The sequence below is a fragment of the Crocodylus siamensis genome, chromosome 1 (assembly GCF_052110815.1).
Source record: "Crocodylus siamensis isolate JL-2025a chromosome 1, ASM5211081v1, whole genome shotgun sequence".
Lineage (NCBI taxonomy): Eukaryota > Metazoa > Chordata > Crocodylia > Crocodylidae > Crocodylus > Crocodylus siamensis.
Genome location: NC_143395.1, coordinates 190071037 through 190143125, shown reverse-complemented (window position 1 = coordinate 190143125; position 72089 = coordinate 190071037). Strand labels below are relative to the sequence as shown.

The following is a 72089-nucleotide window of genomic DNA, read 5'->3' as shown; positions in this document are numbered from 1 at the left end:
ATGAGAAACTTTCCTTTCTGTCCATAATTCAGTTTCATTCTTAGTGCTCCTGTTCTAGCATGTTGCTGGAGTGTTTAGCTGGGAAAAATCCTTAGGGGTGATGTATGTTTATTTTAAATTAAAACAAAGCTCTCCACCTGGTTTACTTTTGTTTTGTTTTTTAAAATTATGTTTCTGGTGGTCTTAGGAGAAATAAAGTAACTAGGTAAGGCTGGGTTCACCAATAATTTCTCTTAGCACCTATCAGGAGAGCTGACTATAAAATAAGCCTGTTATTAACTTACATATGCAGATTTAACTGGTTTAATGAACCTGTGAACCTTATTATCAGTCATATTATTTTTTGATAGATCCCAAAACCAAAGATTTGGTATATTTCAGACTGAACCTCCAGCTTTTTGGCAGATAAAAATCAAGTGATATCTATACTGGGTTTCTACATACAAAGAAGGCTTTTGACTATTCTTAGGCAGTATTATTTGATTTTTTTGGCCTTATGGGCCAGGATTGGGTCCCATATCACCACCACATGCCCTGCACTGCCTCCACTTGAGCTCTGTGCTGCTCCCACCCAGTTCCACATGACAGCACTGGGCTTGCAACATCCCCAGGATAGGACCCCTGGCCCAGAATGCCAGGATTGAGCTCTAGGTCCCCATGCCACCCCAGTCCAACCCCACACACCTGGATGAGGGCCTGGTGTACAGAGCAATGTCCCTTGGGGCCCCCACAGACCTGTGGGGAGCCTTGAGGGCAGGATGACACAGTGCCTAAGTTAGATGTGGCCCATAGGCCAGGGGCAGAGCACCCCTGTTCTTGGGTATGGACAAACATATACTTGTAGCGACTTCAAAAAGGGGATGGGGAGCTGCTGCTCTTGAAGAAGTAGCTGTTACACTCTATTGCACATTGTAACAAGCCCTGGTACTGGAAAGGCAAAGTCACGCCTCTCAGCTACCTCCTGAACCCCATGTTTTTGCTTCCTCAGGGTCCTACCCTGTTATCTTGCCTGCCACGCCTTGATGTTATTGGTGGACTGGGAGGCTGCCCTAGAAGGCAGAGGAGGCTTTGGTAGTAGGCGGAAGCCCCATGGCATTTTCCACTTTACTGTAGCTAGGTGCCTCTGCCTGAGGTCCACTGTATCAGGGCCCTAGGCTCCTGGGCCCTAGCTCTGGTCACACTCTCACAGACTCTGGGCTCTTTGGCCCCTGGTCTCACCCTCACAGGCTCTGGGTTTGTGCCCCCAGTCTTTGCTGTGTGGTACCATAGCCCTTTAGAATGCAACAGTCCTGGTTCTCAAGTGTTGTGCTTCTGCCCCCTCAGCCCACTGGACTTCTAGCCCTGGAAGTCTCCGTGCTGGGTACCCCAGAAACATCCCAGTGGCTTCCAATCCTCCCCTTACAGCCACATCTGGTTCTCTAGTCTAAATGCAAGCCAAAACCATCAGTGTCCATTTCCAAAACAAAAGCTACTCCTTCTGGGTTTAATCTTGCCCTGTGGTATAGCATGACCACAAAAGCTCGAGCACGTATCTGTTACTGCTTTGGCATGGGATTCCTTTCAACCTCCTTCAGTGCGAGTCCTTTCTCTATGAATAGCCTAGTCCAGCTCTTCCCTAGAGCTCCGCCTCCTGCAGCTCCTACTTCCGCACTCCCATTCTGAGCCACACCCTGGGCTTGTAAGTCTCTACCAGATGTGGCACCTGAACCTATACTTCTGGTCCAAGCCTGTCGGTCACTGCCTGTACCTGGGGAAGGTGGTCATTGTATTTAAGGCCCCTTTGGCATTGTAAGTCTGTTCCATGGGCTGGGGCTGGCCAGCTGACTCTGGGCTCCCTGTAATAGGGGCCCTATTACACATGTGCATGAGCCTATAGTGATACCACTGTAGCAAAACTGCTTCAACTTTAACCCTGCTTCATCCAGATGATGTGATTTAACTCCCTGGTATTGCTATAGGCTAGGGATTAGCATCTATGGCCAGCAAGTTGGATTCACCCTCAAAGAAATTTTATCCGGCCTATGAAGCTGGAGTGCCAGCAGCGATTTGGTGGATATGGAGGTGCAGGAATGGCAACGAAAGTGGCAGCAGTGACCCACCTTCAGTTCAAGCTCCATTACTTTGACTCACTGTTGCTAAAAGACTGCTATAGTTTCATGCCCATGGAAGAGCGATAGTATAACAGCTTCCCCTTTTGAAAACACCCGTCATACATGTTTCCATACTCTCTGTTAATAGCAAACTATTTGGCTTAGTGACAAAACAAAAAAAACCCTGCATCACGTTAATTTCAGGCTTTTTTCCATGTTTTCTTATTATTTGACCTGCCTTTTATTGCCTTTTATTTTTAAAAGGTCATTTCTCCAAATGACAATGCAATACCTAAGTGAAAAATGTATGTTTGATTTTTGAAAGGCCAACATGCAGCATTTCTGAATCCTTTTTTCCCTACTTTTTGGGTGCAAGTATTTGCTGAATTCTATCCAAGTTCAAAAATAGTTTTGATCATCCTGAAACTGATTTTCTTCTGTGAATTTACTGATTTTTGCCTTGAAAAAAAATCACCTAAACCTTGTACATGTTGAGACCTGATCCAATTTCTTTTGAAAATGACAGAAATTATCTTACTAACTTCAAGGAGAGGTGAGTCAAGGCAGACATCCCTTACTTGACTGGTCATTAACAAAGTAGAGGGAACATTAGAAAGGATGCCTGAAAAAAATGAACAGGTTTCTTTCATGCACCCAACTCCTGGTTCTGGCAGTGAGGATCTATTCTTTTCTCAGCTGTAGGAAATTTACGGATCAACAGGCATTGGCAGTTCTCTTCTGTCTGATGATTTTTCATAATCACATTACTTTTCTCATACTGCTTTTCTCTCAAATGTTCAGTCTTCTGGTTCTGTGGCCCCTTGGTGTGCTAATGTGACACCAAAGGGGCACATTTCTTTCTATGAGAAACAGAAGTGGTCTGAGGACTGCCTTTTGAAAGAGCTCCTTAGGTAACCAATTTCTTCCAACTAACTTTTTCAAAAGAGAGTTTATTTCTTTTCCTGTCAATAGCTTCTGCTGAACAGTCTAAATTGAAATAACCATCCTGGGTAACAGCATCTCAAAAGCAAGATTTACTGTTCAGCTCATCGGGCCCATTCATCTGGGATGCTCTAGCATATTTTAAACATTGCTGTTCTTATCTTTTTAGACAGTAGGCTGATTACACAAATTGAGGGGCTGATGATGCACAATGTTTATACACACAAGTTTGAGTAACAGGACTTCACTGGAACTATAGGTCTTTAATGGGACTTAGAGCAGGGCAGCTCTGCTCCTGGGGCAGCTGCAACTAGGGGCAGTGTCGCCTGCGGCTGTGTATCTTGTGGCGAGGCATTTTGCCACTTCTGAAGTGGTGGCTGCTTTTGTGCCCCTTCTGCAAAGGCAGAAGCTGTCATGTTACTTAGTCATCCCCTCCCTCAGCTATGCGACTGATAAGAGTATAGATGTGTTGTAACTGCGTGGGGAGAAGCAAACTGAAGGATGGGACCCATTGACTTCCTTTTCTCTTATGCAAGAGTTTTAATGTATTAATGACAAAACATTTTGCAATGAAATTGGATAAGTAATAGAGATCGTTCAAACCCCGATGTTGCCACAGTGTTTCAATGTATTATTTCAACCTCTAGTCCTAGTACTAACCTGTAAGTTCAGCCATTCAAATCTTTCTTCTCCATTTATTCCAGTTACTGCTGTCTTCTTTTCTTACCCACCCATTTATTCATGTATTTTCTGACTATGTCCTTCATGTCGACTTCAGTCTTCATTTCCTCTTCCCTTCAATATTCATCTCCACCCTACCCAGGACATCTATAGCCACTTCAGCCGGGTCTTCTTGGCTTTCTTAATGATACGGTGTTTTGTGGTATAAGCATTTCTATGCTTACCTCTTAATAAGACACCCAGTGCTGTCTATATCTCCTCTGCATGTTTCTAAAATTAAGATAAAGCAATTAATATCTCATATCTCAAAGGGTCATCTCCAAGGTTAACTGCACCTCTGACCCCTTTCAGGGTCTCCTTGACTTCAGTCTCAGATTTCTAGTTTTCATATCCATTTATATTCATTCTGTCTGCTGTAAACTGCATAAAAAGAAAGCAACAGTTCACTTAGCCCACTATGCCACTCATTAACTTCCATGCATGGCTAAATGGGTTGACTTGTGGAAAATCAATCTGTCCCAATTAAAAAAAATAAAAGCTGTGGACACATGACACAAACCCTGAGGAGAAAGTAATCGTGATCCAACAGAGATAAATTTTGAATGAGTGCAACTTTCTCACTCTTTCAAATGTCATGAGCTAGGTTTTGTGTATAGGTGGTGTAATAGGGCCCCTTCAGTCCCCATTACAGGGAAAAGGGGACATAACCCTTTAAGGAGAACTCAACAGCTGAGGCACCTATGTACATGCCTGGGAGAAGAAGGGGGCATTTTAATTAGAGTGGTTCTTTTGATGACCTTTAGTTAAAGTGCCCCTGCTGCCATCTTGAAATGTACGGATGCCGTATACACAAGACTCAATTAACTGAAGGGTCCCAGCAGCAAGGGGACAAAAAGGCTGACTGGGGAGAAGGTGAGAGCTCTCTCCTCACACCACTTTTCCCCCTCAGGCCCAGTTTACCATTGTGATTTCTTGTGCTTCAGGATCCTGATGACCCAATGTCACCTTGTATTTCAATTCTAGAGCATGTGCAGATTCTGGTCTTTTCTCCTCAGCCACAGGAGGGACTGAGGCCTTGGAAGGCCACCCCAGTAGCCTTACTTTCTAGGACCTGAGAAACATCAAAGATACCTGCTGCACACCATTTCAACCATGGCACCTGAACAGAGATCCTGAATCTTTTTGTGCTCTGGTGAAAGTCAAAGGTCCAGCAATCCCCTAGGAACATGGATGTCTACTGAAGCCACAGTTCCCAGAGGCAGCAAGGTGCCACCAACAGGATGTCTTGCAGTGCCAGTCTAAGACCAAAGATGTTAACTATGGCTACTTCAAAGGTTAACCTCCACTCAGGCACTACCCGTGCTTCATATTCATACTGCAAGGGGCTGAACCAGACCTTGTTAGTAGGGCGGCCATCATAAAGGACAGTCTGGTTGTCCTCTGTCCTTTATTGATGTGAAATCTGATGCCTTTATGTCCTATATTTTTCTCTTAAAGAGGCCATAAAGGTGTTGGATTTCATATCAATAGAGGACAGAGTAGTAGAAAACTGGAATGTCCTCTATGAAGGCTACCCTACTTGTCAGAGAGTGCCATTATTAAGTCATACTTTATGATAGCCAAAGAACAGAGCTTGATGAGACCATAGCCAACTAAAGACTGTGTAGTTATCAAAGGAAGTTGGAAAGGGCCCGCGACAAGGCCTCTTTGCTAACTTGGATTCCAGCTATTTTTCTGTAGAGACAGAAGCATACCACTCCATTCCCATCCAGTGGGCTGCCCATAATATTATCTTGATCTGCAACAGAGATGTGAATAATAATGGTAGGAATGCAGGTTTTTTGGATTATGGGCCAATTCCTATAGATGTCTAAATAGGACATGGGTAGAATTTAGATGTCTGCATTCTAAGGAGCAATCCAGAAGGCCTCAGTTTCAGTCTATGGTCTTGAACCTAGGGCTGAGCAGTATAGCCAGTTATCCAAGCCTGCCACCCTACTGCTGGTCACCTAGGCTGGTCAAGGCTGTCCTGAAGCCTCCATCAGGGTCTAGCCCTCCATCCACTAACTGGCACTGAAGTGTCTGGCCAGATTCAGCTGACCTTCCAGTTCTCCCACATAAACCCCTGATCCAGAACAGGAAGTATCTGGGCAACAGCATTCAACTGATCCTAGAGCAGTCTGTTGTCTCTACTCTCTGCCTCATTCCTCTGGCTTCCTGACTTGGCCTGTTCCTAGATCCTTTTCTTGCATCAACCTCCTAGCCTCCTGACCTGATTTCATTTGTCCCTGGAATCTGCTCATTTCTCCCAACCCAAGTCAGCACCTTGATTCCTTGAGTGGTCCCAGACCTGGCTGCCCATCATGACACTCAACTCTAGTGGCCACAAAACAGATTAGGTATGAAAGTTAATTCACTGCCTCTGTTTTAGACCACAGTTTCTTGTGTGCCTACATTTGGGCTTCTGCACAGAAGCAGTTTTGTTTCTAGGCTCCAAACTGCTGCCTAACTTCTTTGTGATCCAGATTGGTAAGAAGCCAGATACATCACTGAGCTCTGGAGATATTTGGGAGATGACAGGGTAAAGAGACCAAGACAGACCTTACCCTAATAGCTGGAAAATGGCACCAGGTGTCTCTAGGAAAGAGGCTGCCACCAGGTGAATTGTGAAGTTTGTTCACAACTGACCCATAGAAATTGAACTTGGAGGTTTCCTTCCCCAAATATATTGTACTGATACAACACAGTGCACTGGCAAAAGTAACTCCACAGAGAATCCTGGGATTCCCAACACCTTACTGTTGACTCACTTCTTGGACAGCCCTGCGCTCTCACATGCTATCATTCAGGGCAACAGTGTTTAGCTGCCTGATGTGATCTGGTCCAGGGCTGTGGCTTGATTTTTCACCTCGCATGTTTTACCCTTCTTAGTGTCCATGGCCACAGTTTTCCAAGCAAGTTCGAATTCAGTACTACAAAGCTCACTATTTACCTCATTTGAACTCTACTTACAGCAACCCACAATTATCTTTTTCATTTTGCATCATTTGCTCTTCTATTTTGGATTTATTCATGCATAATATTATAACCACCTTTCCCTAACTTTATTGTGCTTCAATGAAGCATTATTTCTGACGAATTTCCATTTAACCTCTCTTATCCCACCATGTTTATAGAAGTGCAATGGTCCTCTTGATCTAAGAGGGTGTAAATCTTTAAAGAGTCTATTTGGTTGGGTTTTTTTAATGACTATGCCAGTGTAGTCTGTCTCTTTAAGAATCTGCATTCTCCTCTTTGATTTGGGTTTCCCTGTTTTGAATATAAAGAAATTCAATAAGGATAAATTATAGAATAAATGTCCTTCTGGCCATTATCTGTACTGTGTGTTGGGGAGGGGGTTGGAAATGATATAGTAACCTTTGTGTAAATGTTCCTCATCTGCACAAACCCTTTGTGAGGAGCCATTATCAGGTGCAAAGTGCAATACTTCAGCTACATCAGAGCTAAGCTCTTTCATTTCTTCTTCTTACCAATTTTGCTTTCCTGAAGAAGACTTAAGAAAAGTCAAACAGGTGAAGGCATCCACCTGTATAATTTGGGAGCTGATGGCCACTGGGCTACTAATTACTGGCAGAGTCCAATTATTCATGCCCTGCTAAAGACAAATGTTAGCAAATAGAAATCTGAGGCACAGCAACTGGGATAATAAAACAGGAATCCTCAATGAAAATGGAGAGGAGAACTATTGGGCACTATAAGACTTTTAGCTAAGTTTCCCAATCCCTTCTTCTCTGAAGTGTCTACCTGGGGTGCATAACTATCTTAGCTGGTGTTTCCTTGCTCAGTGAGGAGGGCTAATACATTCTTTTTCTGAGTTACTTCATTTTAATATCATCCTTTGTCCTTCAGTCTAATTGCCTGGTCTCTACCAATACATCTACTTAACAAAATGAAGGTGTTATTGTATCATGAGTGAAAAAGGTCGAATGTGAGCCTGAACCTGGATGGCCCATAGCCAATGGCACCCAAAGGAGTGATGTGGCATGGAGGATCATGTTTGACTCTGCACTTTGAGGCACATCCAGACAGTGGGCACATGAGTTTCCCCAAGAACAAGTACCAGAAGTACATAGTTGTGCCACTGCTCCTTGTCCCTGGAGAACACCCCTGCATGCATGCTCTGGCATGTGGCAAGCTGCCCTGCATGGGATAGGGGAGGCTGGGGCCAGCACCTGGGCTAGCCCCAGCAGCCTTACCTGGTGTCCTGGGAGCCCCCCAGGGTAGTAGCAGTGGCTATCTGGGTGCACAGAACGTGGCCGGCAACTGAAGTATGGCTTTGCCCAGCCAGGCTCCAGTTTCGGGTAGCACACACTGCCACCACGTGCACCACCCCACTTTTTTCTGGCACAGGTTTTTTTTGACACTTGGATATCCTGGTGTCAAAAAATCTGCCGTGCTACAAGTTATCAGCATGATGAGCACATGCATGTGCAGCTTCTGCATTTTGTGGTGCCACAGACAGGTTTGGGGCACTGCAAACCACATGTGCATGCTCGTCTGGACACTCCCTGAATGGCCAGGTACTTGATGTCAACTGGGATGGTCTTTAGCACAAGTCCAGAACAAAGCTCTAACTTACATTTCTGGAATCACAGTATTATGTTTTCGCTGTTCTATCCCTTCATTTCTTCTTATATCATACATAGGCTAACTTTAATCTCAGTAATAGTGAAAATGCAGCAACAGGGACTTCCACCCAGATTAGTAGCTCAGATATATACCTGGGTTAATCTGTGGGTTTGTATATGAATTAATACCATGCACTGAGGTCTTCCCTGCCATATCTTCACTACTATATTTACCGGTGGTAGACAGATTACAACTAACATGGATATGTCTACACATATGGCAACCAAACTTTTAAACCTCTGTGTAGACACCCTCAGGTGTTGTCATATTAATGATACAGGAAGAGCCCCACTGACCAATATGAACATCATATGGCATATGTTAGAGACCTTTTTCCAGGGAAAAAGGGCAATCACATACCAGTGGCTCTGGTGTCAGGCAGAAAAGTGTTGCTGGTATGTGTAAACGTGGCATAATGGGGAGAGAGGGTGAATTACATGGGGGAAAGTCAGTTGTGAGGCAGAGATGTGAGCTGCCAGCCAAGTTCAAAGACCTAGGAGTAATCTGCTGCAGAAAGAGAATAACAAATAAATAAACCCTAGATTTTAATTAACATGTTCTCTCATTCATGCACAAAATTAAAAACCCATCCATCCTCTCTCATTTTCTTCTTTAATTAAGAGTTTTTGCTACACTAATTGTTACATTTGTCCAATTCTATCAAATCAAATCAGACTAATGACAGCCAGATGGTCCCTTCTCTCAGGATTACATACTAAGGGCTAACTCCTGCCCTCTGCTGCATGGAAGGAAGAAGCTTAGGGAGACTTCCCTCCCTATGGAAGATGAGCAGGGGTGCATTAAAAAAAAACTAGTACTCAGTAAAGCACAAGGATGGAATTTATCTGTGGTCACACTCGCCAATTCACCACAGACTGAAAGCAATATGGTTGGACACCTGGAGCACAGTCAACTTTCTGAACCTTTTCCAGTGCTATCATCAGAAGCAGGTGCAGGACTGAGAGGTAGAGCTGCTTCTCTTTGTGGCAGTGAACATGTATATTTGGCTTCCTTAAGAAGTCAGGAAGCCTGAGATACATTTATAGTTACACTCATCCGTGCCCCACCATTATGCTGTAAAGGATCTTGTTCTTTCTCCCTTCTGCCCTTTCTGTTCCTCCCAAATATAGCCAATATGGATGCGAATAATAAAGGTAGGACTTCACCACCAATTTTTTATTCAACAATAACTGATTCAAAATGTTATTTCTGGAAGCTCCTATGCATATTAATATTTACACTAGCTTATTTAAGAAATGCCAGGTCAAACCTGTTGTGATCAGCTGAATGATACTTGAAAATTATGGTAGGCTAATCCCATTGTAAGTTATGATAATTAAACCTGCTGTTATTAACACTCTGCCCTTCCTTATTGCCAATTTAATTTCCTTGAACATTTTACATCCTGCTTCTCATTCTGCCCTAGGGGTTTCTAGAAAAATGCAATAATCATTTTCCTTTCTAATTTCCTATTAAAACACTGTGTTATTTTGCCATTAAAGTTCAGGCCTTAGTTAGCAGATGAGTTCTGGCCATTTGCTTCGAGGCTATTGGAGCCTCTTTCTATGCTTGGCTGAGCTGTCCAAAAAGAAATTTGGATGGCCTTGGATTGAATCCCACACAGCATGTTGTGCAGGTGACTAAGTGCTGATCCAAGGCCCTGTGAAATCAGTGGGGGGCCTAGAGAGCTGTAAAGAAGTAGTGAAGTTATGCTGTCCCTTAGTATCTTTCACCTAAATAAGCAGTAGCAAATAAATGTCCTTCTAGCAATTAACTCTGTGTGTGTGTGTGTGTGTGTGTGTGTGTGTGTGTGTGTCTAAGAATGTAATCAGATACTGATATAGCAAGCAACCTTGGTGCAAAAGTTCTTCATCCTTTGTGTGGAGCCATTATCAAGTGCAATTTTGGATACTTCACCTGTATCAGAGCTAAGCACTTTTATTTATTGAACTGTCTGCATTATTAAGGGTTCAAACTCAAGAGAGTAAACATCTGTGTCTTCTGCAGCCACCCCCAATTTCCAGCTGCTGCCTGTTCTCAACTAGAAAACCATCAATCTTGTTCCATTTTCCCCTTTGCATCTGCAATACCCCTGCCAAACTGTTTCTTCGTAGATATTGGCTAGTAAATCACAGAACTGAGTTTTCTGTTTCTTACAGGTGCATCTACATGTGCAATTAATGTGGGTGAATATGCTCTAGCTCAATTTGAGCTGCAGTAAACTAATCCTGACATCACTGTCTACACATGTGTTTAAACACAGTAATTTACCGTTCCCAGATACAACTTGTATCTGATGGGACTATCCAGCAGCACAGTAAATTAGTCTACTGCATCCTAATTGCCATGTGTGTGTAGATGGTGACACTTTACTGTGAAGAAAACTAGTCTGCAATGCAGCAAAGTGTCTCATGTAGATGTGCCATTGATGTGCATAAAGGTTGGAAGCTAGCTCACCTAAAAAGGGCAGGTAATATACTTTCAAGTGTGTGACCGCCGAACGAGGACCCTCCCTGTAGGTGGCTCACCTTCGGCAAGGAGGATGCCGCTGATCTCCCTGGATCGCTACGGGATCGGAGTAGCTTTCTTAACGTCTAGTCCCCGCCTTGGTTCTCGCCCGCCACAACTTGGTGTTAAGTTCAGTCAAGGTCGGTTCGTGGGTGCTCCCTTGGTGGTCACGTTGCAGGGCTCCGCCACCCCTGCACCCCGGCCTCACGCCACCTCTAGTGTTCTCCCCCTTTTGTGGGTCTGGCCTCTTCTTGCTAGGCTGGTTGCTTCCCTTGGCCTGTCCTGCCCTCGTAGGATTAGTTGTGGGCCTGCCTGCCCCATCCTCTCTCACTGTGTCCTGTTTGACCCGCTACTGGGTCGCAGCTTAGGTTGGGCCCTGCCAAAGTTTCCTTAACCTTATATCCCTGACTGTGCCACCCCTACGGTTCTTGCTGGGGTATCCTCTTGACTGGAAAAACAAAACCAATAAACAACCCAAAAGCACGACCCCACAGCCCCTTACTGGCTGGGTCCTTGTTCGGACCTCCCCGGGTTCTCTTGGGCAATACCTGCCGCTCAATCACCCTAATACCCCTCTAGGTTTCCGGCCACGGCCGGTTGGCGGCGACCTCCACCCGACTATGCCCCCTCAGGGCTCTTCCAAGTCCTAGTCCCCTCCGGCAGGGTTGTGTCCCCGCACCTGCACCCCGACACTCAACCTGTGGGTCTCGCAAGCTTCAGGTCCGGGACCCGGGGTCCCCTCGTCGAACGTTCTGCTGGCTTCTTTCTCCTCATGTTCTGTCTCTGGTCTGCTTGTCTGGCTCTACTCACCCGATGCCCTGCAGCCGGCTGTTGTTGCTGCTCTTCCCTCTGGTTGAGCGGGTTGCTGCTCTTTTCTAGGGCTCTCTGCCCCTCTTACTGGGGAAGCTGCCGTCAGCTCCGCTCTGGAGCTCTCTGCTCCCCTTATTGGGAAAACCGCCTGTCCTGCTCTGGGGCTTTCTGCCCCTCTTACTGCAGGACCAGGTCCCGTTTCCTCCGCGCCCCCCTTCCTTTCTCCGGCAGCCGTTTTTATCCCCGCTGGCCACCTGCTCGCAATGACGTCATCTTCCGGTACAAACAAGCGGCAGACGCGCCGCGCGGGCTTCTCTGCTGGTGCCGGTAAGTCTCGTCCTAGCTCCCCGGGACAAAGTGATAGCTTCTATCTCCCTATAATTTGGATGACTAAGATGAATGGGGTGAATGACAGAAAAATATTCTTGCTAGAGTCCATCTCCATCTCTAATGACACTCCCTGCATGGAAAACTAAGCCTTTCTTCATAAACATGTTTCTGAATAGCAACTTTGGATTCCACCAGATTGCATCAAATATCAAGTCATTTTTTAATCTTTCTGACAAGAAGTTAACCTCTTTCACTTCTATAAGGAATCCAAATATCTCTCCTTCCCTCTTCCACACCCCAACTGCCCCTCTGGTTCTTTTAAAAAAATGATTACAACTTGTACGTATACAACATTTTCTTACTTGACTGACTTGATTGTCAAAGAATCTGCAACTTTTTGGACTTCAGATGGCATTGTGGGTGCTCGGCACTTCTGGAAATTCAGGTTCAAGGTGCTATGGAGCCTGATACACATAACACACCCCTAACTTACTGCTCTTCTGATAACTCCTCTACTGTTGATCTTTCTGACTCTCTATTTAATGGATGGCAGTGTACCATAAACTCAGAAAAGCTTATTGTGGTCAAAATTTTCAAACTTGAATGTCCATACATCCAAGTCAGTGGCCTTACATTCAAGGTGTTGAATCCCTATAGCTCACATACATTTTAGGGGAAACGATGGGTCCTAAGTGACACTTAATATCAGCTGATTTAATTAGATGCTCAAGTTTAAGCAAAGTTTGAAAATTTTGGTAGGTACTCTTAAGGGTTATTAATATAGCAACTCCTACCATAGCACTTCAGTGGGGTCAAAAGCTCAAAGCTTTAGCTTGAGAGTTAAAAGCCTTAACTTCCAGTTAGGTAGGTCTTGAGTTTAGCCCTCTTAATCTAATAGGGACATTTCACAGGTGTGACCATTAGGAAAAAAATTTCACTCCTAAAAGGGAGGAGGTACAACTACAACTGAAAGGAATGAGCAGAGTTGATGCCAAGAGGCACAGTTTAGTAGTTGTGAGTTAAAGACATTTCTAAATCAGATGTAAGCCCCATGAATATGGAGATGTTCAAGGCTTGCACACCATTATGATCTGCACCGGAATGGCTATTTAAAAGGACCATAGAAGTATACAGAAGTTATGCAATAAAAACTCACATATCCCTATTTTAATTTCTCTGCTCCTTCAAGTATTCAAAAGCAGTAATTGATCAATGCTAGTTTCAGCCTACATAGAAACAGGTGTCCGTTTGGTACTTCTCCAGGAACAAGGTGTAGTCACTATGCTGTGCTCCAGCTGAACAATAGGTTTAATTGTACTTGACATATAGGTGACCTATATAACTGTTCAACTTGGCATGGAAAAATATGGGAGTATCAGGAAGGGAGTCTGGTAGGGAGACTCAGTAAAAATAGGCACAAGTCACCTGACACTGTCACTTGTACTTAACCAATAGCAGATCCCAACGCAGGAATTGTAGTGTAGTTATTGGCATCACTGGTATGCTGCACCTCTGGGTTCTCTGGATACACTTTCCCCTTTCACTGCATGATGTGTATGCATAATAGTTCCCAGATTAAGCTTCCTATTAGGAGGTTGTTCATTTGAGAGGCTAATGATTTTGTTGGCTGATATAAAGATCAACACTCATTTCAGAGCTGACACTAAACTATAACTTCATTCAGCTTTCATCCCTGCCACAGATTTCTTGTATGTTCTTGTGCAAATGCAAGCCATTTAAGCAATGATTTGCAAAATTTATTAAGTGTCTGGCTTCACTCAATGAGCAGTACCTGTGAAGCCAGCTCATGCCAGCAAAAATAAACAAGTTTATCAGTTTTGCATGATCCGTGCCTTTGCTCCATATCTGTAATTTGGGGATATTCCCTAACCCACAAGGGTATTATGAGGATTAACTCATTAATGGTTCTCAAGTAGGCAAATACTGTGAGGATAGTGGTGTCTCATTTTGACTTGCTGTTCTCTTTTGCTGTCAGATCCTGGAGTAGCCAGGTTGTCTTCTGTGCACTCATATCTGGTAAAAAAATGAAATCTAAAGACCAGGAGTAACAGGGTAGTCTATCCCTTTAACAAGATAGTCTGCCAGCCTTGTTTAGAGAGCCTGCTGTGGGGCATTTGGATAGGCAGTGAGTGTCTTGCTAGGAGCTTTAAAGAGCTCCCAAAAGAGTAAGTGAGGGAGAGGAAGCAAGCTGTGAATACAACAGTTTGCTACAGGGAGGGAGAAGAGCCACAGACCTACTCTCCTAGAGCCTGGGACAAGTCAGAATGGTTCGGTTTTGTTTGCTTGCAGCTTAAAGACTGTGTTTACTCAAATAGAAGATGACCCCGATTATAAAATCCACCCCCTCTCAGTAATAATTAGATTCTATATATGGAAAAATGATAAATTTGGAGATTTTCCCTGAATTCATCCCCTTCCTAGTGCTATATCAGGGGAAATTAATCTAAGGCATCAGGTTAGTTTGCTCTCTGCTTGCCCTTTGAACTCTGCTTCCCCCCAACTTTTTTTCCCCTTACTGTCAGCCCCTGCCCTCCCTGAGCATATGGAAGTGAGAAGCAAATTTAAAAACAATAACCTTGAAATTAAACATGGCTGTAACAATTTGCATATGGTACCCATACACTTAGTTCATCCAGAATTGATGCATGTTACCTTTTTTTAAAACGACTGCAAGTTTTAGCACAGGCACGCCCTAACACGTTTTTGAGCAGTACTTTAGCATCTATTTATATATGGTACAAACTATGCCAAAGCCAAAGGCTCCTGATTTACCACATAGATCACTGGTCTGGGCCCCACCAGAGTCAACAGTGTTTCAAGCCATGTTGACCCCACAGCTTAGCACTGATCTGTAGGGCTGTGCGAGGCTTTGGACGGAGCTTCGGATCCGGAGAAGCTTTGGGCACTTTGAGGTCCAAAGCAGCATGTCCGGGGCGCAGCACTGGCCTCGTTTGGCTTCCCGAAGCGCTTCAGAGCCTCCTCGGAGATCCAGCCATAGGGTATAACGGGGAAACAATAAAATATCTATAACTTTGTTGTTTTTTGTCCAATTAGGATGAGCTTTTCAGGGGTGGTAGAGTCTACAGGGAGCATGAAGCCTGCCAAGATTCAAGATCGGTGCAGGGGTTTGGGGGGAACTGCACCCCAAATTCAGGAAAGCAAAACTCCTATCACGTCCATGTGTTACAACACAAGGAGGTCAAAACTGCAGAGGTGGTAGTGGCCTCAGTAAGAGCTACCAGCCCTGCAGTTTTGACCCACCGGTATTGTAACACACAGCCGTGACATGACATTGATTCCCCCATTATACCCTATGGCCAGATTTATATGTTAATTAGCCCCCACTGATGACTGGAACTGGGTGTTCTTGCTATGAGTCCTGGGATGTTCAAAAAAATGTATATGCAGATGAGGCACAGGGCAACCTGGTCCAGCTTCATTTCATGGACGGTAGCGCCACACTAATCATATGCACCAGGCTGAGAGAGGGGGTGACAGAGGGAGTCTTGATTAACTATTTGTGGCCCCATTTGGTGATGTTTGCCAGGCATTTAAAGCTGGTGAAGAGTCATTATGGTCCCATGGAAATGGGGAAAAAGAAAGGCACAATGTCAGCTGTGGGAGTGAAGAGGAAATCAAGATGTATACAATGTAGTGGCTGAAAAAAAGTGTTTGTAGTGAGAAGCACTGAATTAAATGGGCACTACCATATGCCTCATTCAGATGGACTGCACTAACCTATTCTCATGGTAAATCTACTATAGCCTTCCAATAGGAGAAGTTTAGCTGTACAATTTATGGTGATGGGGGATTGCTCCCCGGCTCTCCCTCTAGCTTGCTGCTTCAGGCTTTGGCTAGGGATAAGTAAGACTAGGGGGCATTTGAACTCCAAGGTCCCTGGGCTTGAACATAAGATGCCTGCCATGGATTTGGTAATATTAGAATCCCCAGACTGATGAGTCTGGGAGGTAGGATACATGCCAGTGGTAGCGCAGACCTGAATGATGGAGCTCTGCTCAGTCAATAGAATTTGGAACGGATTTGCCTAATTTGCCCTGGGACATGAAATTAAAATGTAAAGATGAGGGGTAAATTCCTACCAACATGTTTGCCCAGTATGCTTAGTGTTGGTGGCATTTAGTCAACTAATCAACTTTGTAGCTGGTTCCATTGCTGAGCACATGTGGCTTTTGGCAGCAGTTTAATGATTGACGATGTATTTAATGGTTTCCTTGCTTGCAATTATAAGATGAGGGACTTCTTTCCCTATTCCAATTAGTGGAAAAAACCCTTTTTTGTATTCAGTCAAATACGGTATTTGGGAGGACTGGCTGAGGAGCTCCCTTGGGAAGCAAGGCCCACCTGCAGAAGCCAGCAGGCTAGACAACCTACTTATACCAGGGTATTCTCTCTGCAAGTCCTACATTTGCATCTTTTACACTACAAAACACTTGCGCTTTCAACAGAAGCAGCACTGCGGATACTAGCTGACCTATGAGTGCCTCTTATAACAGGCACTCTAACTGCTTTGCAACAAGAAGTGGCACATGGCATCCATGCTCACTGTTTGTGCAGTATCTATTGGCCCTATAACAAACCTTTTTAGGGACATGTATGGAGGGGGCAAAAGAAGATAATGTTCTTCTTCAGGCATTAAACTGTCAGGGGAAAAAAATCACCATCTCTGGGGATGAAGATTTATAGTTATGCCTCAAAGGTTCCTTTTAATCCTAACTTGTTTTCTCAAGGAAAGCTCAGGTTGCTTAGTATTAAAGTAGATTGGTCACAAAATGCACCAGTACAGACTAAAAGGTAGTAATTCACTTTAGGGGTTCTGCTGATATTTCCATTCTCCTGGATGAAACTGCCTTTCACATTTTATAATGTCAGCAGAACCTGTCAAGTGAATTACTGCCTTGTAACAGACTCAGGTATCTATTAGTCTGCATTTTCCAGAACAGTTAATAGTAATTCAATTGAATTTGAGAGAATCACTATGCAAACAGCTGGAAGACAGAACACATTGAGGAAGACAAGAAAAATCTGCACTAACACACTCACTTGGAAATAGCTCATTTTGCTTGCAACTTTCTGGCTGGTGGAATATGACCTTTTATCTTGCTATTGAGGTTCAGTGGTGGCCAAAATGTTTCACCCAAGAAAGGGTAATTTTCAGCCTGCAATGAGTTATATCTTTAATGCTTGACTTGAGAGCGGTGTGCACCAAAATCTGTACCCTTCAGGGGCTCCTTTTAAGATAGTAGTCCTAGCCCTGTGACTTTGTCCATTCTTCTTAATGTGTAAAAACTGGGAAGTACTCAATACTTTGGAGGCACCCAGCACCTCACAGGACAGAGCCCTACGGCTGCAGCAATCTGCTTCATTTTATGCAAATTGCTTGTAGCCTTGGGCTCTGGGAAAGTTGCCAATGCATCTCCCTTCAGTTGGGCCAAGTTTGGATACTTACACTGAAGTCTGATGATTTGCTAAACACCTGGGCTTTTAACCCTAGGGCTTCCACAGTTGACTACATGTGGAGCTTACTCTGCCTGACAGAACAGGGAGAGAGAGCAAGCAGCAGCTGTACAGGTTAATCTTACAACAGGTCAGGTGTTTGTCACAGACAGGCAACTTTTCATATCTTTATTACAAGACATTATGATATTGTTCTTTCATTTCATAACTGCTCCAGTAATGGCTTCCATTTGCAGTAAATCTCCCATTCTGTCTTTTTTCCCCCTATTAAACATAGGATGATAACCTTTTCAGGAAGCCTGTGCTGTGAAATTCACTAAAGCTTTAAAAAGAGAAAGAAGACAAAATGGTCAGGCCTCTCTGTGTGTCTAATGGGAAGATGCCTATAAAAGATGCCATAATTATACCCCTGGAGCACTCAGAATAATCCTGCCCAGCAAGTGAGCAGACTTGCAAAATATATAAATAAATAGCTCTTCAAAATAGCGAGCCCAAGGAGAACATTATTTGACATTACTTGAGAATGTGCCTTTGTCAGACAAGAACAGGTGCATCTTAATGTGACTCTTTTAATACGTGTTAATTTTTTCCCCACTGTAGCACTGGAAAATTGACCCCAGATAGCAGTGTCACATTCAATGGCTTCACAAATTCTAAGTGGAAAAATATAGTTAATAATAAAAATGTGCAGGCATGCACCTTTCACTTGGCACAGCTGAGGAAGAAAAAGGACTTAAGTTTCTACCATCTTTCCAATCATATTGTGCTAAGACTGCTAGAGGTTTGGCAGAGCAACCTAAACTCAAGAGGAAATTCATGGAAGGAATGGAAACTTGGCACTTTTGAGAGTCCGGCCTTTACTTCCAATACCACACTCCCCAAACTCCCAGTTCTCATAGTGACCTCCCTACCAACCCCACAAGCTGAAGAGAGTGGATTGAAGCACAGCCTAAGCATAGGAAATAAAAGGCTTTTGGGGGATAGGCATGAATTCCAAAGTTAAAGGGCTTGTGTAAATGCCTTTTATATCATTGTCATGGTATTGTAATAATGATGCTGTAGCTGTGATAGTCCAGAAATCATGCAAGAGGCAAGGATTTCTTACGAAGATCTTTTATTGGACCAGTTATAGTTGGTCCAACAAAAGCTTGTCTACCTCTATTCCAACTACACAACTGGTCCAATAAAAGATACCATCTTAAGAAACCTTTTCCTCTCTTATATCACTGAGAATTTGAACACACTGGTGTTATGCTGGTGTTCTAAACACACTGTGCTACGCTTGTACAAAAAATCCCCTTTTAATACATGCTGCAATGGTAAGTGAATTAGATTGGCATGCCATATCCTTTATCTACATCAGTTCTTTCTTCTTCCCAACAAAGAAAAAAACTCATTTTGCTCAAAAGCTCTAACCATACAATACTTCCAGGCACAAAGAAAAAAATGTATTATTATGCAAGAAGGGCAATGAAGTCACACTGCCAAGTGGCAATGCACAATCACTTTGAGGAGAGACACAAAGACTGAAAACATTCTTTATTAAAGAAAGAATGGACACCTGTTGTTGTCACACTCATTGTGACAGTTTAAGTTGTTACTGGACAGCTTCATGTGATTCACCTGTGTTATGGTCAGACTAGAAGTGTGGAAAGCAGTCGTTCATTCTCGTCACAGCTTTCTGGTAATAACAACTCAAACCTTTGGCTTACGTGGCCCTACAAGTCTGATTTTCAAAATTAGGCATGCAAGTGGACAAAGGATGCTGTTACAACTCCCCAGTTAATTTGTGCAAGGTAACAGTCATTACTTTTTTGTCTTGCAAATTGCATAACTGCATATGTAAATGGCTAGTTAGTAGGCCTGAGCGAGTCCGCAGAAACCTGATCCAGCTTTGGATCTGGCCACTTCGGATGGCAGTGATCCCATTCAGAGCTCTGGACCAGGTCTCCGCCTCGATCTGGCCGAAGCTTCAGAGCCGCCTCGGAGGTCCAGCCATAGGGTATAATGGTGGAATCAATGAAATATCTATAACTCTGTTGTTTCTTGTCTGATTTGCATGAAACCTGCAGAGATTGTAGCCTCTGCTGAGCGCACGAAACCTGCCAAGTTTCAAGAAGTTCAGTGCAGGGGTTTGGGGGTAACTGTACCTCAAATTCTTGAAAGTCAAACTCATGTCATGGCTGTGTGTTACACCACAGGGGAATGAAAACTGCAGAGATGGTGTCCCCTCATGAGACCACAGAACCTGCCAAGTTTCAAGAAGATTGGTGTAGGGGTTTTGAGGGAACTGTACCCCAAATTCTTGAAAGCAAAACTCCTGTCACATCTATGTGTTACAGCACAGGGGGAGTCAAAACTGTAGGGCTGGTAGCTCTTACTGAGGCCACAAAACCTGCCAAGTTTCAAGGAGATCAGTTCAGGGGTTTGAGAGGAACTGCACCTCAAGCTGTGCACAAGCAAAACTCGTGCCATGGGTGACACCGCATGTGTTAAGACGCAGTGGGGTGAGAGTTGCAGGGATGGTGGCCCCTGCTGGGGCCACGAAGCCTGCCAGCTGTGGAGGAGATGGGTGCAGGGGGGTTCTGGGGCCCTGCACCCCTAGCTGCTGCCAGACAAAACTGGTGCCATGGGGTGCTTGTAAGACTGTCTTTGTCTGTCTTGGGGCAGTTGATTGTCTGTATTGATTCTTTCCTCTCCTTAGCTTGGTTTGTAGGTGCTAATTGATGGCAATTAACTGGCTACATTAGCTAGATCCTGTGTATTGAGTTGGTCCCTGAGTGAATCATGATTGATTGGTAACAGGTAACACGGCAGCTTAGCAGCCAGGCCTGCAGTAGTGTCTCCCCTGCCCCAAGACAGAGACAGTCAGTCCCACAAGCACCCATGTCATGAGTTTTGCCCGTCAGCAGCTAGAGGTGCGGGGCCCCAGAACCCCACTGCATTCATCTCCTCCACAGCTGGCAGGCTTTGTGGCCCCAGCAGGGGCCACCATCCCTGCATCTGTCACCCTGATGTGCCTTAACACAGGCGGTGTCACCCATGGCATGAGTTTTGCTTGTCCGCAGCTTGAGGTGCAGCTCCCCCCAAACCTCAGCACCACGTTGTAACACTAGATATGACATGGTTTGCTTTCAAGAATTTGGGGTGCAGTTTCCCCCAAACCCCTGCACTGAGCTTCTTGAATCTGGCAGACTTCATGCTCTCTGTAGAGTCTACCACTCCTGAAAGTTTTATCTAAATCAGACAAAAAACAACAAAGTTATAGATATTTTATTGTTTCCCCATTATACCCTATGGCCGGATCTCCGAGGCGGCTCCATAGCACTGCCTCATTCAGCTTCCTGAAGTGCTTCAATCTGGATGTGCTGCTTCAGACCCCAAAGTGTCCAAAGCTTCTCCAGATCCGAAGCTCTGTCCAAGCCTCGCACAGCCCCTACTAGTTAGCTGCATAACTGGACATTTGTTTCACCTAAATTAGGTACATGGTTATGCGTTCAATGGAAGAGGTGGAATTGCATCATCTAATTTTGATCATTGGACCCAATCAGGGGTAAACACTGTAAACACAAGCTTGAGGCAAAGATATTTGGGCAGGGTGATATCTTTCATTGGACCAACTATATGGGTGGGGAGAGATTTTAGACAAGCTTCAGGTCTGAGAAGGCATGCAGTTGGGCCATTACAGCTACAGTATCACTCCAACACTACCACAGTGTAAATTTGAATCATTCTCTTTCCTACAGAAATACTGAGGTATTTCAAATCTGCTAATAAGCTTTTGGGATGTGGAAAACTCTTTAAGGCCGAACAGGACCAAAGGATCTGTAGGGAGTATGGACCCATCCAAGCAAAAGGCAGTCCTGCATACCTCTTGCTCCTTCCATAAGCTCGGCTGCAGGGGCAGAGCCAATTGGGGAAGGCAGAGGTTAAATGACAGCAGCAACCCCCTCACTGTGATCCTGGATCTGCTTATGGCTGCCTGAACTACTGTGAAAACATATATGGCCACCACTGGTCCATAGGACCCAGTTTCCACAAGTCATGCCTAAATGCCTTTAAGAATCTGGGCTTATGAGCATCTATGCCCATCACAGAACCAAGGACATTGCATAAATGAATCCTGTTTTGTTACTGGTCTTTACTTTTTTTGCCTTTTTTACCATCAGCTGGACAACTGTAATACAGAAGCATGTAAGGTAGAGCAGAATCCTCTCCATACCCCTTCCCCTCTACCACCAGTTCTACAGAGCTGTAAAAAGCAAAGCATATTTATGAATGGGCTTCTTGTGGCTGTCATCTGGAGCATGTAGCATAGACACTATTCTTCTCCTTTCATGCCTTTCAGCCACATTTGGAAAATTTCCCATTCTCTTGATGTCCAACTTGGGGCACAGGGGCTCTTTATTAGCTGGTGTTTCATTAGAACATTTCTGTTCATTTTAATATTTTGTCATTAAATTATGTGGTCTAAAGCTCTTAAAAATTTTAAAAGTATAATAGAGTTATGATCCAATAAATCACCTAGTATACCACCGGAAAACAAATTAGACCTGGACTACTGCAGGGTTCTGAGGCACCAGCATTATTGAAATGGCAGTTTTTCATGTTATTTGAAAAACGCATTTAGTGTTTGTGAAAGGATCTTGCATTTCCATGCAAATTCTGTTTGTCTACAACATTCATACATTGCACATAAAGATAACCTCAAAAAATTAACACAGAGTAAACTCTGAACGCAATCTAGGGTACTATGACATTGAGTTTGTGGTTTGGATTCATCTACAACCTGCTTAAAACCAAGTTAGGAGAGCTAGTTAAAACAGGTTTATTTTGCAGAAATCTTAACTGTGTTTTGTGATCCAGGTAAAATTGGACTTATCCAGCTATGGAACATGGCCAGGGCCTGGATAGGAAATGTGTCTCCATTAACCAAATTTAACTACCTCTATTAAATTTGGTTGTTTACTCAGTATACACAAGGTCTTACGTTGCCAACCATGCTGTATGGTCAGCAGAGATACATTGTTTATGTCATAACAAATTTATTTCTACCTTCACAGCAGCCTTTTGAGATCAGGTGGCACTGTTCCAAAGTTACAGTTTGGATAAGCAAGGCACGGACAGACAGATTTGAAAAGCCATTTCCAAGTCAAAGGCCTGTATCCAACCTCTGACACATTACAACCTGCCTGACATCTGATACCCTACCTCCAGCTGACCACTTGCATTCCTTCACACATTTCCCTTCACTCTCCCCCCTGTCTCTCCCCATTGTCTTCCAAACTTCCATTCATTTGCATTTTCACAGACCTGCACATTGTAAATTAGCTTCTTGTCTACCTTGGAGAACACATAATACCAGCAGAGTCTCCCTGTGCCTGACAAAGGGTGTTTGTGTCCGGAAACTTGCAAAGAACTCTTGTCCAACTATTTAGTTAGTCTAATAAAAGACACCACATCTACCCAATGAACCTTGCTTGCCCATCTCCAACCTAGTGGCCCAGCTAGGATGAATAAGATGTGACAATTTCTGTAGCCAATGGGAAATACGAGTTGGAGGTGGCCATTCCGGTACACCTAACTCCCCAGTTGGAACAATAAGGTACACATTGACAGGTGGATTAACTGGGAGCCGACTTTGGCATGAGTCTGAGGGAGGCTCAGATTCATATTGCTGGATCCATAGAGAGATGCCTTAACTGCTCCTGCCTCCATGCCCCTCTGAAAAGGACACCTAAACATGAGAGCCACCCAGGCATCTTGGGAAAATCCCAGTAGGTGCTTATCTGCATTTTTAGGAGCCTACGTATCTTTAAACATTTGGCCCAAAGAAATTATATAACTTGACTAAAGTGACAATAACTACTCTACATACAGTAGTATCGAAGTCTTCCAACAGTGCGTTAGTACCAGTATAACTCCAGTGATGCCAGGAACTTTGGGAACACTATCGTAACTCAGCCCCAGTCATATTTACCATGCTCCCAACATTTGTTGGTATCTGTACAGCTGCATTGCCACAGTTGCAACAGTGGGAGATTCCCCTAATACTGTTAGCTGATACAAAGTCAGATTGTTTGTAGCTGGAACCTAGCTCTAAAGGCAGCCTTGTATCCACCAAACCCAGGTTTTAATAAAGAAGATTACATTAATTTATAGAGTCTTGTAATGTAAAATAATGTTGCAACGCATAACAGAGCATTCATATATGAAAATCATACAGTGGTTTACACCTCTTTTTTAATCAAACATTATGAATGTGTCTTAGGGTGTATTCAGGGGTAGGCCCAAGGGAGTTGCAGCGGCACAGTCATTCCCCATCCCACTCACCCGCCTTTGATTCTGGTTCCACCCAGAGTTGAAAACAAACTGCGTGGCAGTGACAGCAGCATTACTATTCAAGCAGCAGTGAGGGAATCACTTGACCAACAACTCATTATAATCTGCCTTGTTCCTTCTAAACTCTTTGTTCCCCAGGTTTCATAGTTTCATAGTTTCATAGTAGCTAGAGTCGGAAGGGACCTAGGTAGATCATCTAGACCGACCCCCTGCCTTGGCAGGAAAGAGCACCGGGGTCAGATGACCCCGGCAAGGTGCTCATCTAACTTCCTTTTAAAAATCCCCAGGCTAGGAGCCTGCACCACTTCCCCTGGAAGCCGGTTCCAGGCCCTAGCCGCCCTGACTGTGAAGTAGCGCCTCCTAATATCTAATCTAAACTTACCCTCCGCCAGCTTGTGACCGTTATTCCTGGTCACTCCTGGCAGCGCACGGGGGAACAGGGACTCCCCCAATACCTGCTGATCCCTCCTGACCAGTTTGTAGCAGGCCACAAGGTCCCCCCTTAACCTTCTCTTGTGGAGGCTAAACAGGTTCAGGTCCCGTAGCCTCTCCTCATAAGGCCTGCCCTGCTGACCCCGATCATACGAGTGGCCCTCCTCTGAACTCTTTCCATATCGTCCACGTCCCTCTTGAAGTGTGGCGCCCAGAACTGGATGCAGTACTCCAGCTGCGGCCTGACCAGTGCCGCATAGAGGGGGAGGATCACCTCCCTGGACCTGCTCGAGATGCATCTGTGGATGCATGACAGGGTACGGTTGGCCTTCTTGACTGCCTCCCCACACTGCCGGCCCATGTTCATCGTGGAGTCAATGACGACTCCAAGATCCTTTTCCGTCTCCGTGCTGGCAAGAGGGGAGTTCCCCAACCTGTAAGTGTGGTGCCGGTTCTTCCTCCCCATGTGCAACACCTTGCACTTATCAGTGTTAAACCCCATCCTATTCTCATCCGCCCACCGTTGCAACCTGTCAAGGTCAGCTTGTAGCCTATTGCACCCTTCTAGTGCACCCACATCCCCCCACATCTTAGTGTCATCAGCAAACTTGAACAGGGTGCTTTCTACCCCGTCATCCAAGTCACTGATGAAGATGTTGAACAGTGCGGGCCCGAGGACCGAGCCCTGCGGAACCCCACTGCCCACGTCCTTCCAGGTCGAGAAGAACCCATCCACTACCACCCTCTGGGTGCGGCCCTCCAGCCAGTTGGCGACCCATTTGACCGTGTGGGCATCGACACCACAGTCTCCCAGCTTTTTGATGAGGACAGGGTGAGAGACAGTGTCGAAAGCCTTCCGGAAGTCCAGAAAGACTACATCCACAGCAACCCCTGCGTCTAATGATTTGGTGACCTGATCGTAAAAGGCCACCAGGTTGGTCTGACAAGACCTGCCACTGATGAACCCATGTTGGTTGCCCCTGAGCATGCATTCCCCCGCAAGGTCCTCCTGGATGTGTGCCAGGATAATTTTTTCAAAGAGCTTACCCGGGATTGAGGTAAGACTAACTGGCCTGTAATTTCCCAGGTCCTCTTTTTTTCCCTTTTTGAAGATAGGGACCACATTGGCCCTCTTCCAGTCCTCTGGCACCTCGCCAGAGCACCACGAGTGCTCATAGAGCCGCGCCAGGGGTCCCACAATGACCTCGGCCAGTTCCTGTAGAACCCTAGGGTGAAGATCGTCCGGACCAGCGGACTTGAACACGTCCAGCCTCTCCAGAAGTACCCTAACTAACTCCTCGCTAACCCCTGGCCCAGGCGTGTCTCTCCCGGGGCCCGAGGGGGGCCCAGCAGGGAGGTGGCTGAACTGGTCCCTACTTAGGAAGACAGAGGCAAAGAAATCGTTAAATATGTTAGCTTTGTCATCTGGCGTGATGACTAAGTTGCCCATCGTGTCCTGCAGGGGCCCCACATTACCCGGGACCCTCTTTTTACCCCCTATGTATTTGAAGAAGGACTTCTTATTGTCCTTAATCCGGGAAGCTAGTCCTATCTCCATCTCTGCCTTGGCCCTCCTGACTGCCCCCCTACATCCTCGGGCGACTGTAACATAGTCCTTCTTGGTGATGACCCCATCTCTCCATTGGGTGTCAAGGGTCTTAATGTTCCACTAATTAACCTAACTTTTCTTCTGCCATTTTGCTGTCTGCTAGCTGCTCCTGGTAATGTAGCTCCTATTTCACAGCCCTGCAAACTGCTTTTAACTCTAGCTCAAAACATTAACTCAAACAAACATTAATTCAGGTGTGGAAATAACTTTCAGTGAATCACTGCGTACCTGCCTATGGAAAAAGAGCAAGTGGCATGCATCTCTACGCTTGAGCCCCTGCTTGCACAGATATGTTGGCATGCTGAGCATTCTGTCCTTCAGAGGTCTCCTCCTGCTTGCCTACCACAGCTTGGTCTTTGTGAAAGAAGAAAGAAATGGAGATTCCAAATATGTTATTGGCCACCCTGGGGCTCGCTTTAGTTGTGGATGTTTTTTGAGGCTCCTCCTCCCCTGAACCCCATCAACACACCAGCCATGGGTTATCAGCCTGATGGTGTTTGGCGTTTAAATTACAGAAGGCAAATCGAGTCATAATATTCCTCTCTTTTCTTTTCTCATTCTCACTGATGCCCTGATTATGGGGATGTCCCACGTGTGATTACTTCAAGTGCCCTTCTCCTATGGGGCTTTATCAATCAAAATCTTGTTGTAACTAATTCATATGTGAAAAGGTATTTACTCACTGGTCTATCAATCACTATGATCCATGATTCTAATTCATTAGGCAAAATCTATTCATAACCTACAACAATCTAACTCAGGTCCATAATCAGGTAAGTCCTCAATTACTCAACAAGTGCTAAGAGTCCATGACACCCTATCAGGTACTCTTCAAAAAAAACACAAATCCCATACCTTGCTTTCTAAGCCCTTAATAATTAATTAATTAATAATTAATCAATTTTGTCCATGGGTGTTGGCTGTTTCCTACGGTTCCTTGGAGTACAGCCCCGCACAAAGAAAAACAAACAAACAAAAAAAAGAAAAGTGGTAATGTCCCTGCCTCACTCATGCATCCCTTGGTTCAGATGCAATTGCTGGGGTCCAGGACACATCCTCTTCAAAGTGGTCCTGGATCCTAATGGGGCTGGATACCTCTCTGGGTATCCCCCTGTGGAACATGTCCAGTACTTCACTGGTTTGGGCATTCTGGAGCCTGCAGCAATGGAGCTATCTTCCCCATCTCTGCTGCTTGGCTCTGCAGGGTTTCTTATAGTAGGTTCCTAGCACAGGTGCCTGACTTCATGCTGTATGCATCCACCCAGCTTCAATGAACACTTACTTGTAAACTGCAGAGGTGACACTGCTCACTGCTCTGCGGTCTCTGCTCCTGCACCTGCACCTGCACCTGCACCTGCATCAGGTAAGTACCTCATGGTTCCAGCCCTTCCCAGGTTTTGTGTCACAGAAATCTGCACTCCTCCTGTGCCACCTAACCCCCTCCAATGGGACATTGAGTCCCCCGGAGCCAGTTGCACTGTGACACACTGGATGCACTCTCAAGATGCTCAAGAAGACTTGATTTTGGTTTATGAATCTGAGATTCTAATGACTACAGGACTAAAGCAACAACATCTTTTGAAGTTTTTCTGCCTAGTTTGTTGCATTTTTAAATACATAATATAGCAACTTACATATAGAAAATCACTGCCAAAACCAATATAGTTATATTTATTTTTTCTTCAACTTCTAATCTGAATTATATAGCCTTAGGCCTCTAGCCTATTAGTAAAGCTTCTAGTTTCTCTTTACCTGGAGAAAAAGCTGTGTTGTATTATATGTGATGATGTACCATCCAATCGGCACTCCCCACTTTTCAAAACCCTAGATCTGCCCATGGAAGTATTAGACCACAGTCCAGAAGTTCCTCCAAAAATACTCCTACAGTAATTTTTGTATATAAAAGAAGTGCAAAATCAAGTCCATATTGGGGCAGGGGTGGGGGGAAACAGTTCCTCACAAGAGAATTATTTTTTCCTTCTCTTTCCTTTTGCATACAAAACTCTCATTGATTTTAATAGAACATACAGCTGCAAAAAGGGCTACAGGACTAAGTCCTAGAAATATTTTTACTTGCTACGTTTACATGTAAAGTATTACAAATACATGGTTTCTATTACATGATCCCATTACATCTGGGCTGCAAATAATTTTGTGTAAATTACAGAAGATCTCATTTTGCCATCTTCCTATCTAAATTGCAAGAATGTCACAAAAAGGGATTTTTTTACCTGCAGTCAGAAAAATACGACAGAAAATTAGACACGTTATCTGCAGTTAAACAAGCTGTTTAAATTCTCTTCAAATAATATGAATATTTTGTTAGCTTCTCAAGTTCCAATTAAATCATCATTTACACACTGTAATGTAAAGCATATTCTCTGCCTGTATAGATCCATAATAGCCATAAAATGTGTGTATGTACTTATTATTGTTACCGCTTAATATTACCTGATTTTTAATAGATAAAACATTAAAACAGGAAAAGCAAAGTACTGATTATCCACAGATATTTAAAAGGTAGTCACTAGAATTGCAGAAAAACTGTAGGGAAATGAGTATTCATCAGAATTTAAATTCAAAAGATCATACACTTCCTAGAAATAAATGCCTTCCTTTAAAAAAAATCCTCAAATAAAGTATTTTGTCATTTGTTTCAACATAAAGTTCCAACAGCATGTTGCAGTTTTCTATATGTTTAGATACATGAGCATTATAAGGAATCCTCCATGTTCCTGTAAAGCCACTGAATAAACTTGGTGTCTGATCCTGGAAATATTTCCTCTGTGAGTTCCATCATTAATGCACCCAGTGATTTATTGGGATTTTTTAACTCAGTGGGAAATCAGGAAAGAGTAAGAACAACTCACATGAATAACGATTTATAAAATTAATCCCCTGTTTTGTGACTTTATTAAATTCAGCCTGAGGAAGAGCAGAAAATATTCCTCCACATAATATACTGCTAGCTCAGGATATGAACCAGGGGGGAAAAAAATTGACCAACCCAAAAGTCCACTTGCAAACATTTTCTCTCACAATTTTTTGCTGTATAAGGGAGAGTGTTGGAAAAGACTATGAAGAAAGAAAAACAGTTATCTCATGTAACCAAAGTAATTAACTGTCAACATTTTCTTTTTTGTATTGTTGTTTGTTGTTCTTTTTAAATAAAACACCCTGTGTTTTAGGAAAGAAATTGCAAACAGTCGTATGCTCATGAAGCATCATATGCACATAAATATTGTGCAAAAAAAAAAAAAAGACTAGTTTTGATTGCCTTTCAATGACAGCCCCTTAAAATGGCTTGTAAGGAATGGAAGATGATAGGGTTGTCCTCTTCTATCTTCATGTTGCCTGTAGAAAATTTGGTATTTTTACAAGGAAAAAGTTCTGGTTTCCTAATCTGGAAATGTGATGTCTTTTCTTTGCTGGTTCTGTCCGAGGACTCTCTAGCTCCAATATATAGACTCACAGTTCTCTCAATATTTAACTGAAGAAGTACTGATGTCTTATGTATGACATATGCAAGAAAAGAAAGTCTGTAATTAAGATGCTCTAGAACCCAAGAGATCTGGGCCCTCTTTCCAACTTTGCCACAGGCTGCCTTTATGATTTTGGAGAAGTCACTTATGTCAGACTGTAAAATATATTAAGGTGCCAAAAAAAAAAAAAAATTAAGTAGGAAGCATTAAGTTAGAGAACGAAGTCCCACTGCCTTAATGGGATTTAGACATGAAAGTGGTTTAGCTCAGTGGTAGCTACCCCGTGTGGCAGGCACACCACAAATTAGCCCCCCACCCGCTCTGAGTGCCACTGTGATCCTATTCATCTGTCCACTCTACTGCTCTGCTTTCTCCCCTGTACCCTCTGCCTGATCTCCTTCTCTGGTGCCTGTCGTCTCCCTGGTCTGCTGCATGCCACAAACTAGCTGTGTCTACATGAGACCCTGCCTGCACAGTTGTTATTGTGCAGTCATTTAGTACTTGCTTCCCAAATGCGAAATGACTGCACAGCATGACTGTACAGTAGTGTCCCCACATGGCTTTGTGGGGATGCTGACTGCGCAGTAGTATCGTGTCGTAGTTCATGCCCAGTAGTAATGAGCTACTACATAGTAAGGATCTTGTGTAGACATGGCTACTGAGGCTGCTCATGCCACAGGTTTGTCACCTCTGGTTTATATCTATTTTCACATACACTTCTTAACCTACTATCTTATCTATTTTACTGGTCTGTTACTCTGTGTTTTTAAAGAGCCAAGCACAATAGAATCACAGTTTTGGTGTGTCCTTTGGCATGATTGTAGTAAATGCGATTGACAATAAGATTGTTTTTATCTCCTATTGCTCTTCTCTGCTGAGACTCTCCATCTGCCCAAGCCTATTTCTTCCAAGCTACAATGGAAATCTTACCACTGTCGACACTAATCCTGCAATTACATGTATGCATGCAGACTGTTGCACCAATTCAGACTTCAGTGACTCTTAAAAACATGCAAATCTCCACTTGGGTGGAATCAATTACAGATCAGGGCTATAATTTTCTGTAAAAGATTTAGAAACCAGACTAATTCGTAATACATCCAAATACTGATAAAGGAAGCAAAACCACCTGCCTTCCTTCCCTCAGCAATGAGACCATGATATAAATCTATCTAATTTGGAAGGGTTTAATTCATTTACCAAAACTCAAACTAGTAAAACATTTAACAACCAGGGAGCTGCACACAGAAAAAAGTCCCATTTCCAAATAAAATAAACTGTAGGACGCAGATTAATGTATGCTAATATCATAGGTTCACCAAATTTCCTGTTTTAACAGTCTTTTATTTCATGGTTGAATTAAGGCAAGAAATAAAACCATGTTAGCTCTGGGGGCTGTGAGAAGAATTTTCTGTTATTAAAGCACATGACAGTTAGGCTCAGTCTTCAACTTCTGGTGCTTAATTTCTCAGTGAACTTTCTGATCAATGAGGTGCCTTCATTCTCTCATTTGTGTTCATTCTGCCACTTCATTTACTTGAATCTGATTCTGGATAGGAGGTGGCCAAGTGTTAAAAATCCCACTGCATATTAGAGATCTCAGATTTCAGACATCCCCATTGTTTCCTTCAGGTACAATTTCAGTCTTCTTTTCACTCTAAGCAGCTTGGCACAAGGAATATCTGTAGGCTGGACTTCTAAAAAACTTTCTTCATCAGATTTAGCTTTAGCAAATGAATAGCTCTATGCTATATTTGTGTACAATATGTGAGAGGCAAGAGTTTCTTAAGGTGATAGATTTTATTATAACAACCATGCAGTTAGACAAGCTGTTGAATGCAAGGCATACTTTATCAGGTTGCTGATCACAGGAAGCCAGGTACCTTCCATGTTACAGTAGTGCAAGGGTGATGTTGTAGCCATAATGGTCCAGAAATTATGAGAGGGGCAAGAGTCTTACCAGTCTTGCCTCTTACATCATTTCTGGACTATCACTGCTACAACATCAATCTTACTCTCAGTGTACAGTATGCACAGACAAAAAGCAACAGGAAGGGATAGCAGTTAAAATTATGAAAGCCGTAGTAAAATCTGTCATTTTCTCTTGCTAAATATTATAAAATTGATTAGCTTATTTTTAACAGTTTGGAAATATACACAGGTGCTTAAAATGTTATTGATGCAAATACAAACACAGAGGTAGGTGTTGTATAGGACAGCGTTTCTCAACCTGTGGGTCGCAACTCAAAAGTGGGTTTCAAGACTATATGAAAGGGTCACAAACAAACTTTCAGAATGGATCAACAAACTTTCAAAATGGATTGTCCTTTAAAAGGGTAAAATGTGGGACACTATCTTTCCCTTTGCAGACTGGCAGAGTTCCAGCCTGTAAAGGGCTGCTTGGGACCCCCCCCCGCCAACCTGCCCCACCCACCCACCCCCGGCCCCACATACTGGGAGGCTGGGGCCTGTGGACAAGGGGCAGTGGGTTGACAGTGAGGGGCACTGGGTTGGGACTAGCCCTTGATGTTTACAGATGGGTCCTGGTACAAAAAAGGTTGAGAATCACTGCTGTATATAGGACATGCAGCATTAGGGCTACAAAATGAGAAAGCAAATCTAACATGTGAGAAACCAAATAATTTTGGCTTGCCCCTTTTAAAAGTGAATCAAAAACCAAGCTCCTTCACACTTTTTTTAGGCACAGCAAGGATGTTTTTGTGCTATCTTTTACTGGACCAACCGTACAGTTGGGAGAGGTGATGAAGAAGCTTTCAGGCACCAGGTGGCCTTTCCTAGACCTAACCAATTTTTTCATTCGTTAGTATGCTGCTGGCTCTCACAAAGCATGCCAAAGACACTTATGGGGGACCCCAATTGGTCCTGTGGCTGACCCATGTTCCAAAGTTGGCGCGTCCCTTCAGGGTCAGCATTCAAAGGCCTCCTAAAAAAAGGCAACGCATTTTGATGCTGTTCTCAGTATTGGAAATAAGAAATGACTTCTTTCATGAGCTGAGTTCCCTATACAGTACAGGCCCTGGTGGCACAGGCATAGTAACCCACTCTTTCCCAGGGGATCTCTTCTTCAGGGCAAGATGTTGCTTTTCCCAATTCCTTCCGTGGACTGCAGTAGAATAGACTAACTAGAGAAGTTGTGAACTCTTCATTGCTGGAGGTGTACAAAAAGAGGTTGAACAGTAACTGGTCGAGGATGATCTAAGCATAGCTATATCTATGTTCAACCATGGGTATTCCCCATGCTTTTGGGCTTTGCTGGTTGCCCCTGTCCCTGTCCCCCGCCCCCACTTTCTGCTACATGTGCCAGGGTGTTTTTAACTTTTCCTCAAAGGCTTTGAGTGTCCTGGCTGGGGACTTTGACTGAGCTATGGTAATGCTCCTGCTTTGAGCAAAGCTGGAGGCTCCAGGCTAGAGTCTTGCCCCTCCACACAGGGTTAGACTGATCACTATATTTGGGGCCAGGAAGGAATTCAACTCCATGGTCAGATTGGTATGGATTATGTGGTTTTTTGCCTTCCTCTCTGGAAGGGGGCATGGCCCTTTACCCAGGGCCTCTTGAGCATATATTGACATGTTATAGAAGCAGGAGGTTGGCTGCTGCAGTTCCCCTATTTTACCTGAGGCAGGATAGGTCTGTGCTGGGAAGTCTTAGGTAGAATTTAGATGAGGGCTGCGTGGGATGGTTTGAATAGGAACATCCTGCCTCTGGCAGGGGGCTGAACTAGATGGTCTCTGGAGGTCCCTTCCAGCCCGACTTCTCTATGACTTTGTGACCCAGACAAAGCTGATGACTTGGGTCCCTAGTCCCTCCCCTCCCCACCCCACTTCTACTAAAAGAGAGGACATTACTGCCTTGGTCCTGCTGGGCGGGATCAGCAGGCGATGCTGCACAAAGGGGAGGCAGGATGAAGGCGGGCAGGAGGCAGAGCAAAGGCGCCCCACAGACAAACCCCAATCTCGACTTCTGCACAGCCCCTGTGCTCCCCCAGTGATCACAGAGGGGCACGGAGGAGAGAGACACAGTCCTCTGCCCGCCCCCCCCCCCCCGACATCAGAGAGGGGCATGGAGCGGAATACACAACCCTCGGGTTCCCCCAGTGACGTCACAGAGGGGTATGGAAACGGGGCACGCATAGGTCCTGGGCTCCGCCAGTGACATTACAGAGGAGTACGGAAGGGGGAGACACAGCCCCCGGGGTCGTCACAGACGGGCTTGGAGGGGGCAGCCAGCCCCGAGGTTCCCCAGTGACGTCACGGAAGGGTGGAGCCGCACCCTCTCACTCCCCCACCGACGTCCAAGAGGGGCACGCCCCCTTCCGGCCCCCCGCCGGCGTACACGCGGCTCAGCCCCGCCCCCTCCCCTTCCCGGTCTCCAATGGGCGGCGCCGCGCGAGCTCGCGCCCGCCCTCCGACTGCGCATGCTCCCGAGGCCGCGCTGCCCTGGCCCATGCCCCTGCCCCTGCTTGCCGGGACCCGGCGGTCGCCGCGCGGCGGGACGCACAGGTCAGTCCGGCGGCGCCAGCCGAGCCGCACCGGTGGGGGAGCTGGCCGGGCAGGGGCGTATCGCGCGGCGGGGGGGCTGCCCTACCTTACTCTACCCTACCGTACCCTAGCCTTGCCCCAGGCCCGGCTGCGTTGCCCGCGGGAGTGGCTCCAGGGCGGGGCTAGGCGATACCAGGTCCCCTGGGAGCTCCCTCCGCCCGGCCCAGGGCGCCGCGGGGCACGTGCTTGCCCACCTTCCCCCTCTGCTGCCCCCAGGAGGTGTCGGGGCAGCGACTTGACACCGTGACCCTGAGACCTGGTGGCCCACGGGTGCACCCAGACCAGGGTCTGGGCACCCTGCCCCAGGCCGGCCTGTTTGCTGCGCTCTTAGGGAAGCCTGGGTCTAGGTCCGGGTGGGCAAACCCGCGGATCCAGCCAGTGGCCAGGCCCCGTCTCCCGGTAGCCCCTGCCTGGGTCGCTGGGGCCAGTTTCCGTTGGGACCCCAGCAGCGGGGGTCCAGGTTTCCGTGGAGACTGGCTGTAGCAGCCCTGCCCTGCTCTGCCCTGGCTCCAGACTGTGCTGTCACTGCAGCAAGATGGCAGCCCTAGGGCTGCTCCCACCCTGCCTGCGCTGCTGGGCCAGCCTCCATGGAAACCCTGGCCCCGTGCTGTCATGGCACCGCCACTGCTGGGGTCTCCGTGGAAACTGGCCACAGCAACACAGGCAGGGCTGCTGGGAAATGGAGCCCGCTGCAGGCTTGATCCAGCCAGACTTTGCCTGTCCCTGGCCTAGGCCCACTAAGTAACACTGTAAGCCTTCCTTAAGAAGGAGGCCACTGAGGACATAATGGTAGATTCTTTGGGACAAATAAAAGAAAAACAGGGAAAGGAGCGAGGGTCATGGGTTCATAATCAGAATGGACTGGTTGCATTTTTGCAGTGGGCTCCAAGACGCATTTGTGCCTGCCTCGAAAACCAGGAGATGAGCAAGATCCCAGGCTTTGTCTGCGTGAGAAAAGTTGCACCCATTTCAACTAACTTTTTAAAGCAGTTAAGAGAAAACCGGCACAGACCCCTGTGTGCACATGCTCACTGCAAAGCCAAAATCAGCACGGGGCGGGGGACAGTGATAGAGTAACGGGAGGCGTTTAAAATGACATTTTTAGTTATGTGTACACAACTTTTTCATGCGGCCAGCGCCTCGAGTTTGCACTGCTGTCTGAGTGAACTGGTTTTACTGGGTGCATGTGTTCAGATGCTTGTTTTTTGCGGTCAGCTGGAGCCCTGTAGATTTACGTGCCATTGCATGAGCAAGTCTGCAAAGTAAGTTTGCTGAGTGGAGCTGTCCTTCTGAAGATAACTGCAGAAAGGTTAGTCCTGTACGCAGGTGACTGCAAGATCAGCACTTTAGTTTGAAAAATAGATACTGTTTTCAAAATAGTGTTATGAGCTACGGAAAGCTTAATGTTAATATTTTATTCTTGCTAGGCTTCTTATCAAAATGCTTGTGGCTGATTTTCTGTCCCTTGCCCATTCTTGTCTTTAGGCAGAGTTTCGTTGGGTAGTGGCCGCTGGCTCCTCGGACTCTTTGAAGGGCCAGTGGGCACTGTCCAATGTGCTCTGATTGGTCCCCGCACACCCTCTTGGTGCACTTGTTCTGAACCCATGACCCTCGCTCCCGTCCCTGCTTTGTTTTTTTCGTGTCCCCAGGAATCGGTGATATGACCTTAGCGGTCCTCATCGCCAAGGGGGAGTCATAACTCTGTTTGGTTGGCTTTGGCCCACATCACAGTATGGCATATCGAAAGGCCTTTGTTTTCAAAATGCTTGTGAAGCATCTGGGGCATCTAAGATACTGATTCATAAGCCTAACAGAAAAGTGGTTCAGCTGCTTTGTTTCTTATATAAGAACACTGTTCTCCTTTGTTCTTCCTCAGTCTGAATACTGGCCTCTCTCACTTGAGGGGCTTGGGGCTTTGGGAATTGCTTCTTTGCATCATAGGAAAGTAAAGCTAGAAGGGGTCTCACAAGGTCATCTAGTTCAGCCTCCTGTTCTCCTTGAGTACAACAAAATCCACATTGGCTGACCTTCTGGGTAAGCTACAACTTATCCTGAACTGAGCAGAATGGCCTTTTCTGTAGCAAGGTTAATTGCTTGACTTGACATTGTGTTGCTATTAAAGCATTTTTTCATAAATACCAATTGTTAGGCTACCTAAATCAAAATAAGATGTCTCCATAAACACATTCTTTATTATTTGAGTGGCTTAGTGGGGCTGTTTTGCCTTCTTTGGGACCTTTCCCATACATCGTTGTCAAGTGCTTAATCTGTATGACAACACTGACACTAAGACTTTTGGGGAGAAAGGTATGGTGGGCTGTGTATATAATTAGCTGTATCAAGTGATAGGTAGCCTTGCTTCATCTGCTTTTATGCTAGACTAGCTACTAAACAACAAGTAGTTGTTTTTAGGAGAAAAGAATCGGTCCCACCATTTTTTATTATTATTTTATTTTGTTTCTTAAAAAACAAAAGATGGGTGTGTCCTGTCATGAACATAGTGTGTCCACTCTAATTATGGAACTAATTCTGTAAATTACATCTGCAGTTTTACCACTTTTAACCTTATTCATTCAGTTTTAAAGTAAATGTTTTGGTCATTGTGAAAGGTTAACTCTGGGAGTTTAAAGTCATGCCTTGTCCCCAGCAGTACTCTGTAGCCAAATAAACGCACTGTTTCCTTACAATTCACGGAATCATAGAAAATTAGGGTTGGAAGGCACCTCAGGAGATCATCTAGTCCAACCCACTGCTCAAAGCAGGGCTGTCCCCATCTAGATCATTCCAGTCAAAGCTTTGTCTAGCTGGGTTTTGAAAACTACCAAGGATGCAGCTTCTACCACTTCTCTGGGTAACCTGTTTCAGTGTTTTAATATTGAGAAAATTCTTCCTAATATCTAACCTAAACTTCACTTGCTGCAACTTGAAACCATTGCTCCTTGTTCTGTCAAATTCCCTCCACTGTGCTTCACTTCGGTGAATAAGTGAATGTTATTGCTTAGCTAGTATCCTAAAACTGTCACCAGAGATGCAAACAGAATTTGGACTGTGAGGATGCTCCAACTTATCTTTTCAGTTGTGTAACTTTCAACAGCATGGTTCTGTGGTTACACTGGAAGATGTACACAACCAACTTTTCTGTTGGCCACCAGAGATCTAAAGGTGGTGACATGAAATCACTACTCACCTGGGTTGGAGTAAGCCTGTTTGTGGCTCCACAGTCTGGTTTCATAAGAAATGTAGGTTCTCATCTGTTCTGTGAACTGTTTAAATATGATACTGGGGCCACAGCTTTGTTCAGCACGTGTTAGTTAGCTGTGGTAAGTCAAAAAAGCAGTCTTCCCTGGCTTCCCCTCCTATGCTTCCCCTCCCCCAACTATTATTTGTATTACAGAAGTGTCTAGAGCCAGGGGCTGGCAACCTTTTCAAGCCGTGGTCTGGAACAACCTGGTTCCAGTGTGGCACAGTTGATGCATCAACAGTAAGGGGTGTGGGGGTCTCCAGCAACCATGCTGGGGCCAGGCACCTGGGAGCTGTGCCTGCACTGTGCTGTTTTTCTCAGCCTTCGAACTGAACCTGAGTTTCTAGTCCAGCATCTTAACCACAGAACCATGCTGTTGAAAGTTACACAACTGAAAAGATAAGTTGAACAAAAGGGTTCCTGATGCCTGTCCCTTTTGTCTTGGCTTTCTCATACCCTTCCAGCTCTAGAACCTGACCAACCATAAAGTACTTAAAATACCATGTGGGTTCCAAGGGGGATACAGATAATGTATGAATGTATATGAGCTTTACTTGCACAGTTGCAATATATAATAATAAATAATGCCACCACAGGCATTCCTAATTGTTCCAGAGGTGGGAAGTAATTCTTTGGAATTGCAGAATGAGTAGAGCAAGTACAAAAGCAGTGCAATGTTAATTTTAGTGTAACTGAGCCTATTATACTAGAGTTGAGTTTAAATTCCAAAATATTCCTTCCTTTTGAAAGTCTAGTACAATGCAGTAGAGTCTATTAAAGTTCTTGTCATACGGTGTAGTTCAAAGACTTAGTGCTGTGATTCTTAACTGGAGTATCCTGGGGTGCCTTGAGAGCCTTTCAAGTCACGGGGTGCCACTCTTATCACTGGTAGGCATGCAAATTTGATTCACAAGATAACAGCTTTCAAATAGGGATTCAAAGACAAGAAACAGATGTTGCATTTGTCGCTGGGTAAATTGTGGCTGTGTTTGTCCCAGAACAAAAATATCCTGGGATTGGCATGTACACACACCACCTTTCTAATCATGGTTTAGTGAGCCACTGAATACAGTGCCGTTTTCTGCCATCGATTCGAGGATAACTGTACAGATGTACTTTGCAATATCCCATGTTAAATTGTTACTGTTTCTTATCTGGGAAACTCTTTAGACTTGATCCCAGGACACCGAATGTGGCTGTCTGTATGATTGCACTTTGTTTGCAGGGCAAAATGTTTTATCTTGGGATAAACACAGCATCTGTTTATAGCCCATCATGTTAAAAACATTCTGACCTGTTGTGGTCTTTCTGAGTTCTTTGCAACAAAATAATTGCTCTGTTATTTTCTGTAGTCAAAAACGAATGAAAACTAATAGATGGCATTTTCCAAAGGGTGACTTGAGTCTAAAAAGAACCATTGATTTAGAATGTAATGACAAATGGCACTGTCAGCCAGGTTGCCCAGGTCTTGCCATTGTGGTCCCTCAGCTTTAACTGTAGCAGGTTAGGGTGTTATGTCTTGTGTTGTGTCAAGGTTGACTGTCATTTTTGGTAAGAGATTAAGCAGTGGATTTCATAGTTTCATAGTGCTTAGGGTCAGAAGGGACCTAAACAAATATCAGGTCTGACCCCATGCCCCAGGCAGGCATGGGTGCCATGGTCATATAACCCTAGCCAAATATCTGTCCAGCCTCCTCTTGAAGAACCCCCAAGGTAGGAGGGTGTACCACCTCCCTTGGGAGCCCATTCCAGAGCCTGGCAACCTTAACTGTAAAGTAATGTCTCCTATTGTCCAGCCTGAACCTTCTCTCTAACAATTTCTGGCTGTTATTCCTAGTAACCCCTGGTGGTGTCTGGGGAAACAGAGCGTCCCCCAATTCTCACTGGTCCCCCCTGGTGAGTTGTAAACAGCTACCAGATCCCCTCCCAGCCTTCTCTTGTGGAGGCTGAATAGGTTCAGGCCCTTTAACCTCTTCTTGTAGGGCCTGCCTCTTGACCATGCGAGCCGCCCTCCTCTCAATCCTCTCAATGCTAGCCATATCCCTCCTGAAGTGCAGCATCCAGAACTGGCTGCAGTACTCCAACTGTGGCCTGATCAGTGCCGCATAGAGGGGAAGGATCACCTCCCTGGACCTGCTTGTGATACATCTGTAGATGCATGACAACGTGTGGTTAGCCTTACTGACCGCTTCCTCACATTGGCAGTTCACGTTCATCCTGGAGTCAGCAATGACTCCAAGATCCCTTTCTGCCAACGTGTTGACAAGAAGGGTGTTTCCCAGCCTATTTGTATAGGATAGTTTGGATAAGGATGATTGTGCCTTAGGCAGGGGGTTGGACTAAGTGACTTCTCAAGGTCCCTTCCAGCCTTATAGATTCATAGACAGTAGGGCTGGAAGGGACCTCGGAAGATCATCAAGTCCAGCTCCCTGCCCCAGGGGCAGGAAGTCAGCAGGGATCATAGGATCCCAGCAAGATAAGCATCCAAATGGCTCTTGAAGGTGTTCAGAGTAGGTGCTTGAACCACCTCTTGCGGCAGTCTGTTCCAAACCTTGGGGGTTCAGACAGTAAAGACGTTCTTCCTTATGTCCAGCCTGAAACAATCATGGAGGAGTTTGTGACTGTTCGATCTTGTCATCCCTTGGATGACAACAGACGTTACCCCAGATCCTGGGGAGCACCCCTGATAAATTTATAGGCAGTCACCAGATCACCCCTGAGCCTGCGCTTTTCCATGCTGAAGAGTCCCATGGCTCTTAGCCTCTCATCATAAGGTCTGTTCTCCTGACCTCTGATCATGTGCGTGGCTCTCCTCTGCACACTGTCAAGCTCTCTCACCCTTACTTCTCTGAGTCTGTGAGTCTAGAAGAATTGCCGCATTGTCATGCGGGATTATAACATTAATGCAACTGACATAGGTGAACTAAAAAGTAAATCAAGACACCTTCCATCTGTAGTATAACTAGTTTTGTCTTTCGTGCAAGGAGTACTTTGGTTTCAGACAAAGCTAATGCTGCTGCACACGTTTAGAGGGAAGTGCCCCACCATGTAAATAAAGTCTTTCTTGCTAATTACACCTTCCTAATTTTTCAAACTAGCATGCAAATAAATTCCCCTTGCATGCTGTCTTAAAATAGCTTTAAGTTCTCATTTTGATTGCTTGTTTAAACAAGGATTTGTTCCTTCTTAGCTCATCATCATTTCCCTTTCTGTAGCTGCCCGTGCAGGGAATCTCTAGGGGCAGAGTTACCATGGAGGGGAAATGAAACTTGCCATGAGGTTGTCTGGATATTGCTGGGCGACTATCCCTTAATGGTTAACAAGAAAAATATATTTAATTTGAAACCAGGATTTTCAGGAAATAGTATTTATTGTCTGCCTTGAATATTCATTAATACAAAGCACAAGGTGCTACATTGTGAGGAGAGGAAGAAATTGAAATAAAAATACTAGAGCGTGACTGATCTAATAAGTAAGTGTGACTGAAATATTTATACCCTAAGAATATAAATTTAATTTTCCAAAATAGTATTTAAAAGAAAAGACTGCTTATATTTCATTTTGCCTGTGAAACCTGCATTATACCTTTGAGCAAAAAATCCACATCAGGTACAAGCAGGTAACAGGCTACACAGCCTTTAATGTATGTATGTCAAAGGAGATTAATCCAGTTTAAGTGCCTGCAGCCATGCTGCAATAAAATTTAGCTTCTTAGGATCGGCTCTATCAAGGGATGTAGGCATCTGGTTCCCAGTGTTAAATTTACACATCTGAAGTTAAGCACTTAAGTTCTTTCTGTACCATGAATGGAGTGAGCTGGGCACCTAGAAATGGGATTCACAACAGCCAGCTGTTGGAGCTGAGGATGGCTGAGTTACCCAATAGGGAATGCCAAAAACAGAAGTGCTTCTAAAATCCCGACTTTCTCCTGAATTTACATGTCTACTTGCAGCCTTGAACTGACTGGTTGTGTGAGACTGCAGTTTACAGCCCTGAACCCTCTCCTGCATGTAAACACCCAAGTCATAAAGTAGCCCTTTGATTTTTATATATGGGGACCTTTTAAAACATGACCAGAGGAGGTGGTAGTACCAGGGATCTATGTAATGGCCTGGTGGTTAAAGGAGTAGCCCTGGATTTCAGTATCTTCCTCAGCTTCAGGAGGCTCAGACCCATATCTTCTACTTTCCAGGACAAGCAAAAGGCAAGGGTGGGGTGGGGTGGCATCCCCCATACCTCTTGTTGCATCCTTGGCTGTACAATGTGAGTATGTGTAGGCCAACAGAAAGCAAGAGTATGTATGACTGTAGCCTAGACATGAGGTAGTCAACTAGGAAGGGAACAGAGGAGGAGGGTCCTGGGTTCTTCTTCTTGCTTCCAGGACTCTCTGCATTTTACCCCGTGATTCTTTATTGCAAAATACATAAGCAGAATCCAGGACTCCCCATTCCAGGGGGTTGCTCTCATGTTGAATTGTGGAGTCATACTCACTCTTGCTTGCTCTTGTTTTGGCCCCATCAGTTCTTTCTTTTGTAATTGCTGTGCAGTGGTTCTGGATCAATAAAAGCATAGGGAGAATACCCTGATGTCCTAGCCTAGAGCCTGGAAGTGGGAGATTTGAGTTTGATCTCTCTCAGGCTAGGGAAGACTTAAAACCCAGGTCTCCCCCTCTTTTGGGTGGTTATTCTAACCAGGACATGAGTTTCTATTACATAAGTGATTGGTACCAACTCTTGGCTTTAACTGAACTTAGTACTGTGCAGAGCATGCCTTCTGGAGCTGTCCCTCAGGATTTTAAATGTGGGAATGTCTAGTCCATTAATCCCAGATGGGTTTAGGAATGAGGTAGTTTCCAAGGTGCTCTCTCAGAAAGGTGGTGATGCACCTCTGGGCATGGATAGTTGCAGAATTGTTGGCATATAAGGAACTTCAAACCATAAGTGCCTTAGTAAGACGTTAAGTGCCTATGTACTGTCAGGGGCCTAATTAGTAGATGAGGATTTTGTGGATTGCACTGTTGGGTTTGGGTGCCTGAATTCCATGCGAGTTGTGATTTAGGTACATAAGGGGTTTTTATTTTAGATCTGGCCCCTAGAGCTTTGAGTGATTGAAATCCATTTCAGGTTGGTAGTGATCAAGTCACTGCCTGTCCTTCACAATTAATTTAGTACGAACTAATTTTTTTATGACAAGTCTGTCTGCTAGTTTCCTTCACTTATGGGGAAAGCAAACATCGGTAACAGAAAAGTTCAATCACACTTTAAGTACAACAGTTGTTAACTGTCAGCTATGCTCGTGAAATAACATTCTTCTCTCCCTCTGATTGGGTAATATTTGCAATCTTTTTGTCTTTTAAAATGTCCTAGTAAATAGTAAACCACCAATTTTTCCTGATTCTTCCCCCGTGCCCAAAAATGCTGCCAGGTATAATCTTGTACTATAAACACAAATCTGCCAAGTCACTGATTTGATTTAGTTTTTTAAATGACACTTTTTTATTTGTAATAATGTTTAGAGAATTATAGTTTAAAATAAGATTAATATCATCTTGTTTTCTCATGACAGAACATAATTGCATTTACTTCTCAGCACCTAATGCAGGCAGGACCTTTTGAAAGGTTCCTTCATGTTTTCCTTTGCCTAGTTATGAGGGATGCCTGACTAAGCCCCTGGAGTTTGTCTTCAGTCCACTAAATAGAGACAGGGTGGGCGAGGGTGGGGTGAAGTCCTGGTCTGTTACGACCTGGTGAAACTGCAGATTTGTCTGCACACAAAAATTGTAACTCATTTGTCACACCCATGAAAACAGAGCAACTCTCTCAGAATTATATACCTCAAGCAACCCCACCCAGACTAGGGTTTGTATCCAGATAACTATTTTGGTCAAAATATCTCACCCTTATCAGAAATAGTTAAACTGGTATAAAACTTTGTGTAAGCAAGACCCTCCTATAAGTCAAGAGTGGGTCTCTACTTCCTTTCAGGCCTCAGCCTCTCCATTCAAGCTCCAGCAAGGGTGCTTTCCATTGGGCACAAAACAATCATTAAATGCTAATGACTTTTGATTACAACTGACCTCAATCAATTTAAAATTAGTGACCTATAGATGAAAAGCACTGTATCTTATTACCAGTTTCCTGAGCTGTCCAAACTCTCCTTTGTAGGTCACTTTTGGTAAGGTGAAGAATACAATTAAAGTTGACCTGTTTGTCACTGCTTAGAAAAAGGGACTGAATGCTGTCAAGTCTGCAGTATTGATCTTAGAAGCAGAAATGACAGTCACTAAGAAGGAGAATTTACCTGTTGACCCACAGATTGCATAGAGCAAACTTAAAATATTTCAACGCACCATTCAAAACTCAAGTTAAATGTAATTAAATTTCTAATGCTTCACAGATGAGGGCCAGAAATTGGAATTTCCAAATTGGGCAGGAGAAACAGCCATAGTTGTTTTTAGAGTTTCTGTAGCCTTGAAGTAAAAAAATTTTATCGTGTTTATAGGGTTGTGGGATTATTTATCCAAGTATTTATTCCTATGATTAACCATACTCATCTGCAGTTCTCATTTGCATTTGGATCCATTATGAAGCAAATTAGGGTTTATAGATTAAGTTCTAAAGGCAAGTTGGGGATATTGCCTACCTACACTCCCTAAACTGTGATAATAGGCACTATATATCAACACACTGGCAAAACCATACACATGATGTACCAGTCCAACTTTTAATAAATCTTACTTTATGGCTGAGTGAGACTGGATCTCATGTAGCGAATGGAGGGTTAAAATAATAACAGTTAAGAGGAAAAAAATACAAGGGCAACTTCAAACCTTACATTCTCAACACTCTTTTCATGTGGGTAAGTAGTAATCTCTTTGGTTTAATTCCAACCAAAAATTCTTGTAACAGACCCCAGTACATGTCCCTAACTCTGGGTTGAATGCTAAGTCATTCTTCTACAGTATACCGTCAGCTGCAGAAGGAAGTGATGTCTTCTATGTCAGTTGGATACACTTTAGACCCACATATCTGGGTGCCAAATAGGTATAATTTCCATTGAATCAGCAGTAGTTAGCCTGCAGCTGCCATGGAATTAATCCTTTTATAGCAGTTTTCTGTGATATAGGGAAGACTGTTGCTAGAAGCTTACATGAAAAATGGCAGGATGGAGTATACCATAAAGTCCTGGGATCACGTCCTGATGATTAGTTCAGCTCCTTTTCCACCAGATATATGATGTTGCCATAACCTGTATAGGCTCAATTTTCATACAAGCTTTTGACTAATAGGTATGCAATGAAATTGATAAACTAACACCATATAGAATCATAGAAAATTAGGGTTTGAAGGGACCTCAGGAGCTCATCTAATCCAACCCCCTTGCTCAAAGCAGGACCCTCCCTAACTAGATCATTCCAGCCAGGACCTTGTCAAACCAAGTCTTAAAAACCTCCAAGAAGAGATATTCTCCCAGCTCTGGGTAATCCATTCCAGTGTATCCCCACCCTCCTAGTGTGAGAGTTTTTCCTGATATCCAACCTAAACTTCCCTTGCTGCAACTTGAGGCCGTTGTTCCTTGTTCTGTCACCTGCCACCACTGAGAACTGTCTAGTTCCAACCTTTTTGGAGCTACCCTTCAGGTAGTTAGAGGATGCTATTTGAAATTTTCAAAAAGTTTCAAAATATTTCAACTTTCGAAGCTCAAGCTGGACTTGCCTGCAAGGAAACAAAGTAAGGAGAGGGAGGGGGAAGAGTGGGGAAGGACTGCTCTCATATTGACTCTGTAGCTGGCCAATGACTGCGATCCTTCTCTGAGATCACTTCCAATCCCAGTGCTCTGGAGGAGGGATGGGTAAATAGAATAAAAGTCAGCATTGTTTGAACTGGCCTGCTTTCTGCCTTGGAGCTTGACAGTTACTGAGCTGTGCCTTCCAGCAGCTCAGGACCATTAGACAATGAAGGCTACTACTAGTATTGATTTGAATGATTTCATACTTGCTAGCCTCGCCTAGCAAGTGAGATTCCATAATACCTTTTTCTGTCTTCTAGACCCTTGTATTTTATTATTATATTCATTGATTTATTCTTTTCAATTTTATAGTTATATTGGATATTACACTATAGAATTTAATTTATATAGGAAGGGAGATACATTCTGTTATCTTCTGGCATATACTACATACCTTATATAGATACACAGTTGCATTTATACCTTGTGGCATAAATGACGCATCTTACAGAATTTATATAATCTGGAATAAATCCAATCTCTATATTGAGTCCATATGTTTCTGTACCTACTTCCTAGGGGGCTGATGAATTGAAGTTCATAGGCCTGGCTGTGAAAAGTGGTTTTTAAATTGTTCTCTCTCAGGATCAGGCCCGAGAGACTGGAGACAAAATGGGTTATCAAATCCACCCCTTCCCCCCCCCCCCCCCCCCCTCCCCCCCAGCCTTTCTCTCACCTCCCTGAAGCCTCCATTTCCATTTTTACTTTTTGGCTTTTTTGCCTGAACTGCATGCCAGCCTCTGGCTTCTTTACTATCCCTTCCATCCAGGAACAGCTCACACACGCAACAACTGCAGGTGCTTACTCAGCCCAACGAAGGGTTTTTCAACCTGAAAGCTTGCTAAGATGTATTTCTGTAACTATTTAGTTGGTCTGCTAAAACATACCTGATTAGATTGATCCAAAGGACAGGACCTTGTTTGCCAGTGCCATGTCCTTAGACCAACACCCGTAGCACCTGACCGCAAGGATGCAGGTCCCTGGGCACATCTAAGCCCCTCAGCTGGGGCTGGCAAGGAGAGTTCTCTGGCAGCTGCTGGAGAAGAAGCTCCTGCAAGAAAGGAAAGAAAGTTTGGCTGCCTGAGATGCTGCCAGTGCTACTGTGCTAGTGGTCACTAAGTTATTTTATTACCTGTTGTCATTTAAAGTGGTGGACTGGGCTGAGGCTCCTGGGGAGGAAGAGACCTCTTTGGGGCAAACTACCACATCATGTAGAGGCCCCAGCACCACTGAGGGTGCGCCTTAACATACACACACAGCGTCACCCATGTCACAAGTTTTGCATGTCAGCAGCCTGAAATGCAGTTTCGCAGAAATCCCTGCACCGATCTCCTTGAAAGCTGGCAGGCTCCATGCCTTCAGCGGGGGCCACCATCCCTGCAGTTTTCACCGTGCTGCACCTTAATACATGAGTTTTGCTTTAAAGACTTTGAAGTGCAGTTTCCCAGAAACCCCTGGAACTATCTCCTTGAAACTTGGCAGGCCTCAGAAGGGGATACCATCCCTACATGTTTCATCTGAATCGGGCAAGAAATGACAAAGTTATAGGCAGTTTTCTGCTTCCCAGTTATAGCCTGTGGGCAAAACATCGAAACATAGAAACAGTTTCAACAAAACAAAATAGAACAGTGGTTTCAAAACTAAACAAAACTCGAAATGAAACACTGTTCCATTGAAACAGAACGGTGCTGTTTTGCTCAGCCCTGCTATCAAATCCCCCCCTCAGTCTTCTTTTCTGAAGAATAATAAGCCCAGTTCCCTCAGCCTCTCCTCAGAAGTCATGTGCCCCGTCCCCCTAACTGTTTTTGTTGTCCTCCACTGGACTGTTTCCAAGTACTTCATATCCTTTTATAGTGGGGGGGCCCCAAAACTGGACGCAGTACTCCAGATGTGGCCTTACCAACGCAAAATAGAGGGGAATAATTACTTCCCTTAATTTGCTGGCAATGCTTCTACGAATGCAGCCCAGTACGCTGTTGGTTTTCTTGCCAACAAAGGCACACTGTTAACTCATATCCAGCTTATTGTCCATCATAACCCTCAGGTACTTTTCTGCAGAGCTACTGCTTAGCCAGGCTGCAGTGGTGCATGGGATTCTTCCATCCTAATTGCAGGACTTTGCACTTGTCCTTATTGAACCTCATGAGATTTCTTTTTGGCCCAATCCTCCAATATGTCCAGGTCACTCTGAATCCTAGCCCTACCCTCCAGTGTATCTGCTACACCCCACAGTTTGGTGTCATCCACGAACTTGCTTAGGGCGCGCTCCATCCCATCTTCCTGATTGTTAATGAAGACATTGAATGAAAGCTGCCCTGGGACCAACCGCTGGGACACTCCACTGGGACCAACCGCTGGGACACTCCACTTGATACTAGCTGCCAACTAGACTTTGAGCCATTGAGACCTGTTGAGCCCAAAAGTCCAGCCAGCTTTCTATCCATCTTGCAGTCCATTCATCCAACATGTACTTAGCTTGCTTAGAAGAATGCTGTGGGAGACCGTATCAAAAGCCTTGCCAAAGTAAAGGTGTATCATGTCCACTGTTTTCCCTGCATCGACAGTGCCAGTTATATCATCGTAGAAAGGAATCAGGTTGGTCAGGCCTGGCTTGCCCTTGGTGAATCCATACTGACTGTTTCTGAACTCTTTCTTCTCCTCCAAGTGCTTAAAAACGCTATCCCATTCCACTTGTACATACAGCACTCTATCTTATTACCAGTTATTACTATATACTTGCACCACAATTAAAATCAGTAACTGAAATCTAGCCAGAAGGACTAAATGTGTCATATAGAAATAAATTCTATTCCCTTGTCTTAAGTATTATGTTCCATTTTGGTCGAGCTATCCTTAAAAAGTAAATTGCAGTAAAGATCCAGAAAAGGGCAGTGAAAATTGTTGAAGACTTAGAAAGACTTCTGTATAAGAACTTATTAAAAAGATTAAACTTGGTTTTAGTAAGAAGACCAGTAAGAGGTGATATGCAGAAGTGTGGCGTATACTTTCTCTAATAATACAGAGGAAGAGGACAAACAATGAAAATAAAAGGCAGCCAAGTTATTTGATTATTGCACAGATTTTTTTCAGTTAAACTCACTGCTGAAAGTATTATTGAGAGAGAGAACATAGGATTCAAGGAAGTTTGGACACTTGTAGAAAGGTATCATTTGCAATTAGAGAAGCAGAAATACATTTTAAAGTTATATCAAGTAGTGTATCTTAAGGACATAAGACAACTACTAACAAGAGTTGGGAGGAAATTTTCTCAGTGGATTTGTCAATGTATAAATATCTTCTATGGCTGTTTTCTTCAAATCATTTGGTATTGGCCATTCTGAGACCATATACTGTCTTTAGACTGGCCATTGGGTTGTCAACTTGTTCTGTTTTGTTCTTCACCAAGTTTCTTGGCTATTCTAAAAAAGGAGAACTGGCTCCCTGTTCTAACCCTAATATTTGGCTTCTGCTAAGTGTCTTAACTAATCTACCATCCCATTAGCGCCTCTTTTTTTTTTTTCAGAAGGTCTTCATCCAGCTTTGTGAACAGAACTTCAAAGCCAGCTTTTGTGAGCAGTACTAGAGCAAAACTGATGGATTTTGCTTAGTCTTTTTCAGTGTTCCCATTCAGAACTTTTGAAGCAGCCATAAAATTGGAAGATACTGTCAAATTGTTACCTGAGGAAATCAAAATTAGTGATATTTAACCCCTTTTTTTCTTGACCTCTTTTTTCAGGTTCAGAAAAAGTAGTAGTTAACCTTTCCAACATTATTTTTGGGATCATAAGTGGGAGGGAAGATAATTGAGTAGATGTCTGCAAAAACCTGATCTGTAAATGGACTCGGTTATCTGGTTCCCGGAGTAAAATTTGCAACTCCTGTTAGGCACCTTGATCTCCTATCCAGTGTATGGAAAAAGCCTAAAGCTTCACAGTTGCCAGCATTATGAATGAGATGGGGAGGGAATGTGTAACTTAGATAATAAGGAGCATTGAAGTCTCTAGTGTCTAAGCACTTAACTCGGGGCTTCAGGGAGGTTCCTTTGTAAGAGGAGTATTCACTGGACACAACCCATTCTTGGATTTAGGCACCCAAGTTCTTCTTTTTACTCTTTTAAACTGTGACAGGGGGAGATGACACTTACAGGAAGTGGGAGCCTCAGATTCAGCGCCCTCCTCAGCCTGGGTTGTGGAGGATCAAACTCACATTTCTCACCTCCTAAGAATACCCAAGCCACCAGAACATCATCACTTCTGGGATGGGGAGCACCACCCACCTCTTCTCTTTGCCACTGTGCAGCCAGGAATACTGGCTTTACAAGTGAGGAGCAAGTGGGTGTTTGACTGAAGAAACTCAATGAGGACAGAGGAGTTGTGTTCCACTCTCTCCTCTCATGAATCCTTACATTTTATCCAATAATTGTTTAATACAAAATACATTATACTCTATTTGAATGCAGGGGACTAGGGAAGGAGAAAGTTATCCAAACATAATATAAACAGTCAGTTCTCCTTAAGGACACAGGGCTGTCAGTGCTGTGGTATTATCAGCCCTGAAACTTGATTAGTGCTGCTCCTTTTCAAGGCATCTAATAGTCTCTGTTGTGGCTGCTACTAAAACCTGGAAAAGGAGGGGAGAGAGCAGCTGTAAAAATGCCTGGCTTGTGTCACTGTCAAAGATTCTAATAGCACTGCTTTTGACATCTGCTTCCCCTTGACTGTTTCTAGGGTAGTGTAAACTGAGTAGGGTTAGTTACAAGTAGACAGTTAACTACATCTAGTAATTGTTATTAGTCAGCCAGTGTACAATTAAGTTACAAGACAGTAGATGGTGAGACTGAAAGATGCTCTGCCATTAGTGGATATATGCACTTAATCTACATGCAGGTAACTGGACTTTGTCACAGTGCAGACAGTAGGCAACAGGATGGAACCGCCATTCTGTTATACTGTTAAATGAATGGTGCGCGTGTATTTATCAGGTACATGTGCAATTGGGAGTACACTAGACATTCATTTTTTGAGCAAAAGTGACCATAGATGGATGCATTGCTTTGTGTTGTACAAAACGCTGTCATTATGTGGTAGGGGTACTCGAGGCATATCTACCAGATTCATCCTCTCATGATTTAGGTGCTCCTGCTTTCTCATGCATAGACAGGATAGGCACTGACTCCAGCAAGATGGAGACAACTCTGAGTATGCATGGAAGGAGAAATCTAAGCATAAAGGCACCTTTACTGAAGAAAATTTAGCTGCAGTGGCCTTGAAGGTACCTAAAATATTAGGCGTGGGGTGTTTTTTTGGATTGCACTCTTGGACAAAAGCGCCAAAAATCTGTCTCAGTACTCTTAAGTCTTACTGTTGATCTGTTTGTGTGATTTGTTGCAATTTATTCGCCAAAATCCTTTGCTTTTAAAGGTGTAGGAAATTTAACTCTTAATTCCAAATCATTCTGAATTTGAGGAGCCAGCAAATTTTATATCTTTAATTGAAAGTTTCAAATTAGTAGAAATTGAATGAATAGTGTGGGTTGGACAGGGGGATACATTTTGATAAGTGTTAATCTTGAGTATTCATTACTGCAAATCAAGATGTACCTTGTGAAGTCAGTCTATGAAGGGAAATCTAAAATTTAAACAAAAATTAATTTAAAAAACTACCACACCAAATGAGAGAGAGTTGGCAATGTAGCAGATGAGAAGTATGATTTTTTTCTAACTCACTTGGAATAACCTTCCAGTAAATAAGATCTGGTAACGTTGGACAATTAGGAATTCTGATGAGATCTTAGTTTTTGTGGGCGTGTTTATTCCATGGTATTGATATATAATTAGGGAAGAAAACAAAACATAGCATACTAAGAGAGGGTTATAGAAATCTTGGTTATGTTTCCTGCCATACCATGAAAAGACTTAGGCATTATTGGAATATACCTTCATTGATCCCTGAAATAAATAATTTGTGATGAGTTGCCAGTGTATTTATACTGGCATCAACAGAGTTTACGCTGTGTTAACATTTACACTCTAGTATGCTCCTTATGGCCTCCTTCATAACGGGTTTAAAAGGTAATTAGAAACAGCATTCCACATGCATTGTTTAAGTTTGGATTTAAAACCACAGTAGACTGTAGGGCTAAGTACAGATGGTCAAAAAGCCCAAGGCTGAACCAATTCAGTCTTCATAGGTTAGTCTAGGATGCAGGGTTTAAATTTAGAAACAACTGGATACACATCTACCTTTGATTCAGGAAGTGCAACCACATTCAGCCAGAAGCCAGGGGGCGTTAGAGCATGGCTCTCTGGCATGTAGCCAGCATGGGCTGTGTGTTCATTGCTTCTACTTGCTGCCTCCGAGGTCTCTGGGATTTGCAGTTCAAAATCACAACAGCAGGACTCTGCAGGGTTACTTATCACTTCTTCCTGCTTCCAGGTGTCACTGGGATTTGTAGTCCACAGTCACTGCAAGCAGTAACTTTCAGTAAGCTTAGCAGGGGAGCTCTATACTCAGGGGCAATGGGCTTTAACTCCCATCCCTGGCCCTAGACCCCAGCCAGGGTTTGCCGGGGGGAGGGCAGGGAGCAGTGCCTGCCTCTCTCCTGCCCCCCAACCCTTCTCTGCTGGATCAGACAGCACAGCTCAACACAGGGCTGAAAAACATGCTGAGATGCTGGGGGACTCTTGTTTTAACTTGAATCAGGAAGGGGTCTGGAACAGAAGTTTCATAAATTGGTTTGACCCAAATAAGTCTGATACTGCATTCAACCAGGTTTATCTTAAACCAGTTGCAGTGATTTTTGAAACTGGTTGATGTGCACTGAACGTGTGTTCTGTTACAGGTTTAAACCAATTTCTGATCACTTAAACCAGTTTGTGTGTAACTTCTGTTGTTTGTCCCAGAGTTTCTTTAACTTTTGGCCAGATGCTGGGTTCCATACATCCCATAACTTGTCTTTAACTGTCTACATGAGAATGAAGCAGATATCCTAGCCCTGGAGTGCCATATTTGCTCACATACCACCCTTCCCCAGATAAGAACCTGTTTTCAAAAGGCAGAGTGAAGAAGAAAACACTTTTTTTTTTTTTTTCCCAGCAGCATAAACACAGGCAGCTGCAGTAGAAGGGAGCAACAACAACTGACTGCTCCATTAACCCCTTAGCTACTGGCTGCCTGTGGACAGTTTTTTCGTGCAACAGCAGCTCCTGCAGCAGCAGGGTCTGGCCCAATAGCAGCTTGAGGTTGTCTCTGATTCAGTATGTACAGGGTTACTTTCCCTTTACTCCACCCTGCCTTGTTTCCCTAGGAGGTTAATGGAGCAGCCCTCAGATGGTTGCTCCCTCCTGCTGTGGCAACCCGCGTTTATGCTCCTGGCAAGCAAGGAAATACAGCAAAGTGGAGCCCCAGGGCACCCTCAAGCTGCTGCTGGGGCAGAAGCTTCTGCTGAGTCAGTAGCAACTTCTGCAGCAGGAGCCTCTGGAGGAAAGGGAAACTAACCCTGCTTCACAGGGGCAGTGAGTATGCAGGGCATCTGGAATCCACAGCTAGCAGTTAGGGAGTCCTGCAGTAGCTTAATGGGGGGGGGGGAATGGGGGGAGGGGAACTAGGCCTTGGATGCCAGTTTGAAGGGGATCCCAGAATGGCAGCCCCTAAGGAGCCAGTACAGTTGCAGCTAGGAAGAGTGGGCAAAGCCAGCTCCAGCCACAGCCCATCATTACCATACTTCCTCACTTATCACATGCACCCCAGTTTCCAGCAGCAGATTTGTTGAAGAACTGGTGTGTGTGTGTGTGGCATACAAGACCAGACAGTTGTATTCTGTTCCTTAATTCTTTGTATCTGGTGGCTTGGATTTTCAGATTGCCCAAGTTTTAGGAACTGAGTCGGGAACTTCTGACATCTTTCAAGGTAAAATGTTAATGCTTGCTCCTGTAGCAACTAATTGTTTCTGTGAAGAAATTATTTCTCCTTTGGTCTTTTGAAAATAAAGAAACTTTCAGTTCTTATAATGTGAATTGGAGAATGAAAGAAGAAATTAAACCTATAGGGCATTAGAAAATCATCATAAATGCTTTCGGAGAAAAGACTACAAGGTAATCCATTTGCTAGGTGTTTTCATCAGGTGCAGGCTGATCTGTCATGGTCTTGACTAAATCAGTATATGGGACTTGTACTAATTATATTGAAACACTAAAGTGTATAGTCATTAACAATGTATGTGCACTAGAAGAGTACAGCCGTGTAGAAGAACATAGTCTAAAGCTGCCACAGGAGCAGAAATAATAGCATTATGTATAGCACTACTGATTTTACCTTAGTAACTTGTGCACTCTCTCTGTTTCTGTTCATGGACAGAATACATATTGCTTCTATTCCCATGGCATCTTTTGAGTCAAATGATTGTAAGCCCCTAATTGAAATTTTCGAGCTTTCCCCATCCTATGGTCAACTAATCTTATTCATAGCTTCCTAATGGTTTTCTTTCCTCACACAAGGTTGACCATCATTATATGCTTTTATATGTTGCAGCAACTTCAGCAGGTTTAATGGGAGATAGTTAAAAACAAAGAAACATCACGGGTCGATAATCCATCACAGGATGCTCGTTGGAGCCTTGTAGAATCAGTTCTGCAGAATATCTTCTCATCGCAGTGTTGATTCCCCCCCCCGGGTGGCAGGAAATCAGTCAGAACAGTCGCATGTAGGTTCATTTTGGGTATAGTGTAGGTAGCTCTTTCTCCTATTATCCAGATGCCATGTTCTTGTCAATCAAGTTTTTTTCTGATTTTTGCATAAAGTCTGAATATGCTGCAGCAGCTGCTGATGGTTTTTGTTCATTTCCTTCCCCAAGAAAGTACAGGAGAGTGTTTTTTTTCAGAAGGTCAAGTTCTGGTCAACGCCTGCAGCATTTAATATTACCCTTTCCTATACTGAGTTAACCAGAAGAACTATGTTTCTTCAGAAATCCAGAGGCCGTTCCAGGACAGGGCCACCAAAAATCTATTGGAAATAATGGGGAGATTGTTATAGATTTTTTTTTTTCACTTAGGAAACTATTTGAAAAAAGGCATGATAATCCTAATTGTAGTATTGTTCGATATTTACGTAGTGTTAAAAAATGGATGTTTTCATGCCCAGTCTTTTTAAAATCCAATTTCCACCCCACCCCCCTAGAGTACTGTTGTTTTTTTGCCTCTTCTGCCAAACTCATTTTGAAGATCAGATCATTCAGATATCTAATAGAACAGTCGCGGGGGTTGTATCTGTAAAACTTCTGAAGCGTTATTCTTGTGAAATGACTTTTTCAGGCACGCTCAGGGAGGTTATCCTCGCAGCCAGAAGGGTTGTGAAGCTTATTCTGGGTGGGGGAGGGGAAAGGGAATAATTCATTTTGCCAAAAAAATCCTGGGGATGCCCTATTCCCTTTTCTCATTTTACACGTTCCCTAGAGCTGTGTTACAGTGAGAAATTTCTGTAGAATGTATTTCTTTTTCTAAAGACTAAAATGACCTAGGCTGTCAGCTCCCCTCCTAAATTTTGATATTGCCAGCCTTCCATCTGTGGCAGACTCTAACCATATTGCTAAGGAAATATCTGCCATTTGAGGTTGTGTAACTTGTTTTTCAGTGTCTGCACAGCGCTTTTAAGATACAAAGTGCCACGTACATTCACTCGGCTAAGGTGGGAATTTAAATCCCACTACCAGCTCTCCAGGTGGATCCATTTAACTTGCTTCATTTTTAGGAAGAGTGCATAATCTTTGAAATGCCTGCAGCTAGTTCTTGCCATTAATGAACTTTGCTTCTTATGGAGCCATGGCCATGACTTCCAAGAACTGAGTTGCAGTCATTTTCCATTGACTAGTCTGGGTGAAATCTTGGCTCCACTTAAATTGATAGCAGGACTTCCACTGACTTCATTGGGTTCAGGCTTATACCCCCTCTTTTAGCCTCCTTTTCACGGTGTACTTTTGACAGAAAAATTGTTTTGACCTGAATGTTATAAGATTTATTCTGAAAGCAAAGAGGAGTTGTTTTTTTGTGAAATTTAAAGAAAATTATGAAATTGCCTTTGAGTGGTGAGTAACAAGAAAAAATGATACTGAGAAATGTTGACTTAATAACTGATATTTTTGGATCCATGTATTTAAAAAAAAAAAAAAAAATAGTTAAGCCTGCCAAGTTTTTAGAGGCACAGCTAAACACCAAAGCAGCTCTACTCTATAGTTAAATTCTTCAGTGAGATTATGACTCTGAAGTACATCTCTTTCATATTAAAATTGGTTGGCTTAACTATCTCATACCCTGTTATTTCAGAATGTGTTTATTAATGAAATCTGCATTTATTCATATCTCAAACTGTGATTTTAACTGAGACTCCTTAAGTGATGCAGACTTTTTCATCTAAAGCTTTGAAACATTGATTAAATGCATGCAGTCTGATTTACTTGAATCTGATTTGCATATCTAGAAGTTTTCTTTTAAGGCAGTGCAATGGTGTCTGGTGTAAAGTGCCCTAATTAGCACAGCTTAGTGTTTTGGGACCCTGTTAAAGATGGTTATATTAACTGGAAGCATAAGTAGTTAAAAAGGAAATCTGTGACCTCATCTCTCTTCATGTTACACCAGAGTATAAACTGCACTGAGAGAGACTGTTTATCTGCATCATTCTTTTTTATGTTGGCAGCTAATTTGCTTGAAATTGAGTTCTTGATTTTCATAACATTCGGTGTTTAATAACTAATTTTATAGCAGTGGTTGTGAAAATGCTACAGAAGCATGCAGTAGTTTTCTTTGTTATCTCTATTCCTTGGGAAAATGTCTCTAATTGAAAATGTTATATTAAAGATCTATTAATCCTTCTTATGTAACAGTACTGTTTTCATTCCCCTGTGGAAATTGGAATAGCATGAAAGATGACCAGTGAGAGAGAAGATCCATAGCGTGCACACGTTGCTGGCTTCTCAAGCACTTGCATAACTGAGTGCAATTTCCCTTATTACTTAACGCTGCATGTTAAATGAAGAGTGCAACTGCTGTCCCTTTAATGTTAGAGTGATGCACATTACAATAGGTGTCACTGTGCTGCTGGGTCCAATCGTTATCGGTGACTTCAGCTATTGGCTCAGAACGCTGGCTGTCTGACTCCATCTGCAGGGCTGTAATACCTACTCTGTTCAGATCCATTCAACACACAAGTTCAGCCAGCTGAACAGACTAGCAGTGCTACAGCACATCTTGCTAACCTGATTCAAAAAGCCAGTGCTATATAGCTAGAGGCATCCTCTCTTTGCACAGGGCAGCACTTTCAAGTGATCCAGTTTCAGGAAATTTGGAAAAGAGCTTGCAAGCAAGTAACACTGGCAGTAAGGATGGGGATGTATTTAACAAATCAAGTACTGGATCAAACTTAAAGCCTTTTTTTTGTATTCAATGCACTGAAAAGGTCACCTTGTCTTGCTGAAAAAGAAGCAAAATCTGGGCTTTGCTGCTTTTTATTTAACATCTCCTTCTTAAATTTTCTTAATGTTCTTATCTAGTTAGGCTATCTAGCTATTCAGACAAGGATACTCATGGTAGATGATAAGGGGAAGAACATGAAATGTCTTACCTTCTTCTTGATGCTTCCAGAGACAGTGAAGAACAGGTCCAAGAAAAGCTCTAAGAAGGGAAATAGCAGCAGCAGCAGCAGTAGCAGCAGCAGCAGTAGTAGCAGCAAGTTACCTCCAGTTTGCTATGAAATCATTACTTTGAAGACCAAAAAGAAGAAGAAGATGGCTGCTGATATTTTTCCCCGAAAGAAACCAGCCAACACTAACACAACTGCTGTCCAGCAATACCACCAGCAGAACCTCAACAACAACAACACTATTCCAGCCCCCAACTGGCAAGGACTTTATCCCACCATCAGAGAGAGGTAAGCTCAGGACAGTTTTTTTCAATGCTTATATGCAGCGGTGAATGGCTAAAATAAAATTTGTTTATAATATTTAGTTTCTCAGCTTCATACGTTTGAATAAAATATGATTCTCCTTTTCCCTAAGCAAGTAGTTGGTAATGGAAAAATGTTTAATCTCTTTTTCCAGGCAGAGCAGCCTGTTTTTTTTTTTTTTCTTTTGAAGTAGATAAAATTGCTGTAGCAAGCTACAGTACTTTAAAACTGATAGGTATTTGCATTCCCTCTTGAGTGTTTGTTGTTTCAGTAATATATGCCCTTGATCTCCACTTTTTGAAAAGTTTTTGAAGTTTCTCTTGCCACTTTTATCCCCAGTATATTTGTGTGATAATTTCCAAAGTGGTCATAGTTGTGCGGGTCTTTTTTATTTTTATTTTTCCTCTAATTTGTGTGCTGTTCTTTTCTTACAGCTAAAATGCAACTTGAAGGTGTAACAAAATTCAGACTCATGGGCCTGGGCAGAAGTAGGATGTCAGATACCATAAATTAACACATTGCTTCTGTTTGTAGAAATGCAGTGATGTTCAACAATGACTTGATGGCAGATGTTCATTTCGTGGTTGGACCACCAGGTGCGACCCAGCGGTTGCCAGGACACAAAGTAAGCAACAGCTGTATTATCAGTTCAGATGTAGGAATAGCAAGAGAAACTCTAAGCGGTGCATTGTAATATAGCGTGGGAGACTCGGAATCAGTGACGCACCCAAGTCTGTATTTTAAATGGCTCTGTCCAGTGACATATTTCAGTTGTTACCTTCCTTTATGTTTCCAGTTCAGTACTGGGGCTTACGATAAAAGATGCTCTGTGTAAAGTTAGGAAAACTGTTTTGACTACTTCTTTTAAGGATATCATTGTGAAGATTTTTTTTAAAAGTAGTAAGGTTCAGAAATTCTTTACTGCTTTCTTACTGCTTAGTATGTCTGTAGTGCTCTCCCACATTGTTTTTGATGGCAATGCTTACAGTTTAAAGCATGAAATAAGATTTCCCTTTCTCAACAGTACGTCTTAGCTGTTGGGAGCTCTGTATTCCATGCAATGTTTTATGGAGAGCTTGCTGAGGACAAAGATGAAATCCGTATACCAGATGTTGAGCCTGCTGCTTTTCTCGCTATGCTGAAGTAAGCATCATTCGTCTCATGGAAAAGTATTTGTTTATGCTGTACGTGCATACCGGTAGTGTCACGGTTAAAGTATTGGACTTCAGTCTAAACTAAGACACAAAACTAGAAAGGAAATAGTTGTTCAGAAATATTACTCCTTCTGTACTTCTAGTATTTTAAAAACTTTAAACTTTTACCCCACTGTTCTCTCCCCCTCCATGCATATATTAGACTAATGTAAGCAGTTATAAATAATGCCTTTGACAAGGGATCTTTGGCACATTGTGTACTGTAATGCCTATTGATTTGGTTTGTCACTACACACACTACACAAAGGAACAGAGTTACTAAAAAGGTTTGTCAGCTCTAACAAAAAGAGCTGTTTTACTTTGAAAGTATGGTGAAAAGTAAGAAATCACAATTGGTAGACTCCTACATTAGCATTTTTCTAACTCCTTTTATGAACTTACTGTAAAGAATTCTTGACTGTTTAAAAAATCCTTCAAGTTACTAAACACAGCCCCTAACATTTTTAAATCTTTTTTTTTGTATTGCTAGATTAGAAAGTTATTAAAAAGGTATGTTTAAAAGAACATATTCCCTTCACCCCCCTGTAAAAATTGTTGGAGCTTGCATAATCATTTTTTTTTTTTCAGATTTTCTGTTTATTGGATTCCTTTGTGCCAGCCTGAATCAGAGTGTGTTACTTTTTCACTGGATAAAGGGAATGTAATGGAACATAAATAGTCTCCCTCCTGATTTAACCTGGGCTTTGCCTGTAACTCTCTGACTTTGGAATTGGAATTTTGTCATGAAAACTATCATTGGGAACGCTTTCCCCCTCCAATTTTAAAATCTGTCATTGGTTTTTTATGTGTGCTGTTGTTTTTCACTTAAATTCAGATCAATATCTGGGAGTAACCCTCTTAATATGCTACTGATTTTGTTGCATGGAAGAGTGAAATCCCTAGTTAACAACTTAATATGCTTTGTGGGTTGCCTTGACTACCTTCTGATTGCAGAACAGTCCCTTTCTCACATTTCAGTGACACAGTCATGTTCAAAGTTGTATACAGCTGCACAGTTTTCAGTTGTTTCTGTGAATATTAGAAATGTTTGGCATGCATATTGAATAGTGGTTTCTGTGAAAATCAGAACTCCTGCAGTGTTTTTAATATACGACTTAGCTATAAAATTATAGCAGGAAACCACCTGGTTAGATGCACCATGCTCCAGTACTTTGCACATTGTTATTTAAAAGGTATTTTATGTAAAGTTAGTGCTTGTGCTTTACAAAAGAGTGTGATATAGTCACTTTCCCTCTGGGAGGGGGCAAGGTACTTGCCTTCTCCCTTTCATATGTAATCACTGACACATTTCATTATGATGATACTTAGTCTGCCATTTAAAAAAGAAAGCATCTTGAAATTTGTCTGTCATTGCTAGAAAGAAAGAGGTACAACGAACAAATGTGGAAAAAGGCATGTTGATACCAACATCTATGTGATTCTCAAGTTTGCTTGCACTGAGGCGCCCCTCATAAAATGCCGGCTTCTAGTTTTCACTCGTTTTTGCCTACAGAAATATAATAGAGCAATTCCTATTGCATGGAGCAGAGAAAGACCACAACAGATCTGAATGTTTCCACTCCCCTGGCAAGCTGACAGATTGGGCCATCAAGTATTTCAGACTACTCAGTTTGTATTTAAAAATAAAAACCAAAAGAAAATACCTCTTAGTTTTCCTGGTTGTTCAGACAACCTTCCACATGTGAGCTTTGGAAGCAATCTCTTTCTCCCTGAATCTGCAGAGTGCCCCAGTGCTTCTGCTGATGCACACAGCATTCTCAAGTAGCAGCATGAAACTGAAGATCCAAATAGCTCCCAAAGCAGCCAGGAGAGAAACACGTAGTTCAATCCTCCCTGCCCTTCTCAGTCAAAAAGGATAAAGAGATCTTTATGAGAAATTATATGGAATTTGAAAATACGTAAATTACAAATTCTTACAATATGATATAACTACAACTATAGACATCAGGTCCTGGTGTAACTAATGCTTACTTGGTGAATTTTGTAGCAAATGGTACAAGACAGACACCAGTCAACCTATTGTAGGATACAGAATCTTCAATAAAATCCTTTATTGGCTGGTAGTAATTATGCCCCCAACAAAATCGATTAGCTGTTTGCTCTAACTTCACAAATACAGACACACATTGTTCAATTCATATACTACCTGACATGCTCTGTTAGTGCCTAACACCAAAAATTAGGTTACCAATCATAAATTCAATTTAGGCTGATAGTCTCATTGTAATCCCTATTTGTCCACATCACTATACCCTCATGTTGATACAGTTGTAACCTACTGTGCCAAAAAACTGGATTGGACTAAAATAGCAGTTGTATATAAAGGTGGAGGTGCTGTGGCAAAATAACGAATATGGAATGTTACAAATGTTGATTTGTGCTATGTCTGCTTTAAATCAATTATATTAGCTCTTAGCTTTCGTGCATATTAAACTCAATTGTATGCCATTTAAACATAAAATACATGCCACCCTATTTTATTGTACTATCAAGCCACAGACAGGGAATGGAAAAGAGAAAAAAACTTGGAAATTGCTGAGGAGAAGTATATACGGTGGAATAAACTCAGAGAGATGCCAGAAGAAAATATGTAGACAATTGGGAATTTAAGCCTGCACTTTCTCGTACAAATAGTCTCTGCTGAAATCAAGTAAGAAAAGTTACAAGGACTGGTCCTGCGTTGGAAGTCTTTTTCACTTCCTATTTTTAGTATATCCTTTTGGTATGTATATACACAAAACCAATACTCCAAATGTGATATGAAGAGTAGCATTCTTCGAGGTTCATTATTGGGGAAAAAAACATACCTAATTTTTATCAGATGTGGTTTATCTAGAACTCCTAGTTGATTATGTTCTTTGCCCTACTGCATCTTGTGCATTACCAGTTTTTCATCATTAATTAGAAATCCACTTAAGTGGCCAGAGTCGCAGTCAAATCCCAGTTCCTAAAAAGAAGTCACATTATAGAACAGGATTGCCCATATCCACATCACAGGATTGCCCTTTTTCCAAGCACCGGTCAGCAGCAACCAGGGCCAGGTTTGAATTTTGGGGTACCCAGTAAGTTTTCACTGTGGCTCAAACCCCCACCCAGAAAATCTGGGATCACTGAATTTGGCTTAGGTGTTCTGCATAAACCAAACCCCCTTCTTGTAAGCAGTATAAACACAAGGGACAGATTTATTACAGAAAACAAAGGAAAAAACCAAATGCAATTTAAAACATGACCAGCTATAAAATAGAGTCTCTAGTTTGCACCCCTTTTGGGGACACTCCACCCATGCCCAGGTAGTTCAAGACATGGGTGCTCATCCCAAGGTTAGTTCTGTAGGGGCTTGCATCCCTATACCTGCTACTCAGCAGGAAAGTCCCATTATCTGCTTCTTGGGTTTTGCTGCATCTTGGGGAGCTCCTAATGAGCGTGGGCCTTTCTGCAGTGCAAGGGGCCCCTCATTGCTCTCTGGGAAGCTGTAGAGCAGTGATCGCCACTTGCATGTGGTGTCTTTGGGGGGTAACCACCCCCAAAATTTCTACTGCCAAAACCCACAGCTCCAGCTGAGGCAAAAACTGCAAAAGAACTGGAGAAGGGGAGCCAGGCCAGGCCTCTCCTGGTTCCTGGGCCTGAACTGCAGATAGCCTAGATGGGTAACTGAGTCTAAGACACAAGAACTGCCACAAGCCCAACAAGGACCAGGCTCCAAAACCTGACCCACACTTTACCAGGCTTTAATCTTGGTGGTTTGCTCCAGGGATTAATAACCCCCACTGTATTATGCCACCCAAAACCCAGGAAAACAAAGAGGGGGCAAAGAAAGGGAGAGGAGAGGAGTCCCAGACTCAGAGGCTCTCTCACTCCCTGTACTTGATTGTTCCCCTTCATGTTGGTTTCTCTGACTAGAGCCCTTCCTGGGGTTCCCCCCAGCCCTCCCAACTCCCTCTTCCTATGTACCTGAGGCGACATCATCCCATGTATCCAGTCAGGGGGCACCAGGCTTCTAGGTTTTTTTTCCTGTTAACCAATTAATTTTTTAAAAAAGAACACTGCCCAGTTAGCGAATTAGGCTAGGGGGTCTACTTTCTCCCTGCTTACATGACAAGAAGCCAGGGTTTCTTGTTTGCAGTAAACAGAAGGATGGGTTCTAGAAAAAGGTCTAAACAAAGGAGCTCTTGCAGTGTCCTACATCCTGGCACGTTTCTTTTCAGCTTACGAAATGGACAAGATACAGCAGAACAAATACACATTAAACCTGGTCGTATTCAAACTAAAACAGTATTTTACAGCAACATAAAACTGGAATGCTTTGCAGTACAATATAGTTATACGCTTTGTGTGTGTTGCATGTATTTACATTAAAAGGAAGAATACTTATAAGAAGACAGGGATGTTACTAATGCAGCATGTGCCATTTTATTATTTCTCTAGGCCTTGTTTGTTCTAGGAACATACGTATGTTAGGGCTAATACCCTTTCTGATCATATGGTGTTAAGCACAATTTTGCTTTCATTGGGGACAGGGACCAATAGTTGGGAAATACATTTTAAACAGACTGCCCTTTTCCATAATAAGGGCAAAATTGTTTTTAATGTTGTTTCTAACACTGTGTAGGTATCCATTGTAGCCAGAGCCTAATGTGTAAGCTGTTGAAAACAAACTACCTATTCATTATTTCCCCAACAACAGTGAATCTTACGCATTTTGTCACACAAAATTTACCTTACTCTCCCATACACAGCAATACTGCTTACCATGTTCTTGCACTTGGAAAGTGTAAGAATACACTTTGTTAGAGAAGCAGGCATTAGCATTAACAAACACTTGAAATTCTTATTTCTACTTTCTGAGATTAGTGTTTCCCAGAAGGTTTATCAGTCTATTACAAATCTTAATGGTTATGGAGTATGATGATATTCAGTACTTAATATCATCAGATGCACATCTGAGGGTCAGGAGATAAATAAATCCAGTTTGTCTTGCCACCAGAGTCTCAGTTTTAAAGTGTTTATTGCCAACAAAGTTTCTCAGTTACATATTAAAAGGGAAAAAGGTGAAGTCATAATATAGCTCACTAGAAAGGGCTGACATTGTCAGTCCTCTGAAATTCATACTTAACTGTTGTTTTAGCCGTATTAGCAACCCTTCTTCAAGAACTCTGATGCAAGTCCTTTTTGGGAGGTAGAAAAATATTTCATTAGCTAAATCTTTTGTTTAATTGGAATTCTTTACATAAGTTCGCTAGGTTTTGGACATTTAAGAGTTTGACACCTTTTTAGCTGTTGCTGATTTGACCATATGGAGAGCTTCTGTCTACATCCTTCCTGAAAGTAACTTTGATAGACCTGTGTTAGAAGAAAATGTGGCTGAAAGGGTAGTACTTTACCATTTCAGTCCATTTCTTTGTGTCATTTGTGGCCCACATTTAAGGTCTCATTGATTTTTAGTATAAACTCATCAGTCCCGCATGGACTTGTATTAGGGATGAATTTAACTCCTGGTTTCTTTTATCAGTATAATTTATAGTGGGTTTGGTTTTTCACAAAAGGCATTTCTTAGTTTACATACTGCACCATGCTCCTCAAAAGTCCTGTGTTTTCTGTCTTCAAGTGATACTGAAAAACTGTGTGGGTATGATCGATATCAACATCGTGTATGTGTGTTTTATTTCAGATACATATATTGTGATGAAATTGACTTGGCTGCAGATACTGTTCTGGCTACACTGTATGCGGCCAAGAAGTACATCGTCCCTCACCTTGCCCGCGCATGCGTCAACTTCCTGGAGACGAGTCTCAGTGCAAAAAATGCCTGTGTGCTTCTCTCCCAGAGTTGCTTATTTGAGGAACCTGACTTGACCCAACGCTGCTGGGAAGTGATTGATGCCCAGGCAGAGCTGGCTTTGAAATCTGAGGGGTTCTGTGACATTGATTTCCAGACGCTGGAAAGCATCCTCCGCCGGGAAACTCTGAATGCCAAAGAAATTGTGGTTTTTGAAGCAGCCCTCAATTGGGCTGAAGTCGAGTGTCAGCGACAAGAGTTAACTGCTACCATAGAAAACAAACGCAAGGTCCTAGGGAAGGCACTCTACCTGATCCGCATCCCTACCATGGCACTTGATGACTTTGCAAATGGTGCTGCTCAGTCAGGAATCCTGACTCTCAACGAAACCAATGATATCTTCCTTTGGTATACGGCAGCCAAAAAGCCAGAGTTACAGTTTGTGAGCAAACCCAGGAAGGGCCTCGTTCCACAGCGGTGCCATCGCTTCCAGTCTTGTGCTTACCGCAGCAACCAGTGGCGTTACCGGGGCCGGTGTGACAGCATCCAGTTTGCTGTCGACAAGAGGGTTTTTATTGCAGGCTTTGGACTGTATGGCTCCAGCTGCGGATCAGCAGAATACAGTGCAAAGATCGAACTCAAACGGCAGGGGGTTATCCTAGGACAGAACTTAAGCAAGTATTTTTCGGACGGCTCAAGTAACACTTTCCCTGTATGGTTTGAGTATCCCGTGCAGATTGAGCCCGACACTTTTTACACAGCAAGTGTCATTCTGGATGGTAATGAACTTAGTTATTTTGGACAAGAAGGAATGACAGAAGTTCAGTGCGGGAAAGTAACTGTGCAGTTCCAGTGCTCTTCGGACAGTACCAATGGCACCGGTGTGCAGGGGGGACAGATTCCAGAACTCATATTCTATGCCTGAGCAAAAGTGTCTTGGGACAGAGTTTGATGGGAAGTACATGTCTGGTTCAGACCCATTGATGCTTGTAGCTTGTTATCTGCAGATATGTGACCAGTACAGGTAAAATGTCACTAAATGCTATGGACAGTTACTGCTAGCTGTACTTGTGGCTTGGATGATGAGGTTTAAATATAATACTTAAGTGTAAGTGGAAGCTGTTAAGAGCCTGTGTATGAGAGTCATGGGTGTAGGCACGCCCAATTTCCAGCCTTGTTTGTTGGTGCATCCATGCTTGCAATAGACCAGGAGGTGAATGTTCTCCATCATGTCTCTTAGGGACCATGCCCCAGCATGCTAAGTAATGTCTTCTTGGTCCGTTTTCTCCTCCTGTCACCATTTTTTCCCCATTTTTGTGTTTCAGTTCTCAGTTGTTCATTTGTTTTTGCTCTTGTAGATTCTCACTCTCCAGAAGGCTTAGACAGAAGAGGGCTCCACTGGGCTGCTCATGTTCTTGTCGCTGAGCCAAGAGCTGCCAGAGAAGCAAAGATAAAGCAGTGTAGCTATGCAGATACGAGATCCTTTGCTGGCAAACTTTACTAGGGGTAGCTGCAGGAGAAAAGGAGAAGGGTGGGTGACTGGTGTATCCAGGGTGTAAGGCCACCTGAGCAATGGAGACGAAACTGGACTCCCAACTGTTTTTTTTTTTTTTCCTACCGGCATCCCTTGTTGCTCATCTGCTTAAGTCAGGAAAATACTTATGTACAAACCACCTGTATAGGCCAGGGGTTGGATACCTTATGACCTGTGGGCAGGATCTGGCCTACAGAGTGGGGGCATTGCCCGTGGTGCTCCTGGGCACTTTGCCCATGATATCATGGCTGGGTGACGAGGGAAGCAGCCATGTGGAGAAGTAACAGCAGCAGCATCTAGGTGCTAGTTGCAACCCACCTTCAGCCTGAACTGGGTCTTTCCAGCCTGCTGCCAGAATACTTTGCTGACCCCTGGCATACGTTGTTTTAAGTATAGCTCATTTCACTATAGTCACCGAGTTGTTTTTTAAATCACTCTTATGTGAATAATTGCAAAATAACTGGGTGATGACATCTAGCATACAGTGAGGTTAGATTAACTTAATTGTTTCAAAATGTCCCAGAGTTATTTTGAGCCGGGATTTCCCCCCTACACTATGAAAGGCAGCTTTGGGTAATTATTGTATAGAAATGAAAGAATGTAATAGCCCCAAGTTCAATTTTCCTTTTCTCTGACATGAACTTTACTATTGTCACACACAGTAACTCAGCTAATGGTTAGGTTGTAACAAAATTCCCAAGAGCAGACCAGATCTAATGGAGAGAACCAAAAGTTTTATAACAAAAGAGAAGCTTGTGGCTTTCCTCTTACCTTTTTTTATGTGTAATCTCTTGCAGTTAGCGTTTGTTTTAAATGTAGAATGGAGGATTCTGTGGTGCAGAAGGGGGTTTTTTGTAGAAAGAAAACCTGATTGGCTTTTCAGACCTTCTCTGTTTTTTGCAGAAAAAGGCTCACTGTTGTTTAAGAGGGAAGAAAGTTTGTATACCTAAAAGATTCAGGTACTCTTTTAAACTTGATGAAATAAAATGCACACAATGGAAAAGAAAATCCCTTGTCTCTAGATTCTGAAAGATGTTTGTAAGGAGGACACTAGCAAGGCAATTCATCCCACCTTTATTATACCTTTGAAATGTGGTGTATTTGTTTTCCATGTTTTAAGCTAAATAACAGGACAAAGTCAAGGGCCCTGCTGTATTATTTTAACACAATAATGGATCATAACACAACATTTAATAATCAGTTTTATTATAGCAGTGCTTTTCCCATATGCTTTCTTATCACTTACCATTATCAAACCAAGTTTTCTCTGACTGCTGGAATCCTGGCCTCTGGCCATCTTAAAGTGCCAATATGTCTCAGTAAAGTCCAAAACATGTTCTAAAGTAATGAAAACTGGATTGAAGTAGCCTTCAAAAACTCCAGGGCTAACACCAGGCTCTTCTGTTATCCATAGATGATGAAAAGAGAAGCAAAGGGAAAATTACTCTGCAAGAACCATTCTCTTCACTCACCTTAACTAACATTATATACATATATGTGATCACATTAATGTTCTTTCTGAAATGTAAATACCCTCAGAAGATATGGAAAACCAGACTGTTTATGACATCTGAGCAGAGAGGTTATGTTATGTTATGTTAGCCTGGAGCCAGGCAGAAGGTAGGGCAGGTTGGCACATTGGGGCACCTATACATGGATACTAAGGCTGCTCCAATGTACTGTAATTACAACAGATTAATTGAGTCTGCTGGAGCGTGGTAATTACTGCACTCCAGGAGACTGCAGCATCGTGTATATCAGCATACCCAAGCTAAAAAATGGTGGTGGAAGTATTTTAACTAAAGCTTGTTTGACAAGCTTTAGTTAAAGTGCCCCCATCACTATTTGTCAGCACGGGGTTGCTGATTGTGTGATGCTTCGGGTGCTTTAATTATGGAGCATCTCCCAAAGCGCCCCACACTGCCTCCCAAAGCACACATTTAAACACTGTTAGAGACTCAAGTGATTTGGAGAGGCATGAGCTGTCCCATTGTACTAGTTGGCTCTAGGATTCTGCTCAGCTGTCTGGTCCTAGCATTACCTGTCATCTATAAAAGTTCTTTCTTCCCTGAACCAGTTAATTCATAATGTGCCACCCTGCCCTGCCTTCTGCTTCAGCAGAATATCTGAGCAGAATGCTTCCCCTGAAAACACTTGCAAAGAGATTTTTAAACACCTCCAGTTTAAAAAAATATATATTTAGATCAGCAATCAAAAATAAACCCATGACTTGATATTATGGATTGGGGGAACAGTTACTGAAGAAACAACAAAAGAGATTAAGATTTTGTTATGGGATAATGGCCCTCTGTTTAGGTGATGTCTGAACAGAATTTGAATGTAGTTAAAATAAACTTTAAAACAAAAAGGAAGAAGCTGATAAGCTGTCCAAGTTTCCTTACAGCAAATGATTGACATAGAGGTCATGGCTCTGTCTGAATGATGATTACATGGTAGACTGACAGTTGCTTACTGTAATATTAAATAGCTGTATTTGTGTGCCTATCCCAGCATACTGTACTGGCACAGAGAGGCTGGTCTCTGACTGATTCCTATTTTACTTATTTTTATTTTATTTTTATTTTTACTTGTATGCAAGTAAAGGTTAGCCTTCGACTAAACTGGTGCATTGCTGTAATATTTAGGCAATGAGCTTTTATTTATTTCAGGTTTGACTCGTCTCTGACATACTTTTGACAGGGTAGAATGAAAGAGATCCTTGCCTAATTCCTCTGAGTCTGAGTTCCAGGTATTGTTAAGTTTTGGAGTTGGTACCTATGATCAGCATTTTCAGATATGGATGAATAAATGTAAGCACCATATTTAGATACCCAAGTGGCCTAATCTTGAGAGTTTGGCACTATTGCAGTAAATAGAAGCTGTGAGTGGCAGTCACCTTTGATTATAAGGCTGCTTTGTTAGTTGCTTAAAAGCTGGTCAGCTAACCTTAAAACACCCAAGTTTGAAAATGTTAATCTATATATCAGAAGCACCAGTTACATCAGGCTAGAATATAAGCATAACTGACAAAGAAAATGTTTATAAAGGTTATTTTAAATTGTACCTGGTAATCTTCACTACTTGTACATTGATTTTTCTTGGCAAGGGGGTTGTAATGTAATATACTTTAAGCATATCTGAAATAGTATTTAAGTACACGTTCTAATTTCTACCTACTTATTGCACTGAACTGTTTTTCTTTTTTTCAACTGTTGTGATGAACTCAGCTAATTTCAGGTCACGGCACGCAGTTGTGCTGGAACAGTATTTGACGTTAGCAGACTTACAACATTATTTATGAAGGACAGATATATAAATATGAAGTACCTCATGTTGAATGTTATTGTACTGTATCTTTAATGTAACAGTGCAGATCTTGTTAGACTCATGAATGTGTATAATCATGTTAAACATACCAATAAAGCTGGTTCTTAAATACCTGTTTCCTGTAATACTTTGGAAGCATTTGTAGAAGACAGAAAAATACCTTACATCGGCTATCTTTCTGAGCATTTCCCATTGTTCTAGGCAATTCTGCAGGAGCATTTGTTAAGCATAAGTATTCAGAGATCTTTTGATCCCAAAAGAGGTAGAAGTCTGAGGCAAAAGCAAGAAAGAACAATGAATATGTTAATCAGTTGCATTGTTAAGAGGTTGATGATTAAGCTAATGAGATGGAGTGAATGAATGCATTTATATGCTTTATGAAAATCTTTGTCTACCAGCAGTTTAATATTTTTAAAATTTTCTATTAATGTTATTGAGCTTGTGGAGGTGAAGGCAGGAGGGGATCATTCTGATTGTTCTAACAAGCAGCTTGGGTTGGAAGGACTATTGCTTGCAATTCTTAATATACTACAACAAAGCACAGAGAGAGAAGGTAGAAATATGCATAGTGGAAGGTGTCTGGAAAGAGGCAGCTCCCAGCTGAAATTTTTAAAGACATCAGTACTAATTATATCAGTACCTTACTGAGTAGTCTGACCCCCCCATCCTCTTATACAGCCATCTTTTTCTCCTCTTCCTGAGCTAAGTCTCTGATTAATCATTGGCAATTTTCTCTTTAAGAACTGCGAAGATAAGTTTTCCCTTCCTGTCCTCAGTTCGTCGTCTGTGGGTTTTGGATTCCATAGCAAGTGATCTAGCAGAAGAGTTAGGAAGTACTCCAAATTCACTCCAGAAAGGTTCAAAGTGACCTGCTGAATGGAATGGAAAAAAGAATCTTCTGTCTCAACTTGATCCTAAATGGAAATTTAAGTGAATTTCAGACATTCAGAGACATCAAACTAGTGACAGTTGTGATTGATTTTTTTTTCTAAAATCATTACTTGCTGTTAGTCTACATACCATGTGCACACTGAGAAAAACTACCAAACGAACCACACGCTAGGCATCATAACCTAAATTACATAAACCCTGTCCTTCAAACATTTCCAGGGCATTATATTAGCTTTGAAAACTGACTACTGAGACCTTGTTCTATGCTAACTCCTAGGCCTGTGCAAATAGGGAAGTATTCGATTTGGATTTGGCACATTCAGAGGACAGCAATTTGATTTGGAGGTTCAGATAAGTGTCCCAAATTGATTCGGCCAAATTGGCTTGGGAAGATTTGGCCCCAGTTCAGACAGATTTGGAGAGTTGACCATAGATTTTTATGGGGAATCACTTAAATACCTATACTTTTTTATTTTATATTTTTTTGGTTGATTTGGATAAAGATTGCAGGAATGGTAGTCTCCCGATTTGGTGATTCAGCCTCTGAATCGGGCAGAATCTTCTCCAAATCAAATCGTGAACTGAAGCTTCGCACACTCCTACTAATTACATCAGCATTTTGATACCTATATATGGTTTTTGTGTGATCAACTACTAACAAACTCAGGCCAGTTCTAACTGGATGTACTATCTTCACCAAAAACCAGAACAACCACTGCCAGCCAGCTTCAGCCTTTATTGAGATGACTAAGAACTGAACTAAATGAGCATAGAGAATATGTTCCCTTCTTCACCTTCGACGTTCATTACTGAGAAACAGTGAAAAAGAATGGTGCTCGGAAGCTTGCTTTGGTGCTGCCAATTTTCCACCTGCTTTGGAGACAGAACTATGTCAAAGGCACTTAATTCATTAATGGTAGCAAAAAATGTTCCCCCAGACTTTCCCCTATAAACACAGTTAAATCTTGGCCCACTTGAAGTCACTAGGCGTTTTCTTCTGTGGGGCCAGAATTTCAGTTAGTAATAGTACATTCCCAAAACGGAACATTGGTCAAGGAAGGGGAACTAAATTTTATCATCCCATTATAAATAGATGATCTTAAACAGTCCATGTATGGTCAAAGTCCTAGTAAATAATCGAAAGCCTTCTCCCCAGCCAAGCAGACCATCTAGCAAACAATTCAAGCATTAACAGGAAATATTTTAAGCTAAGCCATTAATATGCAGCCACAATGCTAAGCATTTGCCTACAAGTTTGTGTACATCTTTACAAGCTGTGGTTGCTATTCATACCACTCAAGGTACAGTGTGTGTGTATATGTGTGTGTGTGTGTATATATATATATATATATATATAGTGTTTTTCACATTGGAGGGTATGCTTGAATTGCACCTCTGTAATGCTCAAAAGTGCTGTTCAAAGCAAAGGCAATGTATTGAAAGGCATTAGCTACATGGCACTAAGGTTCTATTATTTTAAAAGAACGTCCTGAAGTCTGCTGAGTTTGTGGAGAGCATCGGGAATGTATTTATATCAAGCCTTTAATGGCAGCATTTTAACATTAACTTTCTAATTGTTTGCTGTAGACACTAGGAGTGTGATTGGTCTTCAGGGGATCCTACATTTCTGGTGCTGCCAGGGTTATGTTTTACCAGACACTGCAAATGCAATTTCCTAGATCTAACTTTAAAGTTTCAGAGCTGTAGTAAGTGCCACTCTGGGAGAGTCACTATTTCAGAAACAACTTTGACTGCCTTTTAAAATTGGTTTTCTAAGGCAGTGAAACCACAAGGAAGTACAATGGATAAGATTTTGTTCCTTTAAGGTGGGGGAGGAGGAGGATGCCTCTTATTGTGTTGTCTTGGGCATCACCCAGTATCAGCTATGACGCAAATATTGGCTCAACCATAAGACAGGATGAATGTTAGGAGGCTTATGAAAACAGGAGAGGAAGTCCTGAAAAGCGGCACTGGTCAAAACATAGTGAGACAGGCTTGTGTTCCCACGTCACAGCATCTGCAAAGAAGCTCAACCTGGCAGATTTCTGAGACAGAGAGACCCATTACAGCCTTTTCAGCGTTTCTTTTTTTGTCAACAAAAAGAAAAAATAAACTTCTGCAGCTTTGCATCCATCAAAAATGCTAGGATGGCTTTTCTCCGGGGTTCCTTCAGGATTTTCCTGTACCAGCCGGATAGGGCACTTATCTCCTACAGAGCTCTTTTACATTTCTTTTGCCATGGAAATGAGATGCAGGAGTGATTTCCTCAGGCAAAGACAATCTCCAGCAGATCACATAGGATGCTGTGGATTACTTGCCCTATTGCTTTCACAGGTTCCAGCCTGAATTGACATATAGGATCCTTGCCATTTATTCCGAAGATGTGACAGTGCTCGATTTGCACCTGTAATGCCATG

General features: G+C 43.0%; 1 protein-coding gene across 3 annotated transcripts; it reads left to right on the top strand.

Annotated features, from left to right (window-relative positions):
* Nucleotides 1–33822: 33822 nt before the first annotated feature.
* BTBD3 (BTB domain containing 3) lies at nucleotides 33823–68884 on the top strand. 3 transcript variants are annotated; one of them, XM_090051338.1, is made up of 6 exons: nucleotides 33845–33932; nucleotides 52859–52907; nucleotides 56630–56915; nucleotides 57465–57555; nucleotides 57955–58073; nucleotides 63813–68884. In XM_090051338.1, the coding sequence occupies exons 3-6, from the start codon at nucleotides 56773–56775 to the stop codon at nucleotides 64843–64845; spliced, it is 1386 nt and encodes a 461-aa protein (XP_089907464.1). In that variant the 5' UTR covers nucleotides 33845–33932; nucleotides 52859–52907; nucleotides 56630–56772; the 3' UTR covers nucleotides 64846–68884. The 3 variants fall into 3 exon arrangements, with proteins under 3 accessions (XP_089907442.1, XP_089907464.1, XP_089907453.1); XM_090051316.1 differs by lacking the exon at nucleotides 52859–52907 and having other exon boundaries at nucleotides 33823–33932; XM_090051327.1 differs by lacking the exons at nucleotides 33845–33932; nucleotides 52859–52907 and adding an exon at nucleotides 55018–56364.
* The last annotated feature ends 3205 nt before the right edge of the window (nucleotides 68885–72089 follow it).

Coding starts and splice junctions, on each gene's coding strand:
- BTBD3 (XM_090051316.1), top strand. CDS start 33,848: ATGCTCCCGAGGCCGCGCTGCCCTGGCCCATGCCCCTGCCCCTGCTTG. Junction 56,916..57,464: donor TATCCCACCATCAGAGAGAG/GTAAGCTCAGGA, acceptor TTCTGTTTGTAG/AAATGCAGTGATGTTCAACA. Junction 58,074..63,812: donor GCTTTTCTCGCTATGCTGAA/GTAAGCATCATT, acceptor GTTTTATTTCAG/ATACATATATTGTGATGAAA.